We start from the raw sequence: 54,478 nt of genomic DNA on the forward strand, positions 1-54,478 counted from the left end.
CAACTAGCTACGTGCTCTAATTTGGTCCTTGTTCTGCGTAGTAGTCAACTCACTCTCCCATTGACCCTTCCTCTTTCTCTTCTTCTCTCTCTCTCACGCTAGCGGCTGGAAAAACCCTTCCCCTCCAGTCTTCACTCTTGCACGCCTTTGGCTTTTTAGGCAAAAAAAAGCCTTCATCATCTCCGCCACTCACCTCGGTATTTAAAACAATTAACAAGGAATCATCCTGATTAAGCTTGCGCCTTCCCGCTAGCTAAATGGTGACGGCCGTCCAAGTTATCCCTTCAGACGAGTAATGCCTGGTGCTTCCTTCACACCTTCTTTTTCTTGTTCATGTATGGTACCTGAAGTGCTGTATCCTATACCTAATGTCCTCCGCTTCCAGCCCAAACACCTCCATTGTTTTGAGGTTGATGAGCATCAACAATGGCGGCGGCAGCCACTTTATGAATGGCCTCCTCAAATACCATGAGAGATTTAAGGTTCTCTTAGTGCTTTTAACTTTTAGGACAAAAATAACAAATTGAGACTTAAGGTTCTTCTTATGCTTTCTTTCATTTTTAATTAGCGAACATCCTTCCCGTAATCAAAGGCATGATTTACATATAAGATAATAATGGAAACCTATTTGGTCTTTGCATCCTTCTTCAGCGTAATATTTAACTTCATATATTTGCAGTGGTCATTTTGGTTTTAACCAAGTTTCCTAAATGCTTTTCCAATTTTAATGCAAGCTTTTCTAATTTCGAGCCATATTAAGGTGAAGTCAATCTATTCCTTGCAGTTCCTTCAACAATGATGGTTCAACAACCTTTGCTTACTTGAGAACTTGAAGTAGGAAGGATCAGTTGAAGAGGGTTTTTTTTTTTTGGGGGGGGGGGGAAGACGCAATTGAAGAGGGGAAACAGAGAAAGAGAGAGAAGAAAAGAGAGGAAGGGTGTGAGGGAGAGAAAGTTGACCATATTAGAGGATATGAGACCCACAAATAAAATAATAGGGGAGAATGGAATGTAGAATTAATTTTAGAAATATTGAAATTAAAACTCAAGGTTAAAGAGTTAAAGCATGTTAAAGAGAGCAAAGTAGGGATGATGATTGTGATCACGGCTCTAATAAGTGAATGACATTGTTTGCTAATATATTTAGGGCCATGAGACGCGAACAAAGATGAATGGTAAAGTTGTTTAACCAATCTTGGTGGTTTAGAAGCAAAAGGAACAAGAAGGTAATGAACTTACGCATTTTGGATGCTTGATGTATATACTTAACAAACTCAATTATTTTTATATATTTTGATATCTTTTATATGGGTTTTGTCAACTTAATTGGTCCCTTTTTGCCTTAATTGATTGTTCATTGATTTAATTTAATTTATTTTGAATTATTATTTTATAAGGGCAAATTGTCATATTTTGATTTAATTGTGAGTAATTGGTTTTGAGGACAATTAATGCTACCTTATTTTTTGAATTTTTGTTTGCAGGTTTTTGAAAGATTTAAAACTAAAAATAAAATAAAATAAAAAGAAAAGAAAAAGAAGAAAAAAAATTAAAAAATAAATAATAATAAAGGGGGAGCAAAACGCAACGTTTTGCCCCCCAACCTAATATCCAATATTATCATCTGCTTGGGCAAGCGGACACAGGATACGGGCGGCGTGAACAAGACCCACTAAACCTATTATTCACACATCCACGAGCACATGAGAGAGAAGTAAGCAAGCGGCGGCGTGAGAAAATAAAAGAAAAAAAACACGAGCACGAGCACGCACACAGAGGCGGGACACGTGAGAGGCACGAATAGAGGCAGCGAACCAGCGACGTGAAGGAGAGGATTCAGCGTGAGCTTCCACAGCGAAATCACATCTCAGCATTCATCTTCTTTGTTCTTTATGGCTGAACTGAATTGGCTTGTTGGAGCTGTGGTTGTGATGGTTAAGAGTAGCTAAATCCTCCAATTTTCTAGAACAGTGTTTATGGCTTGAACTTGGAGCTTCAAAGGGAAGTTTCAACTCTTCTAATATTTACTTCTTTCATTATAATTGTGATTTCTAAGTCTTAGAATGAATTTTATAATGTTTGAATGGCTGTGATGATTATATTTGTATTGAGATTGGTTGTAGTTGTTGGAATCTTTGATTAGCATTTAACATTATGCTGTGATTAGCTTTAATTTCTTTATATTGTACTGGGTCAGACTATGTTTTGAAATTATTGTGAACATTTAGTGGTAATTCAAGGTGGCTTGGTTATCGGACTAAAAATGTTAATTGATTTTCTTTGATTTTCTTTTTGGCTAATTGTGCTGAAACAGTTTAATTGTGAATAATTAATATGCAAGGTGGCTTGGTGTTGATTATTCTAATTAAACCGAGTCTAGGGGGTGGCCCTTAGAGTCTTTGAATTTAGCTAACTCCCAAATTAATTGAAGTAATGATAGCCTTAATCATGTGCTAGAGGATTGCCTTCCATTTGCTGTCACTTGTTAATTCTCTTTATTCATTTAATTCATATCCATTTTATAAACTAAAAATCCAAAAATTATTTACTCATTTTGCATCCTTTTAAATTTTGTCAATTAGTTAATTAAAAAGAAATCAATCTCTTTCCAAGTCATTCTTTATTTTTGATACTTAGTTGCTTAGGATTTCAAATAAAGGCTCCTCAAAGTGAAACGACCCGAGTTTTGTACTTATTGCATTACTTGGATTTATTTTTGATTGGAACCCCAAGGCAAACGACAAAGGCTCTCATCAATACTTGTGTGTTGATGTTGTTTTGATGATGAATAAAAGCATGAATAGCTAAATGTTGCTCTATTTCTTATTTAATCCATGGCCATATGTGTTTGAAATGTTGAGCATATAAGCATGATATTTTACAAACATGAAAGTATGTGTAACTAGGTATGTCGTGCACTTACATCTATCTTGTATGCATAATGACAATATTTGTTTTGAAGTTCTTCTAAATCTTACCCTCATTAACCAACCACACTAGGTATGATATGCAAGGAAAGAAGAATGCAAGATATGGAAATGCAAGAATAAGGAAGAATTAAAGAAATAATGTATTATGTTATGTTGTGTAATGAATTCCCTTTCATGTTAATGTATGATTAAAAATGCCATTAATGTTATGAAATGAGGATTGATGATATTGGTATGTATAATTCAATAATTTAATGTACAGGAATAGTTAATGGATTGGTGGAATGATTGAATGCAAAGAAATAAATATTTTGCATTATTAATACAAGTAAGGAGGATAAATTATCCCTAAATGAGCCACGAGTTAGTAATAAGTGCAAGTGAGGCGAACAATTGAATTTGCTCATGGAATTTGATGAGCAAGTAAAGCACATCCTAAGTTTTAAAATGAGTTGTAAATTACTTAAAATAGATGTGTGCAATAAGAGATACGATTGTTCAAAGTTAGGGCAGAGAAACTCAAGCATAGTTTTATTATTTTCAACAGTAAGCTTTCACGAACGAATTAACTGTACAAATTGGGAAGATTTAAGCTCTGCTTTATATTTTTTTCTGTAGAGGATTAAAATAGATATAAATGGAGCTTGAATAATCTCAATATGATTTTTTTTATAATTAGTTATAAATTTTCAAATTTGGATAAAAAATCTGAAATTTACCAATGAATAGTAACCCAAGAATCAAATTTCAAAATTTCAATCTATAGACTTATTTCATGATCCACTTAAACCATAACGCCTCCAGACATCTACTAAAAAGGGTAAATAGAAGGATGTTTTAGCTCCACTATATGATTGGCCAAAATCCTTAGAACACATACCTAGACCATAAATCTTTAATTTTCCCTCATTGAACTAGTAGGGTGTCGCAGCTCCTCGTTAAACTAGTAGGTAGTCCCTTGTTCAGCAAGTGGGACAACAATAAGCCAATTATCGTGCACCAATGGAGGTTATAACATGTGGTTGAATACTCTACTCTATCTCATCCCAACCAAATCATCACAAAAATTGTCAGGATATAGCTTAGCAGTAATTTTTTCAAGATTCCACATTTATCCCATCTCCTGCTAATCAACATTCATACATACATCTAAAAATATTTCAAACTTTAACTCATCCTCTTCCAAAATTTACATCATCAAGTTCCACAAGGCAATTTTATCAAAATGTGTCATCAATATCATTGTCTCACAACCTATAAACATTTCACAACCACTCACAAACGACATATCAACACATAATAAATGGAAAGTGGTTACTTTTTATCAAAGCTAAAAAAGACCACTACAACTTGTTATCCTTTGCTTAAAACCACAATAAAAAATCAATCTACTACAATTAATTTGTTGACATGTTAATATATAAGCTAATTAAAGGGTTAACTTATTTGTGCAAATTAAAGTCTTCAACTTTCACATAAATTCCCAAAATCCCTCTATAATTCTCAGTTAATCATTCAATAATTATTTTCATTTCCTATATTGAAATTTTGCAATTGAATCACTAACCATCTACCATCGCCCACTCAAATTTTCACAACCTAAGATTAAATACCCAATGCATTCAAATTTTGAAATTCAACACCAAACTCTCAATCATTCTTTTAAAAAGTCAAATGTAACCACATTAAATGAAATCCACCATCCCAAATATCTCATAACATTTTTGTTTTTTTGTTTTAAATCCCTTTTAAAACCTATAAGAAAATCCACAAGTCCAAATTTCATTATTTAAACAAAAAGCATCTTTTCAGAGTAAGAATTCCGAGTGCTTAATGGTAACTTAAATCATAACCAATCACTATAAAAAGGACCACTACAAAAAAGTAGGCGTTCCTGCTCTTCTCATTGCCCACTCTTCACTTGCTATTGCTTTGCCCTTGCTATTACTAGCCTAGGTTGTATCATGTGGAAGGGAGGATGGGATTTGGAGAATCCCTGTAGTAGTAATTTTTATCAAACACATGTGCAAATTACACAAAGTATGCAAAATAAGCCAAAATAAAACCTAACCTTGCAAGCTAATGCAAATAAGCATTTATGCGCAATGACAGATAGATAAGTTGAATAAATAATATGCAAATAATTGGCAGATACTTCCTCATGTCTATCAGCTACACATGATCATGGCTAAAAAATCCATGTAAGAAATTAAAGATTACATGTTCTCATGCTTTAAAATAGCAATATCGCATAAACATACATGTAGCAATCAAACACAAGTGTAAGATAGGAAAGAATATACCCCTGAGTCTCCTGCTCCCAAATATACCTGACTCCCTCCTTTTTGCGTTGTATCCTTGGTGGGCTTATGCAAAGACCTAATAATTTTATAATGGTAGATTAACACTCAATCCAATTATAATTTACAAATAACTTCCTTTCAAATCCAATTTCTTTAAATTCTATGCTTATTTAATAGTTAGCCATACTGGACAACTTGTCTTATTCATAATATACTTTCAAAGTGTTTTTCCTTCCTTTTGTAATTTTATACAATTACTTTATTTAGTAATTGGTTATCTTGGTTAAAAAAAAAAGATATTATCTTTATCTATTATATTTTAAGGACAACATTGCGTCCCTCTTTCCAATTCTGGGTTTATTTTTATCAACTGGTTGGTTGTCATGAAATATATATATATATATATATATTCATATATACAATTCATTATAGAGCTTGCAACTCACTTCCGACCATTACCTATTTATAGCTCGATCACACACATATGCATATACATTCAACTCACTTACTTGAATTTCAGTCAAGCAAATTTAATCCCTAAAAATTCTTGACAGAGACAACACATGTGATCTTAGCCTTGTTTCTTTATCCATTAAGTTGATTCTAACAATCTATTAGCTTGCTAAATCATTTCTCAATTCAAATTAAGTAAGCCTAATTATTATTTAGCAAACTTGGCCGAGATATATGAATTCATAAAATTTAATATAATCATCACTTTAACTTATTCAAGCTTAATTCAGTCATAACCCAATCACTAAACATCCTTGTTTACATACTTATGATCTTACCTTCTCTAACTCACGGTCCTATTATTAAATTACTCATCCCTTCTATCAATACCTTAGCTTATCATATCAACTCAAATCTATTTCCTAGATAACCCCTTTTTCGTCCTCTTACTTGATTAAAGCTATTGGTTTCATTAACTTAAATATTTGCATATGCCTGGTTTTTATATAAAAGAACCCAATAAAAATTCCAAATCAACTCCGCTAGAATTCTACCATTTATTGCTTCTAGCTTTTCTAATTATTTATACCTAATCCTCCAAACAATTTTCAGATCTAAGCTACACCTTACAATTCATTCCATTATAATTACTTAACTTAGCCCCAAACTTTCTCTCTCTTTACTTGGGTCATCAACCTCTAAACTCAATGGTAATTTCTAACTCACAATCTACAAGCTTTTGAATGTATAAACATACCATGATTTTTCAATCCTAACACCCTAGCCTGCTGCAAATCCTCAAGCAATTTCAGCCATTTAATCTGAAATTTTTCCAGATTTTATTACCTCTTTAATTCCCAATCCAAATTCATTCTAAATTATCTTCTAGTGCTTCATTAACATCATCAAACTTTTAAATCATTTAAATTTTTGGTTTAGTCTTTACCAACACAAGACAGCAATTTCATTAGTACATAATGGGCTTAAACTCCTCAAAATTTTCGGTCACCCTACATATATACGTATACAATAATTTTGTTAAGATAAATTTGCATATATTCCTCAACTTCCCAAATCACACACACACACACACACACACCAGATTTATTCTATTTGATTACTTCAACTTCACACACACACAATATAAAGTTCCTTTCGGCCAAACACAAACAAAACCAAAGAGTACTCAACATCAAAGCTCTCGGCTATATCCACAAAATCCAGCATACATTATCAATCTTCCTTTACCCATAAATCTGACAGCTTTATAGCAGCAATTATGGTCCCTGTTTTCGGTAATCATAAACAGAGTAAGAAATCCCACATGCAACCCATTCAACACACTCCATGAACACAACCCGTTTTCATCTTAAACCACCAGCAACCATGACGTCTATTTTTAGCAGCCAAAACAGAGGAGGAAGAGCAAACATCCAACCGAAAAATCAATGTGCAATAGCAAGATCATTAACATCTCAAGCCAAGGACCCACTCCCCTGCTCGGTCAGCAACAGAACAGATCAAGAAAAACTACATGCAGACCGAAAGACACACATGCAATAACACCATTCATCCACACAAGCTTCAATCTACGACCCTCCTACACATATCATCCGTTTCCCCTACTTTCTCTCTCTAAACCCAAAATGCAGAAAAAAAACCACGGAAGAGGGATTACAAGGCTCACCTTAAGCAGATTCGCTGATTGCATGCAAGAAAAACTACCTCCAATCACCACCTCCATCACCCTCTCCTTCTCTCGGTCTCCCCCTCTTCACTCAACTCTCCTCCTTTCAGCCTCGGGCGAAAATGAGAAGAGGACGGAAGGCTTAAAGATGAGGGCATGAAAGGTCCATTATGCGCTTCACTTAATTCCTCATTTCTAACTCTATCCTTCTTCTAGAATTCTGAAATTATAAAATAAATCCAGAAATTACTCTGCAATGCTTTATATGGGTTTTTCTTATCCAATAACTTTTTTGACCCCTAAAATAATTTTCATAAAAAGCTCGGGCTAGTAATTTCCCGCTATTTTTCTTGAATTTTTCAAGAAAATTGAATGTAATTACAGGAATTAATCTTTAACTCATTTTAAAGATTTTATGCCTCAATTATCTTTTTTACCTAATAAAAAAATTATCCTAAAATTTTCATCTCAAATGTAAACTTCTAACTATTTTTTCTTGAATTTTCTAAGAAAATAAGCCATTTTCAACTGAAAATTAAATTTAAAATGATTTAATCCATTTTTTGGGAAATAAAATTTTCCATAAAATTTATAAGCATCAAAATTAATATTTCATAATTTTTCCTATTTTACTCAGGCTTAAATTTTAATAAATGTTTTTACTCTTTCAAAATTAGAAAATTTGGGGTGTTACAATAAATTCTAATTACCACAAAATAATCTAATTAAATTCAAACTACCAAATTAAAAGTTATTTATTGCATTCTATTTTGCACTTCTTCACAAAACACGAATTTTATTTCATTAATAACATATTTAGAACTAATTTATCTTAATTAAAATTTAAACTCAAAATTTACAAATTCTATTAAATCTCCTCTTAATATTTTTTTAATAAAAAGGATTACCATAGTGTTAATCTTGTGCTCAAACTAATAATCTAATAATTAATCTACACAATTAATATAATCACATATTAATATAAACTATTTAATTAATTTTATATATTAGTTAAAGTTTCTAATTTTTTTTAATTCTAAATCCCAAAACTCTCATAACCCAAAATTAAAGATGTTAGCACTAACAAAACTTGCAATTTCCTAACAATCCAAATTACTCATAAACATTCTTCTAATTATTTACTTTTTAAAAAAAGAATTTCCAAAAGTCTCAAATATGAAAATATTATTTTTGATTTCTAAAAATCTTATTTCAAGTTTAGACCTTAAAAACTAAACCATTAATTTGGAGGTCTTTGTAGTTTTCATGCAGTTTTGAATCAGGTCCCTAAATTTTTTTTTTCTTTTTTATTGGATCCTTTAAGTTTATGCTGTTAAGTCCATTGGTCCCTAGCATTAAATAAGAACTAACAATGTTAGAAATTCTATTAAAGAGGGATGATGTGGCAAATAAGTGGGATTATTTTGATAGTTAGATTCTGATCAAGCATTTGTGTGAAAAAAGACGATAATTACCAGGGTGAGGTGGATCTGAAAACAAGAAAAGCAAAGTAGGTAATGATGATGATGAAGATCTACTGGAGGTGAAGCCATCGGTTGCGCAGGTCCTCTAGGTTCATTGGGAGACTCATGTATAGACATAAAACTTGTTTTTCGGGAAAAAAAAAGTGTCCTTATTCCATTCAATATATATATATAAGTGCTGTATTGTAATTGGCTAAAAGGAAGTAGAAGCATTGCAATGGATTTGGTGTGAAGAAAGATCCATCTTCCTCTCTCCCCTTCATTTTCTTTTGCACACACTTCCTCTCCGTCAATAAATCAATTAGAATGCTCCATCACCACCTTCTGCTCTTTCTCTGTTGAGTTTGCCCTCGCCACTCAACCTTCCAGCTCGACAACAACCCAACGTCTGCTTTGGTGGTTCCCGCTCCGCCCTGAATTATCATCAACGTGGGCATGCTCTGCCTCCTCTTCGATAAATGTTTTCTAATGTTTTTGTAGAAACTAAGGTGAGTGCACCTTAGATATATTATTGATATCTTAAAAGAGTACAAAGAGTCTAAATATATAGAGAAAAAAGGTAGGCGGTAACTAAAAATAAATCTAAACTTAATATCCAAATCTATCTTATCATATCTAATCTAGTATCTTAGATATATAAGATATTTACATAAAGTAGGGTTTTTACTGATTGCTAATGGGCCTAATTTGGGTTAGAGCCCATAACTTAACACTCCCCCTCAAATTGGGGAGTAGATGTTAATCATCCCACATTGGATTTGAGTTCTTCAAACCTTGGTCTTTCAAAAGACTTTGTGAGCAAGTCAGCTACTTGGGAATTTGACGTGACATGAGAAACTGCAAACATTTTTTACCCTATCTTTTCTTTTATAAAGTGTTGATTGATCTCCACATGCTTCATGCTGTCATGTTGGATGGGATTTTTGGCCATTTTTATAGCTGATGTGTTATCACAAAACATTTGTACTGGTAAGGTTACATCTGTTCTGAGTTCTTTGAGGAGTATCAATAGCCATAGTCCTTCACAATTCCCTGTGCTAATGCTTGGAGTTCAGATTCTCCACTGCTTCTTGAGACAACTTCTTGCTTTTCACTTCTCCATGTCACCAGATTACCCTATACATAGGTGGCGTATCTAGTAGTAGACCTACTGTCTCGTATTAAACCTCCATAGTTAGCATTTGTGAAGATTTCAATATCTTGATGGTTCTCCTTTTTGAAAAATAGCCCCTTTCCAGGATTCATCTTAAGATAGTGTAGAATTCTCATTACAAGGTTCATATGTTCCTCATTAGGATTGCTCATGTATTGGCTAGCCACATTTTTACAGGAAAAGAGATATTTAGCCTTGTGTGTGATAAGTAGATCAACTTGCCTCCAAGTCTCTTGTACCTCCCTGCGTCAACAGGAGGGGGAGAAGGCTCATCCTTCTTTACTTGTAGTTTTGACTTGTAGTCTCCTTCTATGGGTCTCCCAATTGGTCTACATGCTAACATTTTTGTCTCCTCAAGGAGATCTAGGGTATACTTTCGCTGTGATATAGAAATTCCTTCTTGATTCCTAGTAACTTCCATAACCAAAAAATATCTCAACTATCCCAAATCCTTTATCTCGAATTGCTTGGACAACTGAACTTTCAATTTCTAAATTTCTTCACCTCACTCACCTGTAACGATAATGTCATCTACATATACAATTAAGATTGCAGCCTTTCCATTGGAATTATGCTTCACAAATAGAGTATGATCTGCTTGACATGGTTTAAACCCAAAATTCTTAACTCCATGTGTGAACTTCCCAAACCATGCTCAAGGGGACTGTTTAAGCCCATACAAGGATTTTTTTTTTAACTCACTCCTTATTCTTACCTATCTCTTTATCCAATCTTGGGGGAATTTTCATGTATACCTCCTCCTCAAGGTTCTCATTTAAGAATGCATTTTTAACATCCAATTGGTACAATGGCTAGTCTAGGTTTGCTACAAGAGACATAAGTACCTTGACTGTGTTAAGCTTTGCCACTGGAGCAAACATCTCCTAATAATCAATTCCATAGACTTGTGTAAACCCTTGGGCTACTAATCTTGCTTTATAATGATTAACATTGCCATCGGGGTTGTACTTCTTGGTGAATATCAACTGCATCCAACAAGAGATTTTCTAGGGGGAAGATCAACAATTTCCCAAGTGTCATTTCTCTTTAATGCATCTAATTCCTCTTTTACAGCCTTCCGCCATTCAACTTTCTTAAATGCTTCATGAATATTCTGAGAAAGTTTTTCTAATGACATGTTATGTACAAAAGCTTTTAGTTCGGGAGACAACATGTCATATGTTACAAAGTTTTGTATAGGATGTTGTACTGTGCACCTTCTTTTTTCCTCTTTGAGAGCTATAGGTAAGTTATCATCTTGATTTTTAGTTTTTGAAGTAAGGGAGTTAGATAGGCCTTGCCTCAAGTGAGCATTTCCATTGGTTTGTAGATTCTTAGTTTGAGTCTTATTGCTTTTACTGCAAGTGAATTGTTGCTGTTTTATGACATTATGATGAGGATTGCGCTTGGAGTTGTCTACAAGTGACACAGTACTTAGGTTAGGTATTTCAGGGTCAAAGCTTGTCCTTTCTTCTGGGTTAGGACTTATTTCAGGTGTAGGTGGTGTCATAGGATTTGTAATAGGTATGGCTAGAATAATAGGTAAGGCATTATAATTACTTGGGATTGGTTCATGGTTCTAAGGTAGCAATTCCTATGATGTATACTCCCCCTAAATAGATGCTTTCGGGTAAAATGATATGTGCTCATGAAAAGTAACATGGAAGGAGATATAGAGCTTTTTTGTAGTTGGACAATAACACTTGTATCCTTTTTGAAAACTCGAATAGCCAATAAAGATACATTTGATGGATTGATGCGTTAACTTTCTTGAGTGTTCATTGTGAACAAAGGCTGTGCAGCCAAAGATTCAAAGGGGTAAAGAAACCATTAGTTTGGAGGTAAGATAGGAAATACTGAGATGGTTCAATGGAACAACAAGATTGAGAACACAAAAAGGCGTGTGATTAATGAGGTGAGTGGCGGTAAGGATGGCTTCCTCTCAATAGTGAGTGGGTACATTATATGCAAGTAATAAGGACCGAGCAACTTGTAAGAGGTGATGATTTTTCCACCCAACTAGCCCATTTTGCTAAGGAGTATTGACACAGGAAGTTTGATGGATAATGCTATGATGAGAAAGAAAGTCATGCATTTTGTAATTAACAAATTCTTTTCCATTATCAGTTCAAAGGATTTGTATGTGAGCTTGAAATTGAGTGCGAATAAGGGCATGGAACTTTTGAAAAATATGTAGAACTTCAGATTTTTCTTTTAAAAGATAGACCCATGTAACATGAGTGTGATCATTAATGAAAGTAACAAGCCAATGGGCCCCATTGATATTTGCAACACTAGAAGGACCCCATACATCACTATGAATCAAAGTGAATGGTTCTAAGGGTGTATAAGGGTGAGGAGGATAAGAAGCTCGAGTATGTTTAGAGAGTTGGCAAGTATCAAAAGAAAGAGAGTCTGGAATTTTATTACGTAAATGAGGATACAAAGTTTAAAGATAAAAGAAATTAGGATGTCCTAAACGAAAATGCCTTAAACAACATCATTATGTTGCATGGAAGTAGCAATAGTAAAAGTATAGGAACATATAAACCAGTAGGAACACATTAACAAATTCTTTTCCATTATCAGCTCTCCAAATTCTGAAATATGCCACCAAATTCATCAAAGTAAGTAGTGCATTTAGAATCTCTGGTTAAGGTACTAACTGAAATTAAATTACAATCCAATGTAGGAACATAGAAAACATTATAGAGAAACAAGTCGTCATTAAGTTTAACCATGCCAATACCGACTACTTCGGCCTTAGTGCCATCTGCGACATTGACAAAGGAACGATAGGAACTAGATGTGAACTCAGACAGTAGAGATAGATTACTTGTCATGTGATGGGTAGCACCAGAGTCAACTATCCAAAAAGTAGTATTAAGATTGTTACCATGACAGGAAGTACTATATGAGCCAACTATGGGGCCATCCTGAGAGGCGTGGTTCTAGGAACCAAGGAGGTGCTGAATGATATTTAACAATTCAGCATTCGTAAGGTTTGGAGTATCTTAGGTATTGACTCAGCATCTGTTGTGATAACTAAAGCTCTGGGTCCACGTTGCTTGGGTTTAAAGTCAATTGGTTTCCCATACAGCTTTCAACACTTATCTTTCACATGACCAACCTTCTTGCAATGTTCACACACCAGTTGTTCACCCTTTTTACTTCGAGGCTCATGACTATTAGGAACTTTCATAGCCATGGCAGTGGCCTCAAGAGACAGTAGTGATGGTGGATTCATAATGTACTTGGAGACCAGCTGCTTGCAGCTTTCTTTCCATTTGAGTTCAACAAAGACCTCATCTAAAAAAGGAAGAGGGGGAGTAGACATGATTCTCCCCCTGACATCGTCATGCATAGGGTTAACACCTAGAAGGAGGGTATAAATGTAATCTTTTTCTATAATCTTGTGATAAATTTGGGCATCTTTAGTACAATGCCATTAATTGCTACCAATACATAACAAGGTTGTTCAAATAATGAGTCATATCTAAATCACCTTGTCTTATCTCACAAATAAATCCTTTAATTTGGAAAATAGCAGTGGTGTTTTCACAAGCAGAATAACATTTACGTATAGCATCCCAAATACCTTTGGCCATAGGAAAGAGTAAATAATATTGGCCAATTTCCAAAACCATAGAATTGATAAGCCAAGACTTAACCATATTAGTTTTAGCATACTAAACCTGATGTTTGTCATTTGAATTGGTTGGTTTAGCAGCTTTACCAGTTAGGTAGTCTTCCTTTCGTTTGCCAACGATAAACATGAGGACACTTTGAGACCATGTACTGTAAATAATTGTTCCCATTAAAGTGATGGGTAGTGATTGAAAGGAGTTGTGCTTCAAGAGTGACAGATGTAGAGGCCATCAATGATGGGTTGCTGGATGAGTCAGCCCCTTTTGGGTTACTTGTAGTGTTAAGAGCCTAATAAGTACCGAAGGTCATCTTATAATTAAAATGAGCCATTAAACAGGAGAGATAGAGAATCAGAAGTAGGAGATAAGATATATGATAGGCGCTGATTGAATGAATAGCAAGGCACAGATTCTGGACACTCCTGCAGAAGTCGTGCAATGGGAGACGGGAGAGGTGTCGATGGCAGCATGCTCGAACAGGAGAGGTGTGGTCTAGAACATGACGGTTTAGGAGAAGAGAGTCAAACCATCAAGTATTGCCAAATAGAGACACAACGTCCTAGAGTGCGATACCGTCGAAGACTAAAGAGAGGATTATCGCGAGACACAGAGAGTGAGATAGAGATACGGAAGGAGTGATTGAAGTTGCACCCAGAAACCAATGACATGAATGATGGCAAAGAGGAGAGTCGCTGGTCAATGCGGAAGCAGTATATTAGTTCCTGAGATTGATACCATGTAGAAACTAAGGTGCGTGCATCTTAGATATATTATTGATATCTTAAAGAGTACAAAGAGTCTGAATATATAGAGAACAAAGGTAGGCAGTAACTAAAAATAAATCTAAACCTAATATCTAAATCTATCTTATCATATCTAATCTAGTATCTTAGATACTCCTCCGGTCCTAAATGTAAGACCCTTATACTAGTGTGTATAAGGATCTTACATTTAGGACCGGAGGAGTATATAAGATATTTACATAAAGTAGTGTATAAGGATCTTACATTTAGGACCGGAGGAGTATATAAGATATTTACATAAAGTAGAGTTTTTACTGATTGTTAATGGGCCTAATTTGGGCCAGAGCCCATAATTTAATAGTTTTGTTGTCTTCTCACAAATGTTTAGTCAAGGTCTAGCTATAAAAATAATCCTAGTTATTTGCTATATCAACCCCTTTAATAGAATTTTTGACACTGTTAATCCTCATTTAACGGTAGGGACTAATGGACTTAATAGCAAAAACTTAAAGAACCCAATAAAAAAGAAAAAAGTGTATGGACCTGATTTAAAACTATACGAAACTATAAAGACTTTCAAATTAGTTTTTTTTTAAAAATTCAATAGTACTCCAAATATACATAAATAAATAATTTAGTCAGAAATTCATAGTATAAATATTAAGATTTCTCACAAATAACAAGATCTTAAGCTAAAATAATTATTTTAAAATCTCTAATCAACCAATAAATAAAATTAAACAGATAGAAATGATCTACTAAATTAGTCCTATAATACTATGGTCATCAATCATTAAAACTCAATGCTTACTCCAAACTCTAGACCCAAAAAGTTTCTCTGAATAACACAAAATTATTACCATTGGATAGATCAAACTGAGTAGAATAATTTTCATAAAAAAAAGTTTAATGGAAAATAGTAATCTTTCCTACTAAAAAAAAATCTGCAAAGTGACACCTAGGTTGAAAAAATTGGAAGAGAGGCGCCGCGAAGAAGCTGACGGGGCGAGCACAGACTAAAACGGAGAAAGTGACAGGTTAAAACTCCTTCCCTCCGCTCCCCCCCAAAAAAAATTCCGTCTGTTTTTCTTTGTCTTTTTCATTATTTTTACTTAATTTCCTTTTACTTTTACTTAAAATTTTCTTTTCTCCTCCTTTCATAATTTAGGTAAAACAAACCATTTATTAATTAATTATAAGGTCAAATTGTATTTATCATAAAATAACTATTCTTTTCAGATATCTAAATCCTAGAAATAAAAATTAGGACGTTACAGTCTTCACGACTATGGACTTGATAAGGCTTAGAAATTCATGAGATAGAATTGCTTGAACCAATTTTTTTCATTCAAACGCATGATAGGGAATTTCTAGTAGTTTTTTTTTTGTATTTGTATATCCTAGAAATAAAAATTAGAATGTTACAATCTTCACGAGCATAGACCTGATAAGACTTGGAAATTCATGATATGGAATTTCTAGTAGTTTTCTTGTATCCGTATATCTATAGAGTACAAGTAAAAACATATCGACAAGATGTTATTGTTTTTCTACATCCTACTTCTATAAGTTGAATTCACATGATATTATTTCAAAGAAATAACATATCGACAAGATGTTATTTGCTGACGTGAGTCGTAGAAAGGTTTAATTGTCGGATTATATATATGTGTGTAAATGGATATAGAACTGAAATACTCATTCATACACTTTTGGTATGTCATTAATCTGATATGCAAATATCAATACACCATAAGGCTCAACATAAATATTTTTCTCCTGTTGATATAACAAGTATTATCATATGTAAAAGGCTCAACATAATTATAGCTTTCTCTCCTCTTGATATAACAAATGTTATCATAAGTATTTTTCTCATATAACAAATATTATTTTGAGGTTCCAAGGCATTCTGAATTTTAATTTGTCTTCCTTTCTTTTTGTCGCCACCGTCTACAAAAGAGGAAGATAAGAGTGAAGAGAGAACAAGGGAGGAAAACTTCATGTTGAAGAGAGAAAGAAAGAGAAAGTTATTGACTTGATTCTGCTATCTATATGGTTAACATAGCATGAAATATTGACTGTTTCAATATTATTATAACATTATTACACAGGATCTAGAAAATTTGACCACCTTAAAGCTTGTTAGTACAAAGATTGTTTCAATATTATTATAAACAAATAAATATCATAATCAAGTTATTACATGAGGAGGCAAAGCCAAAGAAAAAAAAAAAAGGACCTTCATAATCTAAAGATCATCCCAAGAAAATCCAATTAATTTTTCTCAATTTGACAATTTAATTAGTAGTTAAAATATTGAATCAAAATGAAACATCTACATTCATTGGGAGTTATATTTCATAAAAATAAATGATAAGCTTTAGAAGAAAGAATACTTTTATGAACATTCATGGCCAGATGCTTGGGAAAAATTTAACTTGATGCGTATGTTTGAAGGTTTTCCCATAATAATGGCACGACTATACTTGGTTGAATTAAGATATAAGAGATTATATATGACATTGCTTATGACTCAATCATTCTACCTTTAACAAAAGATATCCACCAAAAGAAAAAAAATACACAAATCTCCTAGAAATTGCAACTTTTCTTAGCATGGATTCAATGGTCACCAAGGCTCAACATAATAAGCAAATATAAAATTGAAGAGCATCTAGGGTTTTAAAAGGTGATGCTACCAAAGGATTTCTTTTATCATGCCTTTGGTATTATATTAATCTGATTAGCAAATATACACATGCCATAAGGCTCCACGTAAGTCCTTTTCTCCTCTTGATCTTCAACACTATCAAAAGCTTTTTGAGACTTCATTGTCAACTGCACAAAAAGGGGAAAAAAAATACCGACACAATCAATTGATTTTTGTTAAATCTATCCAACTAAATAGAAGATAGGAGGAAACATATACCAGCTCAGACATAGAGATTTAAACCAAACAGTACAGAACCATGCCTAACCCAAAGATACATTCCTAATGCCCAAAACAATATAGGACCCAAAATGACTCAAAGCAAATAGCAAAAGGATACCATCGTAGTATGAATAAAGAAGATTTAAGATACTAATCACAGCCACTATAAAGACTTGGATTGCAATTAAAGAGCCACCTAATTGATGTGACAACACTTCTCACAAAAATTTAAGAATACTCTTACGAGATCTGCACAAAAGATGGCTTGACCGTTGATCCCTTTAAACAAAGGAACACCCACATCATCAATGTCAAATCTGCATTTCTTACACATTCTAAAAGAAATTCAATAGTTAATAATTTTAACTAAAACATAACTTTCTCTTACAACTCTCTAAAGTCAGATCTAACTAGTTCACCATTAGTTTACAAGTGTAAGAGATGATGATTCCCCCATAAACATCATGTGTATGCTCTCACCTCGAGCTCACTAATGAGAGGGCTGCTAAGATCCACAGTCAGGTCTTTTTTAGAGTGATTTTTAATGAAATAAGTGCAAGTAACTTAAAATCTTCAATATACTCTGTATCTAATAATCTACCATCCCTTTTGCTTATGTTGAGTACTAGTATATCCAAATGTATATATTGATTTACGATAGTTATGCAATGACATTGAATGTAGACAAACATTGAATGTACATTTCATTTTTATTTATTTCCTACAATTTTTTTCTCTCAATATCAATTCTTTAACATCTAAAAATGTTAATATACATTATAAAAATATTAAATATAGAAAAACGTTGTATACATTGAAACAATGAATCTAAAACTAGAACTTATTCTTACAAATTTTGGTTTTTCCTTACTGCTATATTGTTACTCATGAAGTTTGATAAAAATTACAATAAAGATGAAGATGAAGAAGATAAAATTTCATAAAGTATTATGGAGTCTGTTTATCTTTGTCTGTGAAGTTAACGTAATATCAAAAGTACATTAATGAATAATTCTTTGATATTTATACGCGCACACACACACACAACATTTATAACAACTTCTAATTCTTCAAGTGCACCTTACTTTGGTTGCCTTATTATTTCTTTAAAATACTTTCATATAAACTCGATAGATAAACCACTTATGTTATTTCTAACTAAATGATCACATGTATCATAAAATTCGAGTAATTTACAATATTATCTTTATTAACGATGCTAAACATCAATATCATGTTAATTTGTATTATTTCTCATTGCTCAAATTAAATATGGACATATATGGAAGAAAAATATCTAATACTCCTAAAAATAATGAAATACCTTGTGAAAACAACCAAGAACACCTTCAAAAATATGCTTCATAGAGGGTACCGAGGAGAGTACTTAATAACTTGGATTAATGAATCAAAGCAACATAATATCTAATGCTCCTATCCCGCACTGTATGAGTCATTGTCTTCTTCGTCCTATATTCCATCTTTTAAGTTTACATGATACTATTTTAAAGAAATAATATATCAACAAGAGTTATTTTATAACTTGAGCTGTAGAAAGGTTTGATTGTATGTATGTATGTTTAAATGAATATAGAATCAAAATACTCATTAATATAACTTTGGTATATCATTGATCTGATATGAAAATATTGACACGCCATAAGGCTGAACATAAGTACTTTTCTCATCTTGATATATTACATATTATCATATGTAAAATTATTTTCAGGTTCCTTGACCTTTTGAATGTTAGTTTGTCCCTCTTCCATTTTGTCACCGCCATCTGCAGAAGAGGAAGATAAGAGTGAAGAGGGAATAAGGGAGCATAACTTCATGCAAGAGGGAGAAAGAGAAAGTTATTGACCTGATTCTGATATTTGTATGGTTAAGTCCTTCCACAGCATTAAACACTGAAAAAACATTAAAATGCAAGTGGCTTCAATCCCACACATACTTAGATAACTGAATCCAAACTTTTGTTTCCTCATTCTGCCTCTCTTGTGGACGGATGGGAGTATCAAATTTTTGAATTCAACATTATGCAGGATCTAGAAAAGTTCATCACCATAAAAACTGTTAGCCTAAAGACTGTTTCAATATAATTAAAATAAATCAGTATCATAATCAAATTATTACATGAGAGGCTCAGGCAAAGAAACAAAAAAGAAACCTTCATAATACTTAGATCATACCGAGAAAATCAAATTAATTTTCTCAGTTTGAGAATTTGATAACTAGTTGCAATCTTGAATTAAAAATGAAATATCAACACTTGTTGGGAATTATGCTTCTTAAAAAAAGTAAAGCGCTTTTAAAGAAAGAATACCTTCATGAATGTGAATTGGCAGATACTCAGGGAAAATTTAACTTGATATTTGAAGGTTTTACCAAAACATTTGCAAGGCTCTACGTGGTTAAATGAAGATCCAAGAGATTACATATGACCTTACTTGTGAGTTATCAATTCTACGTCTCCCAAATGATACCACTGTATCCACCAAAAAAATACACAAATCAACTAAAAGCTGCAATATATCTAAACAAAAATGAAATCAATGTTCACCAAGGCTCAATGAAAGCAAATATAGTATTAAAGTACTCAATAACATACCTTTGGTATTCCGTTGATCTGATCACCAAACACGAACATTCCGTAAGGCTCCAAGTAAAAAATTTTCTCCTCTTGATCTTCATCATTATCACAAGCGTTTTGAGACTCCATTGTCAACTATATAAAGAAAAAGAAAATACGAATACAATCAATTGATTTTTCTTAAATCTATTAAACCCAAACAACACTCTTACCTAATCCAACCAAATATTCCTAATGCCTAAAACCTAATAGGACCCAAGATGACTCAAAGAAAATGACAAAATTAAACCACACCACTATCATTTGAATAAAGAAAATTTTAGGCCCTAGTGATAACCGCTAAAGACATTGCTATTTCAGTTTAGAGAGCGAGCCAATTGATGCTGCAAAACATGTCACAAAAATTCAAGGACAATCTCTTGAGATCTGCCCAAAAGCAGAAGACGGCTTAACCATTAACGCCTTTCGACAAAGGAACTCCCACACCATCGACGTCAAATCCAGATTTCTTACATGTTCCAAAAAGAAATTTCAATAGTTAATAATTTTGCAAAAAGCGTACCTTTCTAGCTCTTACAACTTTGTAAAGTCAGATCTAACTAGTTCGCCATAAGTTTGCAAGTGTAAGAGATGATGATTCCCCTATGAACATTATTGCCTGCTCTTTCACCAAAAGCTTACTCACGACAAAGCTGCTAAGATCCACGAACCAGGAACGAAAACCGAAGAATCTATCACAAAAAGAGAGAACGAAAAGGAACTTTGCGCTTCCTTATACAATCAACTGATTTAATATTCTTATCAGCGAGGAAGAGTAGGCAATAACCAACAGCCGCAAAGACAAGCCAAGGAACAAGTGCTCATACAGAAGGAGAAAAAGAAAAGAGGGATCGGCTCTGACACAAAGGGAATTGATCAGGGAGGTATAAATAGAGCTCTACAAGCAATGTGCGGCGTAGGTGTGGTGCTCGAGGAGGGGAGAATCAATTTAGGGTTAGGTTTTTCTAGAATGATTTTTAATGAAATAAATGCAGACAATTTAAAATTTTTAACATACTCTGTATCTAATTATGTACCCTCCCCTTTACTTATATTGAATGCTAGTATATACAAATGTTAATATTGATTTATGGTAGTTATGCAATGACAATGAATGTAGAAAGACATTGTATGTACATTTCATTTTTATTTATTTCCTTTTTTTCCCTCAATATCAATTATTTTACATGTAAAAATTTTAATATACATTGTAAAAATATTAAATGGAGAAAAACATTGAACATGAAACAATGAATCTAAAACTGGAACTTATTCTTTCAAATTTTGGTGTTTCGTCTTTATGATATTTTTATTTGTGAAGTTTGATAGAAATTATAATAAAAATGAAGATTAAGAAGATGAAATATCATAAAGTATTATGACGTTTGCTCATCTTTATCTATGAAATTAACATAATATCAAAAGTACATTAATGAATACTTAAATTCTATATTCTTTGAGAGAGAGAGAGATATATATATATATATATATAACATTTATAACAATTCTTAATTCTTTAAGTGTAAATTACTTTGATTGCCATATTATTTCTTTGAAATATTATCATATAAACTCAATAGATAAACCACTTCTGTGCTACGTGAATGTTTCAATCTTTCTTCTTATTTCAAGTATATGTCATTTCTAACTAAATGATCAGACGTATAATAAAATTCAAGTGATTTACAATATTATTCTTATTAACTATACTAAACTTAAACATCAAATATATTAATTTATATTATTTCTCATTGCTCAAATTAAATATGGAAATATATGGAAGAATAATATTTAATACTCCTAAAAAATATGAAATACCTTATGAAAACACCCAAGAACACCTTCAAAAATATTCTCTATACAGAGGACCGAAGAGAGTACTTAATAACTTGGATTATTCAATTCAGAGAAACATAATATATATGTTGATTTATGAAAGTTATAAAAAGTTCTTTGAATTTTTGGAGATAAAAAAAACTAGAAAATACCATAACATTTACAACTAATTATTAAAGAGTCTTATCATCAGACCAGACAATCTGATAGGACTTGCTAACAATTTGGTTTGGATAAACAAATTATTTTAATGATCAAGCCTAGTTGGACAGTAATTCAGCCGACATATTTGAGTCGAAGCTCAAAATTAGAGTAAGAACTAGAATGAATTTTAGAAAACCATACTAGTTTTGACCTAACGATAAAAATGCTAAAAAAACTTAAAAAACATATCAAAAATTAAAAAACAAAGATCTGAAACTCTCCAAAGCCCGATATACTTTCAAATCATTTGTAGTGTAGCATTTGGCCTTCTCAAAATAAAGGCGAAAATTTTAAAAATTTAAAGAGTTTTGAGTTATGAAATTTAACATTAAAAAAATATATCCAAAATTTTGCAACATTCCCTCAAAATCATACAAATAGAGAAAAATACCCTGAACAACAACTGAGGCTCAGAAGAGGTCAAAATGATGAAAATACTTCAAAAAGAAATTTTAATTACTTTCTATAATTTTCGTTGATTAAGCGATACTTATTGAAAATTAATTAAAAAAAATATTAGGAGGCCTCAAACAATTGAAAACAAATTTGCACAAATTATTTTGGGATTTTTATCAAATAAATGCAGATTGGCATGTGGGATTTAGTTTATAATAAATGGATGTAAAATCAAAATTAAGATTAAAAAGGGTTAAAAAGGGAGGTTCAATTTATGTTGTTCTACTGTATGTATCTCAGTTAGATTCTCGTATGAAATGTAAGACCTAAACTCTTATACACTATAAGGGTCAAATAAAATGAATATGAACTACTAACGCCAAGTTTCTGACCTAGAAAAAAATAGGTTAATTTTTTTTATATTTAAAACATAAACCATTTGAAAACAAATTCCAATACAGGGGTTGAACCTGTAAATTAACATTGAAATTTACTAATGAAGAAATTCATAACTTAAAAAAAAAAAAACCTTGACCAGTAATTCACTATCAAACCCTATCTATCACTTTATAATATTAAGAGACTTGGGGTAATTATACATTAACTGAAACCAATTCTCTTCATATCTTAGATATACTAACTCACACACTAGTAATATATTTAAATACAACTGATATCTTGACAGATGGCACTGCCCTCCTTATAGAGGACACAAAAGAGTGTGTGTGCATATAAAACAAGTAGTAATTACTTGCCAAAATAACTAATATATAAATATAAGTAAATATAAAAAAAGAAGCATGCATTTATACTCTTTTCACTATCCATCTTCTTCCAGCACAAACTCCTTCCCTTTGGAACTACTTGTTCTGGTTGTACAGCATGAAAGGGGGGGTGAGATTTCAGAGAATCTCTGTAGTACTAATTTTCACCAAACAAAAGTGCAGATCACATAAAATATGTAAAACAAGCCAAAGTGGAATAGATATAATGAAAACTGTTAATAATCCCAATGGTAGTAATGACAGAGGGGGCAATAGATATAATGGGAAACATGATAACGTAGGATAGAATAATGGAGATAACCCTAAAAGAAGAACCATTAGGGAAGCCACTACTTCTAATGCAAATTATGATCCTTTCAATGTTGCATGCCTTAATGTTGATGTCAATTTTGAAATTAAAGGTCCACTACTTAATTCTTTGCCTAAATTCTATGGTTTGACAGGTGAGGACCCGTACAATCATCTGAAATATCTCTCTATGGTATGCTTTAGCATGAAGCCAGTTGGGACTAGTCTGGATGAGGTTCCTTGGAAGGTATTCCATTTGTCTTTGGAGGGTAAGGCGCAAGAATGGTACATGAGCTCGCCTAGGCATATGGCGGATGCCTACCATAACTATAACAACCTCAGAAAAGTATTCTTGGAGAAGTATTTCCCAACTTCCCAGACTTCTACATTGAGAAAAGAGATTTACTCTGCAAACCAAGACTATGATGAGTCACTTTATAACTACTGGAACCGTTTTCAAGACTTGCTTTCTAGATGTCCATAACATCAAATTCCAGATGAACAATTAGTCCAATACTTTTATGATAGACTTAAGACCCAAGACAAAGGGATGTTGGATGTTACTTTTGGGGCTTCTCTCATTGATTTAACCGCTGAGGAGGCATGAGAACTTATTAAGAAAATGGCCTTGAACCATCAATAGTATAGCATTAGGGAGTCTAAAAGTGTTAATACGATGCATACTAATCCTTCTTCAGTCCACATTCCTCAATTGGACACATTCACTTCTCAAATTACTGCTTTGACTACATCGTTGAATAAGCTTGCATCTCACACTCCTCCTATTGACACTCAGAATCCTAATTCCATGGAGATGGCTCTACCTAGTTGTGAGCATTATAGTTCTGTTATACATATCTCTGTTGCTTGACCTCATAAATGTGAGGAAGTTTCTGCCATGTATTAAGAAAGGGCTAATCAATTTAAACAATGGAACCCATACTCAAGTATTGTTGCACCTCCCTTTATAATCCATTATATATCAATTGAAACTAATATAAGTCGTTTTGTAACCCGTCTGGGTGAAAAATTTAAAATTTAGGATTTTACTGTTTATGTCCGTACACTATTCATCTAAAAATGGGTCAACTTTGAAAATTCATAACTAATTTTAGAAAAATTGAAACAATGTGATTTCAATTTTCACGCGAAGCTTGCTAAGATTTCTTTGGGAAAAAATACTCATTAGGTCCAGTTCCACCCAAAATAATTCCAAGAAATTCGTCAAAGTGCACTATTTATCTAGTAAATTTTTGAATTTTTAATATTTTTGCCCAACTTTGGAAGCGCATAACTCTTAGCACAAAACTCCAATTTTAGTGGTTTACCACTTGTTTTAAATTTAAAAATGAGATCTATAAGCCTGTAAAACTTCATATCCAAATTTCAACAATTACTCATTATTTCATGTGCTACATGTTTGGCCTCTTTTAGGGAGATTTTATACCCTAATGCTACTTTCTTTAATTTATCTCCTATTTTTCTTTTTCCTACACTCTTTTGACATTATACCATTCAATATTTCAAAATTTAGGCATGTCATACAAACTAATTTACATCACATATCATTCATAATCCATTAAATTCTCAACATAAAGTTCATTAATACATTACACAACATTACATAATAGCATCAATTCCATAATTGCTTCTCTATCCCAAAATCATTTCCTTGCCCTTGCCATCGGATGAATCATTCCCTATTTGAGACATAATTTAACATAGAAGGAATGAGATTTCCATGAAATATCAGTAGCATTTGAATTACAATTATCATGCAAATCAAGCAAGTTATCATGTGACATGTTATGATACCTTAAGGCATAATCAACCCCATGAAATCATGCTTAATGCCATGCTAAAAGAGGAACATCAACACTTCCACAATGATATAACTCAATACATTTAGCCAAAGCATAAACCAATGTTATTCACCCAATCCATGCCACAACACAAGTTCCTCTATCCAAGCAAATAACAAGTCACATTAAACAAGCAAGATTAACAATCAAATTATAATTCAAAACTACCTTTTTAACACTTGTCTACTAGGTTACTTCAAGGGACAAAGCTTCTCCTTGGTTCCTCCTCGCAATACCTATCAAACCAAGCATAAACATAGGCTACATTAATCACCAAACAACTTGATTCTAACACTTTGACATTAACTAAACAATTTTCTCCTTTTTTTTCTTTGATTTTTAACAAAATAATTTCTTCTTTAAAATCAATAATCTCATGGCTCATCCTTACACAATTTTTCATGCGAAATCCAATGGTGTAATCAGATTTTTGAAATTCATACTCCTTCCCCATGAAGTTCACTTAGCCGAATAGGGGGTTCTTAACTTCCAAAAATTCTATTTTTGATTCCAGTGATTTTTAAACACTTTCCAACAACATATCCCTACATAAAAACATGTTTTTAAAGCCATTAGAATCATCAAATCAAGCAAAATCAGATTGCTTCTGCATGAACAGTGCTGATCGAATTGCTTCCCCTTAAACCCTAACTTTGATTTCATTCAAAAATCAATCCATACACCACTTAATATTCTTTATTCCACTTGATTATTAAGGTTTCTATCCTTTCCTAAACATCACAAGGTCCAGTGAAATTTTGGCAGAATTTTCCCTAATTTTCCAAGCTAAGAACTTCAACTAACCAAGCTTGAAACTTAGGAATAGGAAGGCATAAGCATACATTAATGTTTCCTTGGTGTATTTTGAATGATTCCTTGTCCAAAACACTTATAATTTTCAGTTAAAGGGTGTTGGAAGCAAAATGGCAGAATCTCCCCTTGTTTTTCTATTTTTCTAACATTTTTTGTATTTTCTAAGGGGGTATTTATAGAAAAATTCCATCTGCCCTCACCCCTCCATGTTTGGATGAAATTGGCCACCTCAAGAGGTGTATGTGGCAGCCATCAAGTGTAAGAAATGGTCAGATTTGAACAAGTGGCAAGTTACTAGATATTTCCAAGTATTTTCCCTTGATTTTTCACTTTTTATTTAATAAAAATGGAGGATCTGGAAAGTGCACGAATTTGGGCCCTTCTTGGGTCCATTTTTCACCCCACAAATGGTTTGGGTTGGCCCAAAAATATGACCCACAAACCAAATCACTATTTCGAACTAATTTGAAATTTTATTAGTTACTATTCACTAGTAACCTTCTATAATTTTTCCAGACCTTCAAAAATTTATTTATCTTCATGATAATTCACCTTTTAATATGAGAGCATGATATGAAAATTTTCATAATTTTTCACCACCTCTAGGTATTTATTTTGAATTTTGTCCTGTTAGGCCTCTATCGGTAGTTCTGGGAGAAAATAAATTCCCTAAAATTAATTTTTGAATTTTCAAGGCCTAAAAATAATTTTATAAATTCAAATAAATATTTAAATGAAGTTTCCATCAATCTCCCAAATGCATTAAGGCCTCTAACTAACTAAAATAATTATTTTTCTCTGATTTTCTAATATTTTTTCAAAAAAACCTCTGTTTACGGGAAATTCTGTAATAAATCATTTTTACTGAAATTCCATCTTTCGGGCCCCAACTAAGTTTCTAAAATCTCTACTCTACACTTTTTCTATTTTTTAGGGATTTTCTGGAATTTTTTCCAAATTTTTTCATTTTGCTCTTCCTAGACCGATAGTTATGAAAATACCAGTTCGGACCTTATCAGGGTTTCACATTAAAAGTTATTTTATTTCTTTGTCTAGTTTCTACATTGACCCTCATCTCAATTTTTGATTCCCTACAACCAGGTAAGAATGTTTGGGATGTGACAAATACATATAATGAAGGGTGGAAAGCTAATCCAAATTTCTGATGGGAAGGAGGTGACAATAGGAAAGTTCAAGAAGGGTCATAAGAGAATATGGTTACTCAAGGGCAATCTTACTATGGAGGGTTACAAGGAGAATTCTCTAAAGCCATGTCTACCCCACAATAATCGCAGTCTAAGGATGATGAGCGGTTCTTTTGAAAACTCAAGGGCATTGAGGCAATGACTGAGCATATATCTAAGTCTGAAGCTAGATTTGCAGTCTAGAGAATAGGATGGAGCAATGGGAAACTAGAACCTCCAATTTGACTTCTTACATCACTAAGTTGTCAAATGGCATGAGTGAACAGCAAGCTAAGGCTAGTGGTTCAATGCCTTCCAACACGGTGATAAATCCCAAATCTTTGAAAATGATTACATTAAGAAGTAGTAAGGAAATTGGTGGTAAGAAAGTACAATTTAAAGATGATGATGAGGATGAAGAACCGGTTGATGAAGGGATAAAAGTTGAGCCTCCTCCTTCTAAAACCACTCAAGACATTCCCAAGGCTACTCAAGAGACTTCCATTTAATCCAAAAGTGCCAAAGAAAAGAGGCTCTTAGAGTAATCCCTTAAGCAATCATTGGCTCAAGGGAAAGGAGAGTCTAAAGCTGCTAAGCAAAGGCCAATGGAGAAAGGATCATCTTCCAAAGGTGATAAGGTAAACATTTCTGACTTGCCTTTTTCTCATTCCTATCTCATGCGCAAGAAAGTTGTTGACAAGAGAGATAATAATGAGCTTTTTGAAATGTTTAGCAAACTTGAGATTAATGCTCTATTACTTGATTTGATTAAGAAGATGCCCAACTGTGCTAATTTTGTGAAAGATCTATGTACAAACGAGAGGAAGTATAGGCATAGTGAGAGAATCTAACTAGAGTCTAGTGTTAGTACTATCTTCAAGCCATAGTTACCTATTAAGTGTAAAGACCCGGGTTCCTACACTATTCTCTGTACCATAGGCAAAACAAACATTTCACATGCCTTACTAGACTTAGGTATAGCCATAAGTGTTATGCCTACCTTTATTTATGAGAGCTTGGGTATTCATGCTTTAAAAGACACCAGTGTTGTGCTAGGTCTAGCTGATAGGACTGTGAGACACCCTAAGGGCTTTCTTGATGACATTCTTGTACAAGTGAAGGGTCTTGTGTTCCCAGCTGACTTCTATGTGCTAGACATTACTGATGAGATTAAAGCTAATAACACTTTGATTCTAGGAAGACCTTTCCTTAGAACAGCCCAAACCATAATTAATGTGAAAGATGGGGTTATTACCATGGGCTTTGGGGACCAACAGATTACCTTCAACATTTTTGATGCTATGAATCAAGGTTATGCAGATTGTTCTTACTTGGGTGTTCATTTGATTGATTGTGCTGTTCATGATATTGATGATTTGTATGAATCTGAGATGCATAAACATGATTGGTATGATGAGATTGTTGAGCATGATGATGTATTTACTTGTTTATCTACCCCTCATTCTTCTTCTTCTTGCTATATTATGGTGACGTGGTGTGTGTTAACTGTTTAGAAGTTGATTGCCTCATTTCCATCTCTCATGATTTTGATGAATCATCTTGTCTTAACCGTGATCCTGCTTTGAACATTATACTTGATGATAACCTTAAGAAAGGTGACTTTGTTAATTTTGCAGGTACTAATGATAAATGAGCTGTTAGACAAGCTACACCAGTAGCTTCTCCTCTGAGTGGTGCTGGAACATTAGAAGAAGCTAGCAACAAGCTTGCTACTGACATAGTTACTTCTAATCCCACTCTTCCTTGTGATTTACTTAATGTTTCTGTTGATAAGATTGATACCGATCCTTTTTTTTGTAGGTTATCTAAGAGTGGCACTGAGTTAGGAAGCGGAGGACATAAACATCATGATGAGCTCATATCTCCTTCCTCAAGCCACACGAACACACCACTTGTATTGAATGCACTTGACATAAAAGAATTGAACATAATTGTAAAAGAAGGCAAACCATTGCTTGGAAAAGCAAGTATATTTGGACACCAGCTTAGCTCTAAACACTTCAAAGAATTGAGGTACAAAAGTAAAGAAAGTGAAACTAGTTCAGGACAATGTTCCATTGTAAGTGTCTCTAATTCTGGGAAGTCACCATCTTGTATTCTTGTCCACTCTCCTAATTTCAACATGGATTCAATTGTAAGCCTCAACAGTCTAGGAAATGCTCTGTTCTATCTGCTGTAGTCCTTTCTACAAAAACAATAATCGATTCTTTTCAATTTATTCATTTTTCTGATTCTCAAGAATTGAAGAGATGGCAATTCACCAAGAGATGGAAGGAATTCACAATCACTGCAATTGCAAAGAGTAAGATCTACCAGAGAACCATATGAAGGGTGACTAATCCAACTTGGAAGCTTAGAACCACAACAACAAGATATTAACAAACTTTCAATTTCTAAAGGAGGTTGAAGATGCTCAAGGATTTTTTCCTCTTCCCCTTCCAAGCGAACTATTCTATCAGTCCACCAAAGCTCCAAACTTTCTAGATATTTCTTTTCTATCAAAGCAGCTTTCTTGGTTTCCTCAAAAGAAGAAATATTTTCAAGCCTCAAAATGCAAAATGATCCAGTAAGATTTGACATATTCTTCAGCTCCGATATTCTGTTCCCATGATCCCTGCTAACAATAAATGCTGACAGAGTTTGAAGTTTAGTTAACTGACCCATTCCTTTAGGCATGGAATGCAACGTCCTAAGAACATCGAGATCAAGATGCGTAAGATTGGTAAGCTTCCTCATATTTTTTGGCAAAGCCTTCAGATTGGAAAGCACTGAAGCTTCGAAATTTGCAAATCGTGAAGGGAATCCAGTGCCTCTGGCAAGTGTTTAATGGTGTATAGGAGAGATCAACATAGATCAACGACTTTAAATTCCCAATAGAGCTTGGAATGATAGACACAAGGCTTCCAGATAAATTCAAAGATCTTAAGTGCTCTAGCCACAAAAACAGATCACGAGGAATTTGCCCTATAGAGGGACTATGAGAAGGAAATATGAAGAGAGTGCGCAGATGCACAAATTTTTTTCATGGACTCAAAACTCATTTCATTTACACTATTACATTATACAGATAAATGCAATATCGTTTCCAGGACATGATCGAAATTATCATCGGAAACTGTGGAATAGCAGTTGTTTATGAGAGCGGATCGAAGACAGGAAGGGAAAGAGGATGAATCATTCACCTTGTACAGTACTCTTCTTGTGTTCGGAAAATCAACAATCTTATCCAATCTAGAGAAATCGATGACAAGTTTTGAGTATAAAGAACGGAAGATTTTGTCAGCAGCATCCTTTGCTCCGCGGGAATCTCCGTTTGGAGTCCCAACAACTCCTTTAGCAAGCCAAAGTGGAATCAGATCTCGTTTGGTGAACTCAGAACCCAAAGGGAATAGTGAACAGTGGGACACGAAAGGAGAAACGTCGACGGGGACGTGCGATTGGGTTCGCGAAAGTCTCTTCACCTCACGTCGCGAATCTAAAGGATTCACAGGCTCCAAGGTCATTGGTGGTGAATCGCGAGGTCTTTTGAGAGATTTTTTGGCCTTTGAATCCAATGCAGGAGAATCAACTGTTTCATTAGGTGACATTGAATCCAATCTAAGAAATCAGCAGGAAAATCAACTAAGAAAAGCAAGGTAGAAGAAAAGGGCAGTCCTGCTTTGGCTGCTCCACTAAGGGGTGTTTGGCATTCTCAAAACCGCGGTTTCAGAAGCACTTTTCTGCAAAATGAGATAATTTCTTTCACATATTTACTTCGTAATCAATAAAAACACTTTTAAAACCATGGTTTGGTTTCTATCCAAACACCTCCTAGGTCTTCTTCGCGGAGAGGAGTGCAGGATGAGAGCGCCTTTGCTCTCTCCTTCCCTTCAAGTCAAGCTTTACTTCAAGTCAAGCGTGGAGAAATTTTACTGATACAACTTAATTTATACTTTGTTAATATAATTTTTTATGCCTTAAATTTATTCTTATTTTAATTTTAGGCTCTCAAATTTTAAATTATAGAATTTAATGAGTAAAATAGTTTAAATGTTTATTAAATTATAAAGACTAATGTTTTAAATGGAAAGAAACTTGAAAAACCAAAATATATGATTTAAAACTTGATAAATCAAAACCAAAATAAAAATAAATTTGAAAGACCAAAAATTATATTAATCTTTTCAAGAAATATTTACATACTATTAGAGCATTTTGACCCAAAAATAAAAAAATACATACTACTCGAGCATCGCGTTATCATGCTTTTGCCAATAAAATTATCTCAAGTGTCCTTTTTTTTTTTTTAATCTCACATCCCACAAATTTTTCTTGATTATTTTTTTTCTTTTCATAATTCGTGATTTGTGGGATTATAAGAAAATTCACTTGGAACATTGTTTTTTTTTTGGGGGGGGGGGGGGGGACATGGATGAGGAGGCAGATAAAAACCGACAAACTCCTCATCCTGTACAACACTCATATTAGGTAGGGAATCTGCACACGTATTACCATCCCTAAACACATGATTGATCTGTAAAATAGAAAGATTTTTCAACTCTAACTGAATTAATCTTGGCAGGCTAGAATCAAAAATTTCACCAGCCTGTAATCGCCGTAATACGCTAACCATAGAAGAGGAGCCACTTTCAAGTATTAAAACCTGAAGTTGCTGTCTCTTGCAATTCGTAGACCTATTAGAGCGCCCCAGAGTTCCGCTGTCATCGCTAGACATTTACCCAGCTTTTTAGCAAAGCCCTTAATCCAATTTCCATCCTCTGTGCGAAACGGACCTCCACAACTAGCCACCCCCATCTGTCCTTTTGAAGCCCCATCCACACTCACCTTAACCCACCCAGTTTTGGTTCAGATCACTTAATGTAATACAAAGATTTTTTTGCTGTACAGTATCCATCATTCTGATACACTATAACAACATTTTTTTTTAATGAAACCTCTATATATTGTCTGAGTTCTTTTTGTTACAAGATTTCGACTAGTTTCTCAAAACCTTTGCTTAGAAAGGACTTTGTGGAAAATCAGTTTTGGTATTACTTGTTGGTTTCTATGGAATTGGAGAAATAACTGTCTTTCTCAAGGGGATTTTTGCATGCCTGGGGATCCGATTGCTAGTACACTGAGCTACATCCATATAGCTTGAACAAAGCTACAATCTCTCGACACATGCAATAAACGTTCTGTCAACCGGCAACATCTAAAGCAGGTACTTGAGCCACCCATCAAACGATTTCTTCTAGCAGTCATGCGTAATTGACCATGCGCAGCTATCCCTAGGAATATGTGAATCATTCTAGGTCCTTTCCACCTGCAAATCTCCCTCAGCTCCAAATCCCATCCTTCGACTGCTTCTCATTTCTCAATTTACAATACATTTCTCTAACCACGTAGTCTCTTTGTAAGGACTTCCCCTATTTACCACCAATTGACTTTTCACATTGCCCAAGACACGTCTGCTGGTTTTAACCCCAATCAAAATACATGCTAAATATACATGGTTGTACAATATATTATCTAATATAAATATTGTTAATTATTTAAATATACATTTTTTTGGCAACTATTTAAATATACATCTGATTGTTATAAATTCATGGAAAATTTACATAATGTTTGCTTTGTAGAGAAAACTAAATTAGACATATACGAATTGAGATGCAAAACTACTCCATCACCTAAAACCCCTTGAATTCATCTCCACCTCGCTCTCCTCAAAATGAGTATATGGATTGAAATCACCATCGATATACCTTTTATATATTGTTTATTTGATAGGCAAAGATTGATAGGTTATAATTTAGTTTCCACGAATCGTATCTAGATTGTCTTGGTGTTTATCTTCAACATGAATATTCTCGATCCTTCATGATTTTGGAATTCATCTTCACAAGCATGGACTTGATAAGTTTTAGAAATTCATGGGATAGAATTACTTAAAACACTTTTTCTCATTCAAGAGCATAAGACTTAGAATTTCTCGTAGCTTTTTTATGGAGTTGTTTATCTATAGAGGTAATGTAAAAATACAGACTCATTGTCTTCTACGTCCTACATTCTATGTGTTGACTATACATGATATTATTTCAAAGAAATAATAAGTTATTTGCTGACTTGAGTTGTAAAAAATAAAGATTAACTGTATGATTTTACATGTACATAAATATGCATACGTGTGAATATAAAATTGAAATACTCATTAATATGACTTTGGTATACATCATTGTAATGATAAGCAAACATCATCAACACGTCATAGGGCTCAACTTATGAGTAATTTTCTCTTCTCGATATATTAAATCGTATCATATATGTAAAATCATTTTGACACAAGCTTCATCGACATTCTGAATGCCAATTTGGCGACCTAATTTTGCTATCTGTATGGCTAAGTCTTTGCGCAGCATTAAATATTAAAAAAAAAAAAACATCAAAATGCATGGGGCATGTTCTCTTCTCAGCACCATACATGCTCATACTGAATCCAAACTTCTGCTTCCACATTCTGTCGCTTGATCTCTCAGATAGATGGGATAATCAAGTTTCGGATTTCAAAATTATTGCACAGAATCTAAAAAAGTTTATCACCATAAAAACTGTTAGTATAAAGACTATTTCAATATAATCAAAACAAATCAACAATGTCATAATCAAATTATAACATAAGGAGCTCAGGCAAAGAAATGAGGGGAAAAAAAGGGAACCTTCATAATCTTTGCATCATACCAAGAAAATCCTAAGAGCGCGTTTGGTAGGCTGGAAATTTGGTGAGGGAAATGGATCATGATTTTCCATAGGTTGTGCACGTTTGGCAAACAAATCTTCCTGGAACCTACTTTTTTTTTTTTTTTTACGGCGGCGTTATATTTTCCAGCCTATAAGGGAGAATGGGTTCCTGCCCATTTTGGTGCGAACTGTTTTTCAGTCGTGCACGGAAAAAGTGACAAAGACCACTTCAGCCTTCAAATTTGAATAAAATGCTGGGCATATGGTTCGTAACCTCCACGAAAAGTATGAAAGCTGGTTATATCCCTTTCAAAGCACCATCAAATCGGATATATAAATATGTGTGTGTGTATAAAGACCTCAATCACACTTCTCTTTAATACGATGTAAAGGTCCAGTTCCTTCCCCTTTTATTTTTATGTTAGAGGCATATTAACGGGAAACATAGATACTCTGGGCGTTTTAGTTTTCAGTCCAAGTTATTAATTATTGTAAAACGCATACAGCTCCCAAACTTGCATTTTGCAGTGTTGTCCTACATTAAATCGAATATATATATATATATATATATATATATATAGCGGCGTACTGCTTCATTATTAATACCAAAATGGTACAGATAGTAACCAAAGAACTTGTTCTAAGATATATTTATGGTGCTGATTTTTTTTTGTTTGCTCTGTTTTTAGTTAAAAAAACAGAGGTGAACAGAGGTAAACAAATTTGAATTTGATGGGACGATATTCGAACTTGCTGCAGAAAATGTGAATTTGCTCATGTGATGATCAAGTTCGTTGCTATATAAAATGCAAGTTTGTTTGAGCAAATTCAAATGTGATGCAAGTAAATTTGATTTTTTTAACAAATTCAAATTTAATTTCAGAAAATTTGAATCTGTTGCATCAAATTCAAAAATCAAAATTTGGTTGTTATTTTTTTTTTATTTACTAAAGTTTAAATTTCACCAGACATAAATAAAATTATTTTTTGAATGGGTCTTATTGCATTACAAACTAGGTTTAGTGACTTTTATAATATTTCATTTGCCTTATCTGTATTTAAATTAAGAAATATATTCTTAGTTAATAAAATAATTGGGATGTTGGCTAGCTATTCTAGAAATTTTGGTTTAATGAAGCCCCGTCTTCCTGGATTGCTCCAATCATGAGTGAGAGGAGGCAATTTGTGATTCATAGATCCAAAATTATATTGCATCTTACGATTTAAAGAGAAAATAAGAAGTAGCTTAGAATATATTATATAAATTTTGTCTATAAAATAAAAAAGGCTCAACTCATAAATATAAACAACAAACTGAAAAAAAATTCCCATTCTCATAATACAAAATCAAGATATATAATCTATTTTGTGTAATATTTATATTTTTTTCAATATCCAAATTGAGTATTTTGTTCTCTTTAATATATTTTATTTAATTATTTTTTAATAATTTCATAGCTTTAATATTTATATTTAATTTACACTTTACTATAATTTAATTTATTCATTTATTGTTTTTGAATTATTGAATTTTTTAATAATATTATTATTCTATCAGTTAAAATTTTTTACTTAGGAATATGATATTCTTTTGATTAAGGATAATATGGTAAATTGCATAATTTTCTAACTTATTTTCATCCAACCAAACATAAAATTTTTTTACTAAATCTATTCATGTGATTACCAAACACGCTATCGCTCAAAAATTTTCTATCCTATTCCATTCTATTCTTTTTCATTTCTTTCCATTCCAACCAATTCTTCTTACCAAATAAGCTCTTGCTTTTCTGAGTCTGACAATTTAATTACTAGTTACAGTATTGAATCAAAACGAAACATCAACATTTGTTTGGAATTATATTTCTTTCAAAAAATGGGCCATATACTTGGGAAAAATTTAACTTCATGTGCGGAGGTTTTACCATAACATTTGCATGACTCTACTTGGTTGAATTAAGATACAAGAGATTATATATATCACTTTGCTTATGACTTGCCAATTCTACCTCTCTCAAAAAATACCCACCGTATCCAAACCAAAAAAAAAAAAAACCACAAATAAACTAGAAGTTGCTATATATCCAAATAAAATTGAAATCAGTGGTTACAAAGGCTTGAAGCAAATATAAAACCAAAATACTCATTCATATACCTTTGGTATTCCATTAATTTGATCAGCAAATATTGACATGTCATAAGGCTCCAAGTAAGTATTTTTCTCCTCTTGATATTTATCATTATCATAAGATTCCTAAGACTTCATTGTCGTTTTGCCCAAAAAAAAAAACTTCATTGTCAACTGTACAAAGAGAAAATAAATACCAATACAATCAATTGATTTTGTTAAATCTATCAAACTAAATAGAAAAAAAAAAAGAGAAAACATAGACCAAACACAGATTTAAAGCCAAACAAAACAAAGTCCTACTTGACCCAGTCATTATTTCCGAATCCCAAAACCAAATAGTATCCAAAATTAGTCAAAACAAATAACAAAATGACGCCACCTTAATTTGGATAAGGAAGACCTTAGATCGCAACCACAGCCATTATAAAGATTGAGATTGCGATTCAGAGAGTCACCTAGTTGATGCAACAACACTTACTAAGGAAAAAAAAAAAAATTAAGAACATACTCATCAGATCTGTGCAAAAGATGGCAAAGGAACACCCAAATCATTGATATCAAATCTGCATCACGAGCTTACCAACGACAAAGCATTTCACGCACGATCTAAATAAAATTTCAATAATTAATTAATTTAACAAAAACATGCCTTTCGATTACAACTCTATAAGGCCTATGCTCTCACCTAGAGACTATACATGAAAGAGCTATTGAGATCCTCACAAAAGGAGAGAACAAAAAGGAACTTTGCGCTTTCTAATACATCAATCAAGAGCTATTTAATGTTCTTGTCATTGAGGTAGAGTAACTGAGAAGCGTCAGCCAAAAACACAAGCCAAGGAACAAATGCTCACACAAAAGGAGAGAAAGAAAAGGGGGATCGGCTCTAACACAAAGGGATTTGATCAATGATACAAATAGAGCTCCACAAACAATGAATCTTAAACTAAAACTTATTCTTACAATCTTGGCATTTGTCTTCCATTATATTGTTATTCGCGAAGTTTGGTAAAAGTTATAATAAAGATGAATATTAAGAAGACAAAATATGATAAAATATTCCAGCATGTCTTCATCTATGCCTATGAAATTAACATAATATTCTTTTAGTTTTAAATATAACACCTACTTTATAGTAATAAAATAGGTCTTATATTTAAAATTGGAAGTGTCAAAAAGTGCATTAATAAATACTTAAATTTCATATCCGTTGATATTTTTTTTTGCCTGAATATCCGTTGATATATATATTTATATATAACATTTATAACAACCCTTAATTCTTAAGTTCAAGTTACTTTGGTTGGCATATTATTTCTTTAAAATATTATCAGATAAACTCAACAGATAAACCACCTCTATGCTATATGAATGCTTCAATACTCTCTCTGATTCGAAGTGCAAGTAACTTCTAACTAAATGGTCACATGTATCAATAAAAATAATTAAATACAATAAATTTATCATAAAATTCAAGTGATTTATAATATTATTCTTAATTAAAAACCAGAGTAATACCAGACTAGGTGGCTTGACTAGACCCGCTAATGATTTGGTTTGAATAATATTTTTGTTTTAATAATTCAGCTTTGTTGGACTGAAATTGAACCCAGATATTTGAGTCAAAAATCAGAATCTGAGCAAAAATCAAAATGGATTTCAGAGAACCGAACTAAATTTCGCTTGATGACAAAAATGCTAAAAAAATTTGAAAAAGCTTTCAAAAATGAAAAAATCGAAACTCTCATAAATCCAGTATATTTTAAATTATTTGTAAAGTAACATGGCCATCAAAATAACCATTGATATACTTCCTACATTTTACCTGTTGAGATTACATGATATTATTTCTAAGAAATAATACATTAACCAGAGTTAGTTGCTTACTTGAGTCGTAAGAAGGTTTAATTCTATGGCTTGAATATATATATATATATATATAAATGAATATAGAATTGAAATACTCATTAATGTAACTTTGGTATATCATTGGTCTGATAAGCAAATATCAAAATGCCATAACACTCAACATAGGTATTTTTCTCCTCTTGCTGTAATAAATAGCATCATATGGAAAATTATTTTAAGGTTCCTCAACATTCTGAATGTCAGTTTGCTGTCTCTCTTCTATTATGTCACCACAATCAGCAGATGGGGAAGATAAGAGTGAAGACAGAATAAGGAGCAAAACTTTGTACAATCTGTACTGTTAAGTCCTTGCAGAACATTAAAAAAAGAGAAAGTTATTAACCTCATTCTGCTATCTGTATGGTTAAGCCCTTGCACAGCATTAAATATTGACAAAAACATCAAAATGCCGGAGGAAATTCTCTTTTCAACCCTATGCGCACTCAGATCACCAAATCCAAACTTTTCTTTACGCACTCTGCCATGCTCGTGAATGGATGGGATGATCAAGTTTCCGATTTCAAAATTATAACGCACGATTTAGAAAACATTATCGCCACAAAATCTATCAAAGACTGTTCCAATATAATTAAAAAAAATCAATATCATAATCATATTATTATATGAGGAGGCTCACGCAAAGGGGGCAAAAAAAAACTTCATAATCTTTAGACTAAGAAAATCCAATTACTTTTTCGAGTTTGACAATTCAATTACTAGCTACGACATTAAATTAAATGAACCATCTACAATTTTGGCTTTCTTTCCAAAAAAAAAAAAAAAATAGGGAGCTTAAGAAAGAATACTTTCATGAATGTCAATGGCTACATATTTGGGGAAATTTAACTTGATATTTGAAGGTTTTATCATAACATTTGCACGACTCGACTTGGTCGAAGTAAGATACGAGAGATTATATATGATCTTAGTTATAACCTACTAATTCCATCTCTGTCAAAAGATATCCACCGTATCCACACAAAAAGAAAATCACAAATCAACTAGAATTTGCAATATATCTAAACAAAAATGAAATTAATTAATGGTCGCCAAGGCTTAGCATTCTATTGATCTGATAAGCCAATATAGACATGTTATAAGGCTCCAAGTAAGTATTTTTATCCTCTTGATCTTCATCATAATAACCTTTGTGAGACTTCAGTGCCAACTATATAAAGAAAGGCAAATAAATAACACAATCAATTGATTTTTTTTTATATCTATCAAACTAAATAGAAGAGAAGATAAATTCCTAATGCAAAAACCAAATGAGACCCGAGATTATTCAAATCAAACAGCAAAAGGACAGCATTGTAATTTGAATAAGAAAGATTTTAGATCCCAGCTACGACCACTACAAAGATTGAGATTGCAATATATGGAGCTACTCAATTGACGCAACAACACTTATCACAAAAATTTAAGAACACACCCATGAGATCTATGCAAAAGATAGCTTGACCATGAACCATTTTTGACGAGTGAACACCCAAATTATCGACGTCAAATTCGCACCACAAGCTTACCAACATAAGCATTTCATACACGATCTAAATAAACTTGTAATACTTAATGAGTTTAACAAAAACATACCTTTCTAATATAATTATATAAAGCCAGATCTAAAGAGTTTACCATTAGTTTGCGAGTCTAAGAGATGATGATTCCTCCATTAACATCACTGCCTATAGTCTCACCTCGAGCTTACTCATGAGAGAGCAGCTAAGATCCACAAAACATAAACAAAAGCAAAGGAATCTGTTCCAAAAAAAGAGAGCGAAAAGCAACTTTGTGCTTTCTAGTACAATCAATTGATTCAATATTCTTGTAACTGAGGGAGAGTAGTTGAGGACCACCAACCAAAAACACAAACCAAGAAACAAATACTCATAGGAAAGGAGAGAAAGAAAAGGGGGATCGGCTCTAACACAAAGGAATTTGATCAATGAGTTATAAATAGAGCTCTACAACCAATGTGCGGCGCAGATGCGGCATGCTAGGGGCAGAGATCAATTTAGGGTTAGGTTTTTTTCGGAATGATTTTTAATGAAATAAGTGCGTGTAATTTAAACATTTTCAATACATCAGTTATCTAATTATGTACCATCCCCTTTGCTTATGTTGAGTGCTAGTAGATACAAATGTATAAGGAATTACCGTAGTTGCGTAATGACATTCAATGTAGGAAAACATTGAATACATATTTCATTTTTATTTATGTTCTATTATTTTTTCTCAACATCAATTCTTTTACATCTAAAAATTTCTATATACATTCTAAAAAAATACTAAATGTAGAAAGACATTGAACATATATTGAAGCATTGAATTCACTGAAAAAAACATTGATTAGCGAAAGAATTTGGAACAAAATTTTTTTTGTCACTAATTGGCTTAGCAACAAAATTTCAATTCCATCTTCTAATTAGCAATAGATTAGTGACAGAATTATTCCGTTGCTAATTACCAACAAAATATTGGCTTACCAATGGATTTTTTGATGGAATTTAGTGACAGTATAGAATTTCATGACTAATCTGTTACTAATAAGAGCAAGAAAAAAAATTTTATCGCTAATCCGTCGGTAAATTATATAGCGACAGAATTTCTATTGCTAATCCATTAGAAATTAGTGATGAAATAATTTTTGATAGCTAACTCCACCATGAATGAGCTGTTTTTATTTGTTTGTAGTGGAGTCTCAAACTAAAACTTACTCTTACAATTTTGGTATCTGTTTCCTACTATATTGTTATTCGTGCAGTTTGATAAAAATTACAATAAAAATAAATATTAAGGAGATAAAATATTGTAAACTATTATGTCGTGTGTCCATATATTCCTATGAAAGTAACGCCATATCAAAAAGTACATTAATCAATACTTAAATTCCTTATCCTTTGATGCACACACATTTATAATACTCCTCCGGTCCTAATATAAGACCATTATACGTACTAGTATAAGGGTCTTATATTTAGAATCAGAAGAGTAACTCTTAATTCTTATTAAGTGCAAATTACTTTGATTGGCATGTCATTCTCCTGAAATATTTTCATATAAACCCAATAGATAAACCACCTGTGTTACGTGAATGAATGCTTCAATACTCCCTCTCATTCGAAATATAAGTCATTTCTAACTAAGTTAGATGAACACAAATATTAACAAAAATAATTAAAAACATTAAATTTATCATAAAATCCAAATGATTGACAATATTATCCTCATTAGTTATACTAAACTGCAACATCATATTAATTTATATTCTTCTTCATTGCTTTAAATATGGGCAATTATGAGATAAAATAATTAATACTCCTTAAAACTATGATATACCTTAAGAAAAGAACCAAGAACATTTTCTAAAAGATGCTCTATATATTGGACTAGAGAGAGTACATAATAACTTGGCTTCATGAATTGGGAGGAAAATAATATATAATGGTTTATGAAAGTCATAAAAGTTTCTTTGAATTTTGGAAGATAAAAAACATCTAGAAAACAATCAATAATTAAAGTCATACAAGACCAGACAGTGCAACTATAATTACTAACGATTTGGCTTGGATAATAAAGTTGCTTTAATGATTAAGCCTGATTGGACTAGAGTTGAGCTGCCATATTTGAGCCAGAACACATAATTAGAACAAGAACTAGAATGGATTTTAGAAACCCAAACTAGTTTTGGCTTAAGTAGAAACGTGCTGAAAAATTGAGAAATCTTTAAATTATATATATATATATATATATATATATATATATAGTCTAAACCCATAAACCCAATATATTATCAAATTTTTTGCAGTGTAACACCTCGCCTTCTCAGACAAAGGCCAAAAAGAATCAAGTTTGGTTATGAGCTAAATAAAATGCAAAAAACAAAGGGGACAACTTTTGAGGTTAGACTCTAGCTGAGTCAAAAGCATAATTTCAAAAATTTTTGAGCTGTATGAAGAGTAATTTGTAAAAATATGCCAAAAATTTTGGAACTGTTACCTGAAAAGTATGAAAAAAAGATAAAAATACTTGAACAATATTTGAGGCTTAGAAGAAATGAAAATGAAGAAAATATCTATAAAAAAACAAAAAGAATATTTGTTTATTTTGCACAATTTCGATTAATTAACCGACAATGAGTGCAACTTAATTACGAAAATATTAGGAGACATCAAATAATTGGAAACAAAGTTGAAAAAATTATTGTGGAATTTTTTATGAATTTTTGAAATTGGTTTTGTGCCTCAGAAATAAAAATTCTGGTTTTGATAAATATTTTAAGTGAATTTACTTCAAAACCAGAGCAATTACACAAAATATTATATTAAGAAACATTATTAAATCGAATTGATAAATGGATTTAAGACCACATAAGCTCTTAGTTCTCCTAATTTCCTCCCTGTCTTGGCTGAAGCAAGGGAAAAAGAGGGAGTGACAAAAAGTGAGGGAGAAAAGGAAGCGGAAAAAGAAGAGGAGAACAAGAAAGAGGGGAAGATCAAATTGCAAGAGGTAATATCTTGTTCTAAATTCATCATACTCTTTAGTTTTTCCATCCAAGATCATTTGTGGTTCCTAAATATCTCTTGATGGCATGTTTAGCGAGACGGAGTTAGATCATTAGAACTTAAAATAGAGTTTTTCTTCCTTTTTTTTTTGCCAAAAAATCCCTTATGTTTCTCCCTTGGCTATTCAGTAGGAGGAATGTAATTTTTTAATTGGAGTTTAAAAATAAAAATTAATTTTACATGTAAAAATTATGGGGGATAGCACGTGGGGTTTATTTTATAATAAATAAGAGTAAAATTCAAAATTAGGATTAGAAAAGGTTTAACAGGAGGTTTAATTTATGTTGCCCTAATTTATATATCGCAGTTTTTTTTTCCAGTTAGATTATAACATGAAATATGCCATATTATGTGTAGGCTTTGGAATTTATATTACAAAGTGCCCATAAAAATTCAAGAGACAAATGAAGAAAAGCACAAGTATTTAAGTAATGGAGAAATAGCAAAGTTTGTTAACTTCAATGCTAATGTTGTGTTGGTTGCTATGCATGTTTGATTTGCCATGATTACTCGAATTAAAGTTTATGATTGAACATTTAAATCCTTGCTTGTTACAATCTTTTTTTAACTACATCTTCCAATTTTTGGCTATATGAGATTGAAGGGTAATATTTTATCATTATTCTTCGGATCGGACCACTAAATTTAGCGGATGATATGAGAAAAATCAAATGTTAGTTAAATCAATATCAAAACTTTAGTTAAATCAATATCCAAACTTCTTTCCAATCGACATGAATGAATGAATGAATAAATAAACTGATAGAATCTTTATTACATATTACACTAGTACTCAGCAAATCCCAATTGTACTATTCATTTGGTAACCTTTTCTTTCCAGCCGAAAATTTGGTAACTTTACTAATTTTTGGTAAAAATTGCAAAATAATAATTAATTCTAAAAAAATTAAAATAAAACAGTTCACGTATATATTCGAAGCTCTTAGTGTACTCTACGGAGCAAAAATACAGCTTGAAGCTGTTCCATGGCCAATCATTCTAGAACAACCGCAGATGTACTTCTCATTGCGCTTTCATATTATTTACTGTAACTTTAGAAACTCATCCTTCAATTTACACATTTAATTTTAGTAAAATAGGGCTTGTTTTAAAGTTTTACATGTGTACTATTCAATTGGGAATTTCTCATGGTCATACAATGTTATTTGCCCTGTTTTTACTTCATTCAAATATTAGTACTCATTAATGGTGTTTTTATTACAAAAAATTGGATTTTCAGCGACAACTTTCAACGGCGACAAAAAAAGTCGCTGCTGAAACTATAACTTTCAGCGGCGACACTTGTTGTCGCCACTAAAAATGATAGTAATGGCGGTGACAACCTATTGTCGCTGCTGTAGATGTAGCTTTCAGCGGCGATAAAGCCTGTAGCCGCTGAAAGTGTAAAGTTTCAGCGGCGACAACGATTGTCGCCACTGGATGTCTTTTTAGCGTTGACACAATATCGCTGCTGAAAGGTGTATCGGCAGCGACTGATATTGTCGCTGCTGATACCCCTTTCAGCGGCGACTGATATGTTGCCACCGAATCATGCTTGCAGCGGCGACAATATGATACACCCTTTTAGCAGTGACATTTCGTCACCACTGAATCACGCTTTCAGTGGCGACATGATTTGTTGTCGCTGAAAGTTTTTTCACATTTTTATAACCATTTTTAATTTTTTGTGTAAAAATTTTATATTATAATCTTTTATTTGTTTAAGTAACTTTGATAATTATTGTTTTTTCATGTATTGTTGTGTTAGAGAGAGACTAAAAGAAGGATAATGTGGTGTTTGAGAGAGAAAGGGAGAGGAAGAGAGTTTAGAGTGTGTATAAAACACATATACTATAATTAAATTGTTTGAGAGATGGAATTAGAAAGGTATGTACATAGGAGAGAAATGAAGCGGAGGCATGTATGAGAAAGTATGTAAGTTTGAGTGATGGAGAAAGTAGTGAAAGATAGAATGTGTGTGAGAGGTAAATGTAAATATAATTGGAAAATAGATAAAGTGTGTGAGAGAGAAGGACATTATAATTGAAAGAGATAACATAATTAAATATATGAGGGAGATTATTATAATTAAATTTTTGTGAGCACACTTAATTGACATAATGATATTGATTATGAACATATGTATGAGAGGATTGAAAATAAAGTTATTGAAGGAGATAATATAATTAATTAAAATATATGTGAGAGATATAGTTAATAAAATAATGTATGTAGTTAATTAAATATTACTACTATTTATATTTTTTATTTAAAATGTGATTAATCTAATATACTTATGAAATCTTGCAATACCCACTAATGCCTAAATGAGTCGGGTTGCAGATCCATACTTTGTTTGTTATCTAAATTTACTTTAATTTTATGCCTCCCTTTGTTTCTTGCATCAGTTTCTTATGTAATTATTGTGGGTTATTAATAATAATTCAATCCATTCAACTTTATACAAATCTAATATTTTTTACGGCTATACGTTATATATATACTTTCTGCCGCAACGGTTTCATCAAAGTTTGCTAGCTTAATTGGCTGCCTATGCTTGTTTTAATCTTGAAGTCTACTGTTCGAATCTGACAAATGGGCAAATTATTCTTCACACGTTCATTTTGGCTAAAAACGTTTAAAAATGACCAAACCAATGAACTCCTGGTTGGAACAAAAAAGGTTAAAAAAAAGCCCAAACTAATCATCTCCTGATTCGAACGCATGACCTGGTAAAAGCCGCCCCCCTTGCCGGTGAAGCCACACGCTTTGGTGAGTTTGTTGGATTATTTCGTTATATAAACTTTGTTATTTTGAAACCTAAAACAATTCGTTTAACCCACCCCATCCCCTGAAAATTTCATTTGCCTCATTTTTCCCTCCGTGCACTCACTGGCCAGCGCCGCGCAGCAAGGGAAGTAAAGTCAGCGAATCAGGTAAAACATCACAAAGTCTCGTCTTTTTCATTTCTTCTTCTCACTTCAAGCAAGGGAACTAAACTCTTCTTCTTCTTTTTGGTTACAGAAGGCCAAGCCAAAGCTTGAGAAAAGACAAAAGTCAAAGCTAGCAAAGCTTGTTCTGCGTTTTCAGATTTGCGTTTTTCACTAGTTTGCTGTGATTGATTATGTGAGTTCCGTTATCTCCTCTTGTTCTTTTTATTCATTGAGAGTTACGTTGTAGTGTTTTTTTTTTTTTTAAATTCCCTTTCAGATTTAATATAATCTGCAGATAATCAATGAAAAATTACCTTTAGACTAAAATCCTCCTAGAAAAGATCTTTCCCACGGGCAGAGAAAGCTTTGCAAACCACAAAAAAATTTGAACTTGGCTACTTATAAATACCACTGATGCTAATTCCAACAACTCATTTTATGAAGAGCAACCTGTGGCCAGTACAAGTAATTCTAACAGTCACAATACTATTTGGAGGTATCTGTGGTTTATCTAATTTGTATGGTTTCAAACTTAGTTCTGCAGATGGTCATCGGTGAAAATTTGAAACCAAGCAAGAATGTGTCGCTATCTAATGAAATAAATCTTAATGCCCCTGAAATTTTCGCTAACCTGCATGTGAGGTCGGACTACAAATTAGATAAGACAGCTTAGTAGTGTAATGTGTTGGGGGGTCGCTGTCTCTGAATTTTAAAAGTGATACTTCAACTGCGTTTCAATGAGAGTTTGGTGCTGGTCTATCCTTTCAATGCTTAAAACGTTGGTTAGTGTTAATTGGCTGGCACAGAAATTTTGATGTTGTAGCCATGTGATGTGATGAGAGATTAATGAAGTTCACTGTAATATATGTTTAAATCATAAGACCTGGTTACGTTTTGGGGTGAGAAGATATGAGCACGATGATATCCTGTCGTACCAGCTTTGATGTGATTGTTTAAACATGTTCATAAATGCATGTTCCATTTGGGTTATAACTGCAAGTGTACAATGCCCTTCTTAAATGGTATGTGTCTTCTGGGCATTGCTTGAAAATACTTCTATGTATATGGAAAATGGAGTACGGTTTAGTTGGGAGGTCTCTTAATAATTGTTCATGAGAATGGAATTTACTTGTGAATGTGTTTGGCTTAATTATATTTTTTCAAAGTTCATTGTGACTGTCATTCAAAGCCATTTAAAATATAAAATAGAGTCATGTATTGTAGGCAATCTTATTTGATTATATGTTTGATTGATGAAGAGCCTTATCAACAATTGGTGATTGACTTAAATGCAAGTCTTATACAACATGATATCTTTATTGACTTGTGTGGAGAAGATGTACAACCCCAAACCTTCATTCAAGTAGGAGAACCATCACAAAGAAATAATATTCATACTATGGAGATTGGATTTATTAATGATAGTGAATCTAATTCACTAGTTCATGAAATAGTGATGAAGAAGATGTGTTTGATGGTGATGATAGTGATACTGAAGAAGAAAGTGACATAGAAGATAAAATAGAAGATAATGATACAAGTGATAGTACTACGGAGGACTCAACAGAATGAAACTCCAATCCTTATAAATGGTAGTTTTTAGTAATATATTCTTAACAAGTTAGATTTTGTAATTTTTGTTAATATGTACTATTTTCTTAAAGAGTAGTTTGTATTATCATAGAAAATAATTATTTTGTTCATTATTGCAGGATATGTCAGGGCTAAAGAGAGGACGAGGTGGGAGAAGCTCTTCCTTCACACGACATGGCAGCACAAGTAATGGAGGTAATAACTCTACCCCTGCAATTAGACATATCATTTCACCTCAATCATTACAAGCACAATTTGAGGAATTGCCTGCCGACTCTCCCCCTACTCAAAACAGTAGTACAGGTAAATTTTTTTTTACTTTTATATAATACAAGTAACTAATCAACATCACATGCTTTTGACTGTATTATTTTTTCACTTGAATGATAGGCTCTTCTAATATAATTAAGAAAGGTAAAAGAGTTTATAAGTCACTCAATGTGGACTTAATGACTAAATTTGGAGCAAAGATTCAGCTTACTTTTACTGATGACATGACAAGAGTAGTAGGGCCAGGAGCAAGAGAGTTAGCTAATTATTGTGGTTATGTTGTTAGAACCATAATATCTTTGAAGGATTGTGCTGAATGGAAGAATGTTTACACAAATTATATTGATGTCATGATTCTAAAAGTGAAGGTACAATTTATGTTTAGTAAATATATATCTTACTTTATTTATGCTTTCAAGACAAGTACTAATGTTGATGTTGATTTTTATTTTAGGAAAAATTTCAACCTGCTGTTACAACAAATGAAGAAAAGTTTCAAAAAATGATAGTGACTACATTACAAAATGCTTTCAGAAATTGGAAGACCAACTTGCATACCCACTATAAGAAATTTGACACTGATGAAGAAAGGTTGGCAAATCCACCTCAAAGTGTAAGTTTTGAAGATTGGAAGTGGTTATTGACATATTTTCAATCAGATCCATTTAAGGTATCTTACTAAATACTAACCATTTAAATAGATAATATAGTTATATTATTCAATATACTTAGTAGTTACTCAAATTTGATCTAGAATAAAAGTGCTAGAAACACACAAAACCGAGGAAAACAAGTGACAAAGCATACATGTGGTCCCCGATCATTTGCAGAGGTTGAGTTCTCTGTAGTAAGTTGCTGAACACTTGACTTTGTTTTTCTTATCAATTTTTTCATTTTCCAAGATTTGTTATTTTTGTATATTATGTTTTATAGAGAGACCCCACCACTGGACAACCTGTGCTCCCAGATCAGGTTTGGGAGATAACACATACTAGGAAGACTGTAGATGGCCAGTTAGAGTGGGCAGATCCACAATCTGAAGAGATTTGTGTATATGTTATATTTATCTTTTATGTTTAATTAAATAACTTTATTTTTTTCATTAATTTTATTTGTAATTTGAAATTATAGGATTGCATGCATGAGCTCGTTCAGCAGCAATCCTTAGAGAGTGATACTCGAATGACCTCTAATGAGATATTGACAGCTGTTCTTGGTGAGAGGTCAGGATATGTTAGAGGAAAAGGTTATGAAATAGAGCCTCGAAGGAAGAGACCTCACACTCAATCTAGTGATTCGCTTGAGAATGTGCGCACCCAATTGTATGAAGAGTTTGAAAGAAGATTTCAAGAGGAGCGAGAGAAAATGGAAGCAAATCTTGTAGCAGAGCGAGAAAAGATGAAAGCAGAACGTGCAGCAGAGCGAGAAAAAATGGAAGCAGAACGTGCAGCAGAGCGAGCAAAGATGGAAGCAAAGCGCACACAACTTGAACAAAGGATGGAGCAATTGATGGAGCAGAGAATACAAGCTCAGTTCACTGCTTTTATGCAAAAGATGCAATTAAATGCTCTTGTGGATACTCTTGCTTCTAACGTCCCTAGTATTGATCCTTCTAAGTAATTTTTTTTTCCATTATATAATGTATCTTTTAATTGAACAATTTTTATTTTTGTTAAGGACATAAAAAACACTTTGATGGTTGTAAATCGTATTATTTAATATATTATATTTGTAAGTTAATTACTTTATTTTTATTAAAATTTACAATCATATTTATCAGAAATTTAAATAAAAAAATTGTACAATAAATATATCTTAGTATATGAAAATGGTAATTGGCGGTGACATTTTGTCGCCGCTGAAAAGGTAATAGGCGGCGACATATACAGTCGTCGCCGATTGAGGTTTCAACGGCGACGTATATTGTCGCCACTGATTGTGCTTTTAGTTGTGATGTATATTGTCGCCACTGAATCCTCAATCAATGGTGATATTAGACGCCGCCAATTCTTATGTTTTAGTGGCGACGTTACTATATGGCAAAGTCATCATCTTTCAGTGGCGACTGTCGGTTGCTGCTGAAACTAAAGTCGCTACTGAAAATGGGCTTTCAGTGGCGACTTTATTATGTCGCCGCTGATAAGTTTCAACCATGGCCGCTACAGCAACGACCTGATGGTGACAAAATGTGGCTACTGAAATTTTTCAGCGGCGACTTTTTGACTTCAGCGGTGACAAAAAAGTCAAATTTTTTGTAGTGTTTATCCTACTGCACCATAATTTGCATCCTTTAAATACTAATTGCACACATATATGTTCTTGCATATACCTATCCTTAATAGCATGCTTGGTTATTGACTTACACGATATACAAAAGGAAATAAGTCATGCACATTTACACATCGATCGTAACCCAATCATATTAGACATACAAGTTTTCTTCAAAATATATAGCAAAGCATACAGTCTTTCATGCTGCACCTTCAACCTCCTAGCCTTCGTTCTAGGGAGAAACCGGTCTTCATTGTGGAAGAAGAGTGGGATTTCAAAGAAATCTCTATAGCAAGAGTTACTAGCAAACGCATTAACATTATAAACTAACAGTGACATTCGAAATTACTTTACAACCATGCGTTATCTTTCAGGATATAATATTTTGTTTAATTTGGAATTTTAATAATAAAAAAGCGGACAACTTTGAAAGAATTGGTACAAACAAGACCCACTTACAAGTTACAATCAACTTTGTCGGTTTCCTATTCTCATTACAGCCAATATTGGATTTCCCAAACGCCAAAGCTTCGAATGAACCCATATTGTTCCATCTTTTGTATGGTTTTCCATTCGCCCTTTTCTTTCTCATATGCTCCTCAATAAATCTATGCATTGCTTCCATCTTAGAGCATCCTCTAAGCATGTGTTCATACTCTGCAAGAAAAATGTTGTCAACGTGCGTGGCAACATCTACGTCATTCTTTTCCTTCATTCTTAATTGTCCATTATTTCAGGTCGCTGCCCATTTAACAATGACAGACAAAGAGAAAAGGCAAGGGAGAGCAGCATTCAAGAAAATTTACATAATGTCTGCTTTGTAGGGAAGTATGGTAAAAGTTAGACTAATATGCATTGAGATGCAAAAGTACTCCGTTGCCTAAAACCGCTTGAATTCATCTTCACATCATCCTCAGCAAAATGGATATATGGAATGACATAACCATTGGTATACCGCTTGTATATTGTTTATGTGCCAGGCAAATATTAATAAGCTATGGCTTAGTTTCAATGAAGCATATCTAGATTGTCTTGATATTTATCTTCAACATGAACTTTCTTGGGACTTCATGATTTTAGTATTCATCTTCACGAGCATGCACCTGATAATGCTTGGAAATCCATGGGATATAATTGCTTGAACCACTTTTTCTCAATCAGGAGAAAGATATAGAATTTATACTAGTTTTATTGTCTCCGTATATCTGTGAAGTACAAACCAAAATATAAAGAGTCATTGTCTTCTACATCCTACATTCTATTTGTTGAGTTTATATTATATTATTTCAAGGAAATAATATATCAATAAGCCTTATTTCTTGATTTAAGTAGTACAAAGGTTTAACTGTATGATTATATATATATATATATATATATTATAAATGAATACAGAATTGAAATATTCGTTCATATACCTTTGAATCATTTGATATATCATTGATCTGATAACCAAATATCAACATACCACAAGGCTCAACATAAGTATTTTTCTCCTCTTGATATGATAAATAGTACTGTATGTAAAATTATTTTGAGGTTCCTAGACATTCTGAATGTCACTTTGTCTCACTTCATTTTTGTCACCACCATCTGCAAAAGGGGAAGATAAGAGTGAGGAAATAACAAGGGAACAAAACTTCATGCTAGAGGGAGAGAGAAAAAGAAAGTTCTTGACCTGATTCTGCTATTTGTATGTTGAAATCCTTGCACAGCATTAAAGGCTGACCAAAAAAAAAATATTGCAGGAGGCAAGTTCTCTTTTTAACCCTCTATAGACTTGGATCACCAAATCCAAATTTTCTTTCCACATGCTGCTGCGCTCCTGAATGGAGGGAATGATTAAGTTTTCAATCCCAACATTATTGCATAGGATCTAAAAAAGTTTATCATCATAAAAAACTGTTAGTATGACTGTTTCAATATAATTAAAACAAATCAATATCATAATCATATTATTACATGAGGATCTCAGGGAAAGAAATGATAAAAGAACCTTCATAATCTTTAGATCATACCAAGAAAATCCAGTTTCTTTTCTTAGTTGGACAATTTAATTACTAGTTACATTATTGAATCAAAATGAAACATCTACATTTGTAGGGAAATATATTTCGTAAAAAAAATAAGCTTTAGGAGAAAGAATACTTTCATGAAGGTTTTACCATAACATTTGCGAGGCTCTACTTGGTTGAATTAGGACCCAAGAATATATGACCTTGCTTATGACCTACCAATTCTACTTCTCCCAAAAGATACCACCATATCCACCAAAAAATATTGCGCACAAATCAATAAAAACTTGCAATATATCTAAACAAAAAATGAAATCAATGGTCGCCAAGGCTCAATGTCAACAAATATAGAATTGAAATACTCATTATTTTATATACCTTTGGTATTCCATTGGTCTGATCAACAAACATAGACACTCCGTAAGGCTCCAAGTAAAAATTTTTCCCCTCTTGATCTTCATCATTATCATAAGCTTTCTGAGACTCCATTGACAACTGTACAAAGAAAAAGAAAATACCAATACGATCAATTGATTTTTGTCAAATCCATCAAACAAAATAGAAAAGAAAAGAAAACATAGACCAGACACAGATTTAAGCCAAAAACAACACTAAGTCTTACCGAATCCAATCATAAATTCCTAATTCCTAAAACTAAATAGGACCAAGACAACTCAAAGAAAATAGAAAAATGACACTACTATCATTTGAACAAGGAAAATTTTAGTTCCCAACCATAGCTACTAAAGAGACTGCGGTTGCGATTTAGAGAGCCACCTAATTGATGCGACAAAACTTATCACAAAAATTTGAGAGAACTCTCATGAGATCTGTGCAAAAGCAAAATAACCATTAATGCGCCTTTCAACAAAGGAGTGCCCACAGCATTGATGTCAAATCTGCACAACGGGCTTTCCGCCAACAAAGCATTTCATAAACGATCTAAACAAAATTTCAAGAGTTGATGTATTTAACATAAACACACCTTTCTATGATAACTCTATAAAGCCATATCTAAGTAGTTCACCATTACTTTGCAAGTCTCAAGAGAGAACTGCTGATGAGATCCACGAACCACAAACAAGAACCAAGGAATCTATCACAAAATGAGAGAACGAAAAGGAACTTCACGCTTTCTAATACAATCAATTGATCTAATATTCTTGTCACCAAGGGAGAGTAGCAGAGAGACACCAATCATAAACACAAGCCAAGGAACAAATACTCACACAAAAGGAGAGAATAAAAGGGGGATCAGCTCTAACACAAAGGGATTTGATCAATAAGTTATAAATAGAGCTCAACAAGTAATATGCGGCGCATGTGTGGTGCTTGGGTAGGGGAGAATCAATTTAGGGTTAGGTTTTTTTAGAATGACTTTTAATAAAATAAGTGCAAGTAATTTAAAATTTTTAAAGTACTATGTATCTGTTTTTGTTTTTTTGTTTTATAACACTGTGTATCTAATTATGTATTGGCCCATTTGCTTATGTTGAGTGCTAGTATATAAAATTGTATAATGCATTATGGTAGTTATGCAATGACATTAAATGTGAAAAAAAAATGAATGTACTTAATTTTTATTTATTTCCTAATATTTTTCTCAATATAAATTATTTTACATCTAAAATTTTCAATATACATTATAAAAAATATTAAACATAGAAAACAAAGAAGATGCATTGAAACAATGAATGTTAAATTGAAAGTTAAAGTATACATTTGGTTCTTTAACTTTGTATAAGGTTTTAATTTGGTCCCTTAACTTTAAAAAGCATACATATAATCCTTTAACCTTAAAATCATTAGACTTTAATGATGATTTTTTGTAATTAAACTTAATATGTTAGCATTTAAGAATATTCTATCAACATTTAAGATCTTAATATCATCATTTTTTTAAAAAAAATTTTTAGGGTTAAAGGACTAAAAATATAGTACTTTTTAAAGTTAAGGAACTAAATTGAAACCTAATACAAAGTTATAGGACCAAATGTATACTTTAGCCTAAATTAAAACTTATTCTTAAAAATGAAAATTAAGAAGATAAAATATCATAGAGTATTACGGTGTTTTTTGATCTATGCCTATCAAATTAACGTAGAATCAAAAGTACATTAATAAATATTTAAATTATATATTCTTTGTATAAGAACTCTTAATTCTCCTGTACAAATAAATTTCATTGGTCTGTTATTTCTTTGACTGTTATCATATAGATCCAATAAATAAACCCCCTCCCTGGTACATGAATGTTTTAATATTCCCTTCATTCCAAATTTAAGTCATTTCCAATTAAAAATGAATAACGATAAATAAAACATTAAACTTATCATAAAATTCACGTGATTAATGATATTATCCTTATTAGTTACACTAAACTCTAACATCATACTAATTTCTTCTCTTTCTCATTGTCCGAATTAAATAAGGGCATCTATAAAAAAAAAATTTAATACTGCTAAAAACAATGAAATGCCTTGTGAAAACAACCAATTAAGAACACCTTCTAAAAGATGCTCTATATAGAGGACCGAAGAGACTACTTAATAACTTGGATTCATGAATTAAGAGGAACCTAATATGCATGTATGAAAGTTATAAAAAGTTCTTTTGAATTTCGGGAGATAAAAAAAACTAGAAATTAAAATACCAGAACATTTACAACTAACGTTTAAAGAGTCGCACTAGACCAAAGAGTTTGGCTAGACTCGCTAACC

The 54,478-nt window shown here is 32.6% G+C and overlaps 1 long non-coding RNA gene across 2 annotated transcripts; it reads left to right on the forward strand.

Annotated features, from left to right (window-relative positions):
* Window positions 1-32,839: 32,839 nt before the first annotated feature.
* Window positions 32,840-49,012, forward strand: LOC114747786 (uncharacterized). 2 transcript variants are annotated; one of them, XR_003740411.1, is made up of 4 exons: window positions 32,840-32,849; window positions 42,673-42,679; window positions 47,725-47,731; window positions 48,863-49,012. It is a non-coding gene; the product is annotated as an uncharacterized LOC114747786 (long non-coding RNA). The 2 variants fall into 2 exon arrangements; XR_003740412.1 differs by lacking the exons at window positions 32,840-32,849; window positions 42,673-42,679 and adding an exon at window positions 44,812-44,821.
* The last annotated feature ends 5,466 nt before the right edge of the window (window positions 49,013-54,478 follow it).

The sequence above is a fragment of the Neltuma alba genome, unplaced genomic scaffold (genome assembly GCF_004799145.2).
Source record: "Neltuma alba isolate B1F8T4 unplaced genomic scaffold, ASM479914v2 tig00000908_pilon, whole genome shotgun sequence".
Taxonomy (NCBI): Eukaryota; Viridiplantae; Streptophyta; class Magnoliopsida; order Fabales; family Fabaceae; genus Neltuma; species Neltuma alba.